This window comes from Solanum pennellii, chromosome 10 (genome assembly GCF_001406875.1).
Source record: "Solanum pennellii chromosome 10, SPENNV200".
Classification (NCBI taxonomy): Eukaryota; Viridiplantae; Streptophyta; class Magnoliopsida; order Solanales; family Solanaceae; genus Solanum; species Solanum pennellii.
In genome coordinates, this window is record NC_028646.1 from 1,558,597 (window position 1) to 1,630,112 (window position 71,516).

Genomic DNA, 71,516 nt, shown 5'->3' on the forward strand with positions numbered 1-71,516 from the left:
GTTACTTTTTCTATCTCATTTTTTGTAACATCGATAAAATTTTAAGAATCAATAAATTTGTTATATTTTGAAATTTTTTAAATTCTTAATTATAATGAATACTTTTATTTAATTTTTTATAATTTTTAAATATATATAAAAACTAAGAAATTAAAATAAATAACTTTAAAGACCGTAACAACATACGTATGGTTTTTTGGTCCACAACAAAGAAAAATATTTTTATGAAGTACCAAAAAGTTAACCTTTTAAATGTCATACAAAAATCTATTTTTTTTCTTCGAATAACTCTCTCACATTCTTGGTGTTCATTTGACTGTACGATATAAAATCATGATAGATATTATGATATGAAATCATAAGATGAAATTAAAGTTTTATTTAGACATAAGATGTAAAATTTTTGTGTTTTATATTTTCTCAAAGACACAAGAATTAATCTCGTAAGTTATAAGTGTTGGGTTTTAAAAGGTGTGAATGGAAAATGAAGAGTTGCGACTTTTATGAAAGGTGACGATTTTTATGAAAAGTTATGACTTTCATGAAAAGTTACGACTTTTTATGAAAAATTGCGACTTTTATGAAAAGTTGCGACTTTTATGAAAGGTGACGACCTTTCTGAAAGATTGTGACTTTTCCAAAGTTTGTGACCTTTCAGTAAGGCACAATAAGAATCTTTTCGCACTACCCTTTGTTTTCTATAAACTGAAGGATTTCCTCTCATTTTAAAAAATAGAATTTATGGACTTCTTCTTCTAGTACTAGATCTAGTATTCTAAGTGTACTTTACTGTCGTTGAGTGGCTCGCTGACACCGGCGTTATGGGTATCAATACACTGATGATTGAGATCATTCTATCCTGGGAGGACATATTCCAAATCAAACCTCGGATACTGGAGGGGAATAATTTCCTTAAGGGGGACACTGTACATTCAGTGGGCTTGATCTTCTTTCTGTTTTTCCAAATTCTGGTAAGTGTTACCAATATTAGATTTGCGAATTAATTTATGTTCTTCACTGGTTCATTATACTTGGGTAACTTTGTATTTTTTGCAAAGTTTGTTGGAATCAGTAAGATTCTTTAAACATATATTAATAACAATTCTTCTTTAAGAAAAATATTTCATATATTTATTTTTCTAATATGTTTCTGATTCTAGTTTCTCTACTAGTTTTAATTTTCTAGTTGTGAAAAATGTTCTTAAACTTTGTTGTCTTACCAAGTTCTTCAAAGTTTTGTTCTAAGTATGTTAGGAATACAAGATGAACAACAGTAAGATTATTAAAATAGTCCTAATTGTTTATTTAATCTTCCCAAATAAATAGAAAAATTATAAAATCGCATACAAAATTATTAAAAAGATATTTGAACTTTAATTGACTAAACTTTAATTCATTTAACAAAAATTATAGTGTACTAGTCTTTAACCAACATTGCTACTTTGAGTCATTTGTTGGTCATACATCCGCAACTATATTTTCATACTCATCACTCTTTTGATATTCTCGCAAATAATTATGTTATACTGCACAAACTATGAAAATTTTCACTAGTGTGTCAATACCGTAATGATTCGTGTCCTTTTTGACTTGTGTGCAATTACAAATTCTTCAATCATTAATTTCGTTCTAAAAATCAAATATATTGAAAGTAGGTATTGTCAAACATACATCAACAATTTTTTTCTTTTTTCATATTAAATTACTTTAAGTATTTTCATATGTAGCCGAAAGAGATTTTTTTTTATTATGAACAAATAAAAAAAAAGTATTATTCCCTCCATTCTTATTTATATTCACCAAATCAATTTCTACTTTATCATTTATATTCACCAAATTCAAAGTAATAATAAATTTTATATTGGCGAGAATAATAAATTTTAAAAAGTAATGATGTGATTTTTAAAATTTTATTTACATATGAAATAAATAGTTAGTAGATATAACTGTGGGATTGTTTTAAAAAAATATAACTTTGTGGTCAATTTTTATATTTAAAAATTCCAAATCATCATGAAATTCTCATATAATGTTTTTTGAAGAATATGATATTTCATCTCATGACATAAAATCATGAGATGAAATCGACATGAAATTGCATGTCCAAACACTAACTCTATCCCGTAGTTCCATGTTGTAATATGGTATCACACGGTCAAATGTCTACTCAGACAAAGTTGACAGACTTTTTCTCTAACAAATAATGATTTATGATTATTTTAGTATAAACAAACTATAATAGTTATTAACGTAAAGATGAATAATATTTTTGTTGTATTCTTGTTATATATACGTAATCTAACATACACAATTCTTTAATCATATCTTGATTAATCTCTTTTTAATTGTGTGATTTAGACTTATTATTTTTTCTCAACTCTATGTTACACTACAATAAAATAGTGGAATAATGCATCACTATTCTTTCTAATTTTCATATTTTCTTGATTTTCACTTTTTTTAACAGTAACAATGTCTAGAGAATTTTGTCAAAGTCCTATGAAAGTATTCACTGTATAGAATTTAACTTCTATTTGTGATTTTAATTACATGACATTTTAACAAAAGAAATATCAAAAATTGATCGAACCATACCTTTATGAAACATCAACCTAGTTAAGTAGGAGAAAGAAAAACCGATAATTGATGTGTTACAATAAAAGGCATAATAATAATGTATCTCTCTGAAGATGCGAAAAATATCTTTTAAATTATCGCACGAATTTCAATCCAACTAAAATAATATCATAAGAACAATCAAACAATTTGATCATTATTTGGTGTAAGTATGATTAAGTGACAAGTCATGTCCATAAAAAGCATACATTTTCTATTATACAAACATCAAATACGAATAAATTCTTTAATTAACAAAATCTACATCAATCATTGCGATGTCATTTTATTATAATGAAATAGTATAACACATGAAATACACGCATTTAAACTTTATATCATATCAAACAATTTTATTTTAATTACAAATTAAAGAGAAAAGAACACATCAATAATTCATTATCAATTAATAAATGTGTAAAGCAAAACATGACATACGTCTTATATTTATCAGTTTAATGTAAACATCATATACACATATTAATTTTTACACACCCAAAGATCTTTCCCATTTTGCCAACTCAAACTATATTTTGACACTTCTTCTCCACCCATCAAACAAGAATAAAGCTCATCAAGTACCAAATTAGACTCACAATTATTATTATTATTATTATTATTATTATTATTATTATTATTATTATTATTATTTACAAATGAACAACTCACATCTTCTTGAAAACTTGAACTCCCTCCTTCTTCACAATTACCACTAGAAATAGAACAAGGAAATATTCCTTGAGCTAATTCATCTTGAATATTAGCTTGTTTAATGGCAATTAACATCTCATTAACCTTCTTCAACTCGATTTTTAGACGTTCATTTTCTTTTTCTATTTGCTTTTTCTCAGCTAATGTAGTGTCTAGCTTGAGTTGGAGTGTAGTATAGTCGAGCTCGAGGCTTTGGTTCTTCCATCTAGCTCGTCTATTCTGGTACCTGTTGAAGATATAATTATGTGAATTTTAAAAAAAATAAATAGTTGAGACTATACTTATGTCACTATACAAAAAATAGAAACTATTGACAAGTGCCACACCTAAGCCACCCTTGTTTAGAAAGTCAATTGACACATTTTTATCAGAAAATTACGCTATATATACATATAGATTTATTTTATTTTATTATAGATATATGTACTTTATGTTGAACATCTAATTAAGCTTCTTTCCTTTTAAGTTTCTTTCATATGTTTGGTACTTATTTATATTTTGGCTTCATTTAATGAAAATTCTTGCTTCGTTGCAATCAGAGAAAGATAATTTCTGTCACTAAATAATAGAAATACTTATTCCAAACGCGGAGCCAATGAGGAAGAAAGTTGTTCGAAATTTTGAAGTTTATTGGCTCTGAAATTGCTCGTTTTCTTTTATTTATTGTGTTCAAAAATAAGTTCTCCTGACACAAATACAAAATTTAAGAAAAAATTACTGAATTCATCTGGACCGTTATCTAATATAGTAGCTCCACATTAATTATATTAATCTCATGTAACAAGTTATTGAAAATTATATTAGCTATTATGAGTATATATTAATTACTTACCAAATAGCAATTTGTCTAGGATGAACACACAACTCTTTAGCAAGTTGAAGCTTTTGGTCAAGCTCAAGTTTCTTGGTTGAATCAAAACTTGCTTCTAACCTCTTGACTTGTTCTTGAGTTAGCCTCTTTTTGTTGTGATTCAATATAGATTGATGTTTATGTAGATATTGAGAATGCAAGAAATTATTCATGTTAGAAAAAATGAAGAATTTAAGAGAGTTTGGAACTTGTAATATATGATATTGTAATGTATTTATGTTGTTATATTTATACAAAAAAATATTCACAAAGTCTTTAAACCTATTGGTACCTAGCTAGATTAGTTTTGTCATTAAAATATTCTTTAGAATTGTTTAAATGTTACATAGGGAAGGTTCAAAAAAAAAATTATGTAATCGAAGTTTGAAATCAAAATTTTTAGTTTATGAATTCAGAATTTCATAATTTATTTATTTTGAAATGAATATATGTACTTATTAAATAGATTTTTTAAACACAAATATAGAGTTTAAACTAAGTTTTCTAGGTTTTTTTCGAACTTAGAATTGTCATCGTGGCTCTACCCCTGATTGAGATAAATAGTCAATATTTTTTTCATTTTTAATCAAAGATCTTAAATTTAATTTTGGTTATGAAATTATTTTTATTAAGAAATATTTTACCCTTTAATTAAAATTTTTTAATATAAATTTAATCAGACTTAAATACGAATATCGAAGATCTTTCTAGAACCTAATAAAATATTTGTGTAGGAAAATAACTATATGAAGAGGTGGATAGGGCTGACTTCTCATGCAATGAGTTTGATATTCACGTGAAGTTGGTCCTACAATGTTTACTTTAAATAAATTTTTTTTAGTAAATTAAAATTTAGAGTATTTAATTTTATTATCTTATAAAGATTAAGGAGTTGATAATCAAATAAAGTAACAATATATTTCTATTTTTTAATTAAAAAAATAATAATACTAAACTAGATTCAAATTTTCAATGTCCGTATCATGTACTTGGTCATCTTTTTGTTGCTCCACTAGAACAATTTTTTATTTTTAAAAATAACAGTTCGATTTATAAAATATTTCACATATATATAGAACTTCGAGAATGACTTAATTTTAAGAGGCATATTATAAATAATTTATTCTAATACAATATTAATAATTATTTTCATAACTCGAACTCAATCTATAAATCAGATAAAGATAATTTTACTGTTATTCGAACCTTTTTTTTTAAAAAAAAAAAGAAAATAGAAAGCAAACATATCTAAAATTAATGTCACCCATTTTTTTTCTTGGTAATTAAAGCTAAATTTTATGAGAGCACAGCTGTATGCAATAATTTATATTCTTTATGGTTCTTTTAAAAAAGAATATTCAGTTTCTTTGATAAATGTATTATTTATTTGAGTTTTTAGGTCAATCAATTTCATGTTGTAGCAAAGCCTTTTAGTTAAAAGGAAAATCTTATCAATATAAGAAAGATACTTTGAAGCACTACTCAAATACAATAACAATATTTATGGATCAATCATGGATAAAATTGGGTCGGTTATATAAATTTTCACCGATAAAAGTATATTTAAAAGTCAATATGTCCAACTATTAATATCAGATGTTGTTTTTATAGAAGAAAATATAAAGTTCAAATTCTCGCTCTGCTTCTATTTATATTGATCATGTTTCTCTATTTAAATTCTAACTCAATTTATGTGATCCTTGCTTATATCTTCGTTTCCAAGTTTGGATATGGATAAATTAAAGGATAAGGCTTGAGTAGTACACAACATAAAATTAGGTAATTCATACCAATAATTTCTAAATTACTTTTTTACTCGATCTATTAAGCTTGCTTATATTATCGATCTCAGACTAGAATTTAAAAAAAAAGGTTAAATGGATCAACACCCAGCATAAAACTAGCCAATTCATAGAATAGCATACCAATAATTTATTTATCTAACTTTGTTTACTCAACTAATATCCAATCAATTAAATATTTATTTTGACTACTTCTAGTTTAATCTAGTTCTTTTATTTTTCATATTAATATATATTATGTCCCATCACCATATTGGAAATAAATTTTTTTGAAGTTACATTTCTTTTTTTGTTTGAACTGAACTAATTTTTGTCAAAAACTGTAGGCTGTTGGAAGGGCATAACATTCCCCACAAATTTTATTAAGTATAGAAATGGTGGTTGAAATCTTTGTTCATGCACCTGAGGGGCTTATCAAATATTTGATATGACACTACAGATTTCCTTTTAATTGAACAAGTTTTTAGACCCCACCCCCACCCCCACCCCCACACACATAATACCATAAATAAGAAGATGTTAGAATAATGAAACATACGAGTTAGATGCGACGATCAGCTCAGTCGAAATGGGATAAGATAATTCCTTTCTTCGAAAAAACAACACTACAAGGAAGAAGATATTGTTAGGATGACAGTTAATTTAGTCAGAATGGAAGCGATCAGATAAGAAACATAGAAGTCAAGTGTTTGAGTTGTTAGTTACTTATTTTTTAGATATAACTGTGAAAAATGTATTTGAAATATTGTGTTTTTTTTAGTCTTAAACTTGAAATACCAACTTTTTGTGTTTTTTACCTAAACTATCGATATATATTTATCAACACATATCTTAAAATTGACTATAGATTAAATGATTGAATACAATCGCCAAAATGTACATGACAACTTAATTTGTCCATATGACAACTGACTCGTAAATTTCGAATGTCTTTTAATAAATAGTTAGTGATAGTTTACGTAGAAAACACAAACACCTGATTTTCGAGTTGAAAAGTGATAATTGAAATTTACTTTTTGACCATTGTCTTTCTTCTTCTTTTTTATCATATGCTAGAAATTAAATGGTTTCTTTTAAGCTTGATGACTAACATTCTCAATCAAATTGAAATAGGGTATAGAGCACATCATATATTTTTTTTTAATTATGCTAATTAAATGATGTGAAGAAGATGATGATGGAGACACCATTAGTTTAAAGGGTCCAAAGTCTTTTGGACTTTTGGAAGGACCCTATTGGTTGAGTTATTTGTTTATGATATTATAATACAAGAAAGGGGAAATTCAAAGAACTAATATTAGATTTATGTTTTGCTCAAAGAATCAATGATTTATGACAAAACATTAAACAAACTTATCTGTCACATGACTTGCTACAATGATTACTTAAATAAGAACTAGTTTGATAGGCCCTTCTCTTCATATTCTTTGACCATGCCATTTTTGGCAACATTATATTCAAAAGTACAACAACAATAAACGTAACGTAATCTCGCAAGTGGATTAAGTAAGGTATACAGTAATGTGTACGCAAATCTTATCCTACCTTAAGAAGGTAGAGGGTTGGTTTCCGAAAAGACCTTCGTCTCTTTATATTCAAACATAAACACTCAAATATTTTGGAATTTAACTAGGTGATTATCTTTTCACTACATCTAAAGCCTTAATAGACAAATTTACCTAGTATCTATACTGGGTGGAAAGTAGCAGATACCTGTAGAATACTCAGATGCGCAAAAACTGGGCAAAAGCATCATTCATTGATGTTATGTAATTTCAAAATCCAAGTTGACAACCTAATCAGTAGACTGAAAATGGATATACTTGAAATGTATCAACGGAAGTTAATCTAATAAGACCTAACTACAAAAAGATCGTATCATGATGTCATTCATCAGACCCCACTTGTGGGATTACACAGAGTATGTTGTTTTTCGAGTTGTAATACAAGGGATCTTTGTTTTGTATATTTATAGATCATATCCCCTGCATAAGGCTAGGGCTCAATGTATTTTGGCAGCAAAAGTAGCGACTTTTGTCACTCATAGGGCTTAGGAACAAACTGATAAACCGATTGAAATACATGAAGGATCATTTTCTCAAATAAATTACGTTGTACAGACTCTATAAAATGTTGTCACACCTGTGGTGGATCCTCCAAAAATGCATTGCTTTTGGAGAATCCGATACACACCCTTCAACATTTTTTAAGAGTCCGAGCAACATAGCAAATAAAAAGCATCAAACAAAAAGTTAGGTTTATCTTACTAGATTAAGTTTTCTTTTATACCATCGATTCCTGCTAGTTTCAAGTTTACTCTTACCAAATATTACCATCTTCAAAGTAAGTACTTTCCAATTCCAAGGGACCACAACTACAACAAAATGGAGGATAATAGTACTAAACCTGGTAGTAGAACTATGAACTTCAACTAGTTAGCACTTTCACTAAAAAGATCCTTTTGTTCACTCCATATTCACCAGCTCATACTCAACAAGGGAGAGATTGTTATCCTGTTTCACTTCAAATGCAGCAGGTTCAGTAACCTCGACGCGTCCCCATTTGTCCACAGCTAGTCTCATGGTGCTTTTGAACATGTCGATCTTAGCATTCCGAAGGATGACAGTTGCATCAGCCTTCATCAGATCAACTGACCACAAAATCGAAGTTAAGAATCAAACAAATCTTTGTTAACACAAGAAGAAACAAAACCAAATACATGGAAGCCACTTTGAGCACTAAACATCATCTGAAATGACAAAGTCACAAAACTGGCTTTAATTTCCAGTAAAGTTGGGGGGAGAAGGAAAAATGAATATATACAATTATGTGGACTCTATTTCCGGATGCCTTCACAGATTACACAAAGTGGTGCTACTTAATCAAAGTTATACTTGACTAATCTTATTAATAATCCAGCTTCTTATACAAAGTCAGACGCCATGGTCATAAATATAAATACTCGAAATGCATCAGCATCCAAGTAAACAGGAAAAAGTAGATGGTAAAGGCACAAAATGTACAAAATAGAAACTAAAATGAGAAAGAAGCACTGACTAGCAGAGATGAATCAAGACATTTGTGATGCAAATATGCTATAGGCTCAGAATGGAGAAGAGTGTGACATTAACATCAACTGAGCAGTCAAAAAGGAAATTATTTTTTTCCACAGAAAACACATATAAGTATCGACAATAGATGGATTCATATATCTTGATCAACAATAGAAGGACTCATTAATTACGATGTTAAATGTCTGTGTCTCGCTGTTAGAGCCCTAAACAAACTTTTGAGTGTGTGTAGCGTAATGTTGTGCAACAAAAATGATATTAGAGCCAAACAAAATCCTCCTTGCAATGACAGCATCATTTATCATCCTTCCTGATTTCTGAAGAAGCCAAGCACATCAAAAGGTTACAATAGATGAACATCAATTTTTATTTTTTAATTAACCCTGCATCAGAACTCAAACATTTACCAAGACTCCAAGAGTGGGTAATCCTCCAGTAAGCTGTATTATCTTTCTAACTACTCCACACCAGACCATTTCTACTAAGAACATTAGCTGCTTGTCTCCTATTTAATTAAGGATTACAACCATACTAATCATTAGATGTTTTCTCTAGTCTATACTCCTTTTAATCATTCACAAAAAGCAAAATAAATGGGGAAAAAGGTGCTACTCATGCTCTAGCCTTTCCTTCATTATAGATGATATGGAAAGAACATACAACTGAATTTCCAATCAAAAGGAGGTTGTAATCATTAACCCATTTTATCAAGCAGGCAACACTATCAAGGATCTTGTACCAACAGTTTGCTTTCATTGATAAATGCAGATTTTGCAAAACCATAAACTCATAAAAGAAGAAACTAGAAAGCTATTCTTATCTATCTCGTTCAGCAAAAACATTTCTTAATTTGGTACCAAGAACCATGTCCTCAATCATTAACAATCAAAAAAAAAAAAGGAAACAATATCCTCTATCGCTATGTGAGCGAGAAAATTTTGGTACTTTGTTCTACTATCATGCAATGCGTCATAGATTCGAAATTAGAACACAATATTCAATGCTGGCGCAAATTCAATTGGTAAGGGGTGCAGACTTTCTGACTTCGACCTCACATGTATGTATATATTTGATACTAACTTAATATGCGAAGGTATAAAGTGCTCCATATCAAAACACAGAGAAAAATGTCAGCAAGCAGGGTAGAGAAATATTGCTGCCTCAACATATACACACATTCTATTACAAGAAGAGTCCAAAATACATCATGTCATATCAAAAATGAGATCATCAATTGAAAAATCTGAGCATTGCCAATTCACCAACCTCTCAAAACCAGCACCCTAGGGCTTCCTAACGGAATTTACAACAATTAGCTCTCCAAAAAGTTTCAATGATAAACAAAAACTGAAAGAATAAAGTAGTGAAGTTAATTTAGTGTGCTTGATATGCTACATATATTAGGACTCTCCTGTATGTAATCTTATAAATACTACATGTATCATAGTCTAATTAACTTACACAGTATTTAAGCAGGCAAATTTCCTAATTTCTAAGTCTTATGACCACCTAGCTAACAAAACAATTTCATTTGTTTGGCCCCAATAAAAGGAACAAACTTTTCACATACTACAATAGAAGTGCATCTTCTCAGTTAAATTCCGAACAAGTCAAACCTCTCAAAACCAGCACCCTGTGATTTCAGAACAGAAATCACACAAGGATCAACCCTTCAAAAAGCTTCAGTGACAAACTCAACAAAAAACTAAAAAGTAAATGGTCAAAAATACATCTAATCTATCGTGCTCTCAAAAGTTTCATAATTCAACTGTCTATTGCTCCAATTACCTAACTAAACTTTCAATCGTTTGTGTTAAAACACACCTGATTAGTTGACCAAATATCGTTCTCATTTTACAACAGGCTCGTGTAGTTCAATTCAGCATTTAGGCATGTTTGGAGTAATAGTTAAGATAGATAAATGAATTAATGGATATTTGAAGGATAAACTCGCGAAAAAAATGATACTTTAGTACTGTTTTTGAACGTTAACATAGTGAATTATTGTTTTCAATACATCAAATTAAACCGTACCTAACAAATAATCACAAGATAACACTATTAACCTTATTCAGCACTATTCTTACGCATCCTACAAACGACGCCTTAGTAAATTGATCACAAAATTCACCAGCTTATACCTTGATCGTTGCGAGCAGTGAAGAGAATCGTTCCGGTCTCATCGCCGATGAGGCATTCAGCAATACGAGTGTTCCGAAGGTGCGGTGACACAGAACGTCCTTTCTGGAGAACAGTATTGGATTCCAAAATTTTCACGATGAGTGTGTGTCCATTAGTACCTGGAGTCAGATTCTCCACTTTTATAAAAACCGGTTTCCGTAATCTCGGCTTCGCATCGCTCTCCGTCGAGTTCGCCGCCATTGAAATGAGCTCAGAAAAGCTAAATTTCTCTCTTCAATGGAGAAAAATGTAATGCAAATTTTCGCTTCTCTACAAATTCCCCTTTTTTGTACTAATTTCTCTGTTCGACTGATGGAATTCTGATTCTCTATATTTGTTGGTTCACGAGAAAAACATGTAGTCAATTTTTTTGATATCAATCACGATTTGACGCGTGGCTTGAGCTGATTGGATGTTCTTATTTATTGTTTCAAATTGCATTGTTTTTGTATTGTATCGTACTCGTATTGTTTTAAGAGAAAATTGTATATAATAGCAAACTAATAACCTAAAATAAATGAAAGTTTCATTTGATTGTGCTCCATAGCAAATGTTAGCTAAAATTTGCCAGCAGCGTCTGTCTCCCAGAAATCTCGCTCGCCACTCTCCATTCTCGCTCGCCTCTCTCGCTTTATACACAGAAGTGTATAATTCTGTTTCTGTTTTGAATAAAGCGAGAGAAAATTGTATATACACATGCAAAAATATATATTTCGTGTTATACACTTAATTATACAATTTACAAACATTTTACTTCAAATATTGCAGAGAAAAAGGTCAACAAATTATACAATTGCGAATTATACAATTGCAGCGAAATAGGCCAGCGAATTATACACTTGTATATGTATAGCGAATTATACAGTTTTATGTTTGCTATGGAGCGCAATTATGCAAAGTTTGCTATAGCATATTTTTTGTTTACTATATGTGAAAGTTGCCCTTGTTTTAATGGGTGCAAAAAACTTAAATATCTCTAACAATGCCCAGTATTCAACAAAGTCTTCTACGTCGCATGCAATTAGGTGATCAAAACGCCATACTATACATGTTAGGCTCACGATTAGAGAAGTGACACGGGTGTTGGATCTTCGAAAACGTCACGAGAGATGGGAGTGTATACGGGGATTTAAGTTTATGTTGCTCGGACGATTTGAAAATGTCAACTAATGTGTGTCAAGATCTTTCAAAAGTGATACATTTTTGTAGGATCAGATATGAGTGTGACAACATTTGTAGACGGACAACATAGATTTAAATGAACATTTCTAGCTATTACATGTGTTTTCAAGCTTCACAAGTAGTACAACAAGTATCTTTCTAGCTTTATTATGTATCAGAGACGAACCATCATGCAATGTTTGAGAATATCCCACCTAGAGTTGTCAAAATGGGCTTGATCCGCGAGGCCGACCCAATTCAATCCCTGAATTAAGTGGGTTGGGCCTAATTATTTTAAACTAGCTTGTTTTTTATGAAAGGAATGGTTGAATGATTAACATTTTTCCGTTAAATCTTACGTTGATTATAACGTATTTTGGTAAGCATTCACCGAACTGTGAGATTCATAAATGTAAAACTGTAACTGTAAGTATTCGTTGAAGTGTATGATTCATGAATGAAAATTTGTATGTATTGATGTCCTGTTCATAGACGTCAACATTCGATTCTCTTAGATACTCCTTCTAAGAGAATAATATTGTTCATTTTTTGGTTGAATGGCCAACCCGTCCCAACCCGTGGCCCGCTTAGGGCTGGGTTGAGACGCTATTGTATTGGCCCTTTAACTAAAAGGGTCAGCCTGCTCCAACCCATTTAACTCTCTAGCCCGTTAGGGTTGGGTTGGGTCAGCCCATTTTGACAGCTCTAATCCCACCACTAATTGATCAAATAAAAGGGCAGAGCGATGCACTAAGCTTTACTACATGAAGGGTCCAAAGAAGGGCTGGACCACAAGAGTATTCTGTACAATCTTACCTAGCATTTCTACAAAAAAGTTGTTTTCACAGCTTGAATCTGCCACCATAACTTTACGAGTTACACCAAGGCTCCACTTCCACACGACTAGTCAAATAATAAAATTGAGAGTAACCACATATTTTCATTTTATTGCACTATGATTCAAGGTATATATTACACGATATTAGTAAATACAACAGAACTATATTGGCAATTCAATGTGTGATGTAACTTGCCATACGATCAGCCTGTGAAGTTTTATTACTTATTGCTGCAACAATTTATGTAGGCGTTAATCGGAGTAGAATCAATGATGATCATTTTGTTGATACGAATGCCTTTGACAGAACGATTTGAGCCTTCCTAGTGCTTCTTCAAGAGAAGCTGGATCCGCGGCAAAGGTTATTCTAATCCAGTTCTTCAAACCCACAGCAAGTCCTGCAAACGTTTCGTTCAGATGAAATCACCTCGTTATAAAGCTGGAATCGTTGTTTTAACTCGATTGTTAGTTGACTAGTTCTTACCTGGAAGGAGTATAACAGATTCCTCTTTCGCCAGTTTGAAACAGAAGTCAATATCATCGCTTATGTCTATCATAAGCGGTAGATGCAGCTTCACCTGCATACATTACAGAAATCATTTCAAAATCGAAAAGCATATCCCTGATGAATTTATTTGTTTTCGATGTCTCTCACAGCTTACCATTACAGCCATTGATCCTTCTGGTTTATACGGGCAGCTAATACAAGGAATCTCCTTTATCTTATCGCAACAAATGTCTGCAGTCCATTTCAACAAGTTAACCGTCTTCCTGAAGAAAACGTCTTCTGTTTGCTGAATAATGCGAGGGACAGCCGCCTACACAACATGAGATTCGATTACATGATTTGTCTAAAACTCAGAAATGTTGCAGTACTTATTGTATTTACAACTGATCATTACGTAAACTGCAATTCTAAGACGCCTTAATCAATATACATTCGACAAAGAATATGAGGGATAAAATGCAAACCTGTATAAAAGTAGCTGGACCTCCGCAAATGTCACAATACTTCTTAATACGTTCAACAAACTGAAAACAATTTCATCCATAAGTCGACACAGAGAGAACGAAAACAGACATTTTAAGTCGTAATTCATCTCTAAGCACTTGATCATGTCGTGTTTAGTACGAACCTTTGGATTTTTGAAGGTGCCATTAGGATCATTTGTGACAAGCCAACCAAGACGCCAGCCAGGGACTAACCATCGCTTAGACAAAGAACCGAGAGTAAGCACAGGAGCAATGTCTCCGAAAATTCCCATTGGTACAAAGGGGTTAGCCCCAAAAGCAAGATGACCATATACTTCATCCGCGATCACTATAGTCCTAAGCTTCTTAGCAGTTTCCGCAATCTGATTTAAACACACAAAACAAGTTCTCAAAACTAATACAGAATGCTAAGTCGTTGGATTAGTCGAGATGCACACAAACTAGCCCAGACACCACGCTAATGAAAAAAAAAGGATAGTAAGAACAACCTCTTGAAGATGCTGGTAACTATAAACATTTCCACAAGGATTCCCAGGATTTATAACAACTATTCCGATCGTGTTATGATCTGCTAGAGCTTCAACAGCATTGAGATCAACCTCCCAGCCTTTGTCTGGAATGAGATCAAAGTATCGAACTTCGATGTTTCTAAATGCAGCACAAAGTGCATAAATTGGGAAACCAGGCCTCGGTAGCAATATGTTAGCACCAGGGCGAGCAAGAATCGACAATGCTAATTCAATGGCTTGGGTGCAACCAGCTGTGATATAAACATCATCTGCACATAACTTTTCGGGGAGCTCACGCGACAAATAATCTGCAATCGCCCTGTTCGATCAAAACATATGCGACAACAAATTAAAACAACGTAACCAACTAGTAAAACATTGAGGGTACATCTAAGCTGACCCGGACACCATAATTAAAACAACAACATACCAAGCGTAACACCACACATGGGGTTCTGGGGAGGACAAAGTAGAGTAAAGTATACACCGACCCTACCCCTACCTCATAGAGATATAAAGATTATTTCGCGACAAACCATCAGGTTAAATAAACCATTTCCAAAGAGTTTGAAAAAGAGAATACATAAATGAGAACAGTAACAACAACAAAATAATCCGAAAGTAGTACACAACATACACGAATAACAACAACGAAAGAATACAATAACAGGAAAAACGACAAATATATACCCGAACTATCGTAAATAGTGTGCAGATGCCTTTCGTCATACTTTTGGGACATTTGTGTCCCCTGCCGTCCAAAAACTAGAACATATGTGTCCTTCTCTCGTACGGAAGACTAAATAGGGACACGTGGCACAATCTTACCCGTCGATCCAATTTTACTAAATGTCGGGTCGGTAGATAAGATTATGACACGTATATGTCTGTTAGTATAAAGGGTACATATGCTCCAATTTTTGAAAAGGTAGGGGCATCAACATCCCAAAAGTACAACAGAGTGTATCTGCATACCATTTATGATAATTCGGGGGTATATTTGTGCCTTTTACCTACAATAACTAAACACCACTATTATTAAATAAAAATGGGAAAATTAAGTTGCATGGAAGCTGGCGCGTACACCACAATTACTACAACAACAACATACACAGTGTAAACTCACAAGTGAGGGTGGGCAAAGTAAAGTATACCTCCTTCTAGTTATTTCTGATGGACCTTAGTTTAAATAAAGCATTTCCAAACGGTTTGAAAAAAAAAAACATAACAATAATGCAATAAGCGGAACACTACTATTTTTTTAAAAAAAGAAGTGAGGAGGTGGGGGTGAGAGGTGCTTGTTGGTATTGACGCAACAACTACTGCAATAACATATTCAGTATAATTTCACAGAATAACAACGAAATAATACGATAATTAAAAAAGAGAGTTGAGGGCACATTTACTTTCTTGTTTGAGGAAGTCCCACAGTAGGTGAATAACCATTGAATTTGTGAGAAGTAAGAGATTCAATAACAGCATCATGTGCAACATCAGGTGAATGAAAACAAGAATATAATGTTGGGTCACCCATTCCTAATGATATAACTTTCTTCATATCTGTTGCCTCTGTATTTGCCATTAACAATCCAAGAATCCCTTTGATTGTGATATTGTTTGGGGTTTCCATTTCAATTTGATTGTTAATTTTTCCAACCAAATTGCCTTCCATTACTGAAAATTACAAAGAGAGAAAAAATGACAAAAGCAAATAAAGTTTCAATTTTATTTGCTTTGTATTTAGACCACTCATTTTTGACTTATTATATAGAGGTTCAAGATCCACTTTTTTTTTTTTTTAACTTGTGTTGGGGGATTTTGAATCTTACTAACTTCATTAAATTATTAGATACTCAAAGTTTGGTGATTCCATTAGTTTATATTCATATGCCAAGCTCTCGTCATGATCGGTCGAAGCGGATCTAAGATTTAAATTTTATGAGTTTGAGTTCAGACGTAGTTGGTTTAAGATTTAAATTTTATGAGTTTGAATTCAGAATTAGTTGATATGTCATGAGTTTGAGTTTAGGTTTTGTTGATTCAAGATTTAAATTTTATGAGTTCGAGTTCAGACTTAATTAGTTCAAGATTTAAATTTTATGAGTTTGAATTCAGAATTAGTTGATACGTCATGAGTTTGAGTTTAGGTTTTGTTGATTCAAGAATTGAATTTTATGAGTTCGAATTTAGAATTAGCTGATTCAGTTTATATGGATTTAGGTTCATTAAGGGGTAAGAAACTTATTACGTAGTCTAATTAATTTAAATTCACGTTAAGTATATTTATTGTGAGATGAAGAGTTTTCTGGTAATAGGAGTCGATTCAAGATTTGAATTTTATGACTTCGAGTTCAAAATTAGTTGATTCAAGATTTATATTTTACTAGTTCAAGTTCAGAATTAGTTGATCCAAAATTTAGTTAGATATCAAAATTAGTTGATTCAATTAATCTGAGTTTAGGTTCATTTTGGATTAGAAACTTACTGGTGTAATTAATTTAAATTCACGCTATATAAATTTATTATGAAACAAAGAGCTCCTATAAATAGAAATGGATTTGAGAGTTAAACTTTATGATTTTTGAGTACAAAATTAGTTGATTCATGATTTAAATTTTATAAATTCGAGTTTAGAATTAGTTGATAGATTAATTTGAACTTAGGTTCATTTCATATCAAAAGTTTATGAGTCTAATAATTTGAATTTACGATTCATTATGAGATAAAAGAATTTTTAAAATAAATTTTAATTTTAATTTTCATGTCCTTCGATCATGATTATTTGAAGTTTACTTATCTGATTAAATTAGATTTTTTTAATATATGATTTTTTTAATTTAATTAATTTAAACTTGTATTATATACACTTATTTGAAATTAAGTTCTTTTTATTAATCGATAACAGATTTGAGATTTAAATTTAATAAATTTGAGTTTTAAATCAATAATTATTTATATTAGAAATTCATTGATCCAAATAACTTAAATTCATGTTATATAAATTCATTATAAGTCTTTTTTTAAAAAAACTCCCTATTAGGGATAAACAAAACTTATAAAATTAATCTGGTTTAGATCATTCAATCATTCATATTAGAAGTTCATCTGTTTAACTAATCTTAATTTACACTATGTAGAGTCGTTATAATTCAATCTTTATCGAAATTTTATATATAGTAAAATCGTAATACACCAGACACACGATTGATATCCTAATCGAATCCCGATTGAGTTAGTTAGAAATGTGGGACCCACCCAATAGTAGGAAACTGTCTTATATGCTTTGATGTTTTGTGGTTATAAGTTCCCCACGAGCCAGGATGAGAGCTATATATTTTCTCCACGGTGTTGAAAATGATTTCATTTAAAAAAAAAATAGAAGTTTGGAGAAAAAAAATTAACCAAACATTTAAAAAAAAAAACTACAAAAACTACAAAAAAATATCTTGTGTACTTTTCAAATTTTGGAAAAAAGAAAATTTAAATCACTAATGGACATTGAGACAAATGCCCCCAAAAAAGGAAGTTGGTTTCTAAAATGTTGGAAGCAAAATTTCAAAGAAAAAAATATTTATAAAAAATTCTTAAACAATATTTTGAAATACATAATGTTTTTTTCTCGATGTTAGTTGTGTGACTGCTCCACTATAGTAAAAAAATCAAAATAGATTGTTATTTGGTGGTGCGATTTTTTCTCTTTTAATCAAAGACTCGTATTCGAGTCCTAAGTATAAAGAAAATTTTATTGAGAGTGTTATCTCCGAACGAGTTATGTATGCGCGATTAAATTTAATCAATGCTCCAATATGCAGAATAAACACCGAATAGAAAAATTGAAAGAAAAAAAGGCACATTTTTTGTACATACATTAACATAATGATATATTGAGTTAACAAATTTAAAGTATCAAAACAAACATATTTTACTCACGAAAAAATGATTAATCTAAATTGGGGTTGTAAGGACTAATTTTTGGAATTATTAGTTAATTTTCTTTGAGCTTCTTATAAATAACAATTTATTTTATTTCTCTTTTGAGTTTCCTAATTATTTCCTCCGTCATATTACAGTTGTTCATTATATTATTTTATAATGTCTAATAATATTTGTCTACTTTATAAACGAGTAGACAATTTTACATTTAGATTTTTTAATATATAATTATTATTAATTTTAATAATTTATCTATTATATTTTTTAAGACATTGTATATTGAGAAAAGGATAAAAAAATGCCCTTAAGTATTAAAAATGGCTCAAAAATATTTATTATATTCAAATGTAATATAGTAAAATTACCCTTCTATTTATAGTTTTTAAGAAGAGTGTTGCAAAGTCAATAGTGGACAAGTATTATTGGACGTCTATAATTAATGGTACTGCTTATTAGTTAATCTTAGTGGGACATTTCGAGAATTACTTTCTTTGTACTTAATTACTACTCCAATTTTCCTTTTTCAATTGTTCATTTGACAAATCAAGAAAAGATAAATTTTTTTACATATTATACCCTTAATTAATCAATTTTGAAAAAAGGTAAAACTTCTTGAAAATTTTAAATTTTAGTTCATCCATTTCAGAATTAATATGGTAAAATGGTAAATTCACTATGTCAATCGTTGTTTTCTTAATAAGTACTCTATTCGTCCACAATTGTTTGTCATGGTAAGGTCATGCACACCGCTCAAGGAAAATTTAATACAATGTGTAATTTGACTAATATAAGTACTATACCAAGAATATCAAAAGTCTACGTAACTTTTCAATTGAACTTCACTATATTAAGGACAAATTTGGGGAAAAAATGACTAACTGTTTCTTGATTAATTAAAAATTTATAATTAATTTTGGACATCTATTTTTAATATATCTGTCAAATAATTATGAATGGAGAGAGTATGTCAATTTAAAAGTAAACAAGTAACTAGAGACCGAGTACTGATCAGTTTCTTTATAAATTATTGCTTATTAGTTAATTTAATTTTTGATTATTGCTTATCAGTTAATTTAATTTTTGCTTAGTCAAAGATATTGCTTATTGGCTAATCTTCACTCATATATATATCTATCTATCTATCTATATATATATATATATATATATATATATATATATAAAATTACAATGTTAATGATATTTGTAAGTATTCATTTCACACTATCTTATTTATCATTATACAAATACAATTATATAAATTCTTCCTTCCGATATTATTTGTCATAGTTTCTATTTTTAGAGTTAAACAATAAAAAATTTGACTAACATTTTAAGATGTATTTTTTCATCATATTAATATGCAAAAAATTGCAACTTAAAGTACTTTTCATATCTATTTTTTTTAAATATCGAATTAATATGATATAATTTAACTTTAAAAATTAAATAAATTGATTTTTAAAAAGCGCAACATGACAAACAATACCGAACGGTGGAGGGGGTAAAATTATTTAACCAAATCACAAAATTCTTGCCACTAGTGTGTCTCTCTCTACATATATTAAAAAAATCCGTACAATTATTTGACTATAATGACAACACACTTTTCGAAATAAAATTAAATTCTAATTGTGAGGGTTAATCTTTTTTATTAAGAAAAAAAATAAAAATAATAATTAGAAGATTGTCTGTCAATTCACGTGTCCATATAAGTCAAAGGAATTAATCAGTTTATTAAGTGATACGCGATCCAAAATATTCGACGTAATATTTAAATTTATAATATGAGTTTAATTAATTATTTCACATTACGTGTTTTACGCTGAGTTGTTTAGAATGATTGGGTCAAAAGCTTTATATAGTCAAACCTTCATGGTAAAAGCGCGTTTAATTTAGATTTTTAGAATTCAAAACTAAAAATATCGAAAAAGTTATTAATTATCAAAGGATAATAATTCATTATAACGATCATATTTTTTTTTATAAAATCCTTATGTTTTATATTATATTATAGCAATAAAAAAATGGATGTACAATCCTCATTTGAAATTAAAAATTTCATTAGATTTTTTTATTGAGAAGAATTTTTTATTTTAAGCTAACTTTTTTAAGAAATAAAAAGGTCCCTATTTTAACTATTTTATTGATCCATGCGGTCCAAAAAAATTAATAATGTTATATAATATAATTAAATATAATTTAATAGCCATTAGTTAAACATAATTAAAATAAAGTGCTAATAAATACAAAAAAAAAATAAAAAATCTGTTAGTTAGCTGTGTACATTATAATGATGAAATTAGCTTATAATTGAGTAATTATTAGTCTCTATGCCAACCTTTGAACATATATTAGTGAGACAATAATGAAAAATTCCAATATTTCTTAATTATATGAGAAAAAATTATAGTATCAAATTATGTCTTCATATTATAAACTTCAAGAAGTTGAAATTATCATAAAAAAGAACTTAAATGTTATTAAGAGTTATTAATTTTATGTTAAATATTATTTTAAATGTATCTAAAATAAAAGGATCTTAGTATATATGTATAACTCATATAAATTTAGGTGGACACTTATAAAATGGTTTAAATGGACATTTTTTTTTAATTTCTTAAAAAAATAGTTTAAAATAAAAAATTTCCTATCAACAAAATTTAACGAAAAATATTATTTAAATTAGTTAGGTGAACTTCTAAGAAAATTACTCTTAATTGAGCGACTTTTAAAGAGAACTAATTATAGTTAAATATAACTTTTATTTTATGAAAATAAATAAAATGACAATATAAAGAGAATTGACTTTCTAATTAAAGTTGTGCCAATAGATGAGTTGACTTTCTAATATGTGTTTAGTTTAACAAGTAATCACTATTAAAAAAATGGATTTTATGACAGACAAATTTTACATTTAATTTAAATAACAAAATTGGTTGTTGATTTTATTTAGCGATAATTTTTTGTTAGTTATCAGGCAATGAAATTAATAGCTAATTTTTTTAAAAAAATTTTGTACCCCTTCAACCTATGTTCGAAATCTTAGAGACGCACTTATACTATAATAAAGTCCTATTACCCCCTGAACTTATTTTTATTAATAATTTTTTGCCCTTTTTCGACATACGTGGTACTATCTCGTGGGCTCAATGCTGGTTGACTTTTTTTTCAAACTAGTGCTACGTAAAATGAAAAGGGGTAGAAAATTACTTATAAAATTAGTTCAGGGGGGGTTATAGGACCTTAGTATTGTATAAGTGTATCTCTAAAATTTCGGGCATAGGTTGAGAGGGTACTTTTGCATTTTCCCAAAAAGAAAATGAATTCTACAACCTAATTTTTATACAAGACATAAAGGGATATGCCATAGTATTACTTAAATGATATCTTGTTCTAAAAATTACGTTTGTATGACGATTTAAAGTTAGATCTGGGGCCGAAGTTTAATAATTATCGAAGCTTAACTTCAAACCCAGATCTAAAATTAGGCTTTAGAAATTTAAATGAAAATTTCAAATTTAATTATGTCCAAGATCTAAAATTAGGCTTTAGAAGTTCAAATGAAATGACCAAAGTTAGCTAGGTGAGAGCTAATTTCTACCCTAGGTATAAAGGAAGCTTTTAGAAGTTCAAACGAAATTCTCATTTATTTTAGTCTTAGTAGATAGAGTTCTTTGATACTTGTTGTAGGTACGTAGAAGGTGATAGACATCTCGTGAAAATAGTTGAGATGCACGCAAATTGGTTCAGATATCACCATTATAAATTTTTCTTTTAGAAAGTCACGTGGATGTAGAAGATCCATTGATCGCGAACTTCTTTTACTAGAAAAGAAGCAATAAAGATATCAAGGATATACACATCTGTTTACTCTATCCCGACAAAATAATAATGTAAGATTATCTGTTATGATTAGATGTAAATCGTCTATAGATATTTTTTTTAAGTCCGCCGTCAAATCTTAGGGCTCGAACACTAGTAGTTACAACATGGGCTTTTTTTTGGGCCTCAAAATCATAATGTTGTTTCCAGCCATTCTTTTGTAAAGGCTAAGATTTAAATGTATTTCTTCTAATTAAAAAAAAAATAGAAGATCTAATCATTAAAACAAAATGATCAATTTAATCGTTTCATAAGAGTTTAATTGTATATGATTTTGTATCTCATCAAATTAGATAATTATAACACCTTTTACACCATCAATTTATGTTTATAGAAGTAAATCTCCATAGCAAGTCTGATACAATAGTTCAAAAAAAAAAAACGAAACGTGCTACAATCGATTAATTTAACATGATACATAATTTATTTACAATGTCAATATGCCTAACTTAATTTTTTTTTTAGTAATTAATAATTTTAAGATTTTTTTTCAAGACACTAAATAACAAACGATATTATTTCTTTTTTTTACGTAAGTAAATATTATTCTTCAAATATTTACTTTATTATTACACAAAACAACATTTTTTTTGGGGTGGAAAACATACCTGTAAATTGTCTCTTTAGTTGTATGAAAAACTCTATTGAGAAATTCTTTATATTATCAACGTATAGAAGTTAATCAAACTTTATAATAAAGTGATATTTTTTTCGAAAAAGTTGGTGTTGCAATGTGTAAATATATATATATGTGAGATGAAATAATGGTAAGTCTTCCAAGTTTTTGGATAAACAGATACAAACAAATTAGAGTGTCAAGATGAGGATAAGAAGTTTCAAGATAACAAAATGAGTTGGAAAATTTGAAGATGACAAGTTATTAGAATTAGAAGATAGATAGCAAAATGAGTTTGGAAATAGTGGTTAACTTAAACTTTTATTGGTATGTGATCGAGAGATTATACGAGTCTAATGACAGATAAGATTGTGTACGATATATTACTATGAAATAAAAGAATTTCAATGAAAAAAGATCGACCAAAAGTCCTTTGTTTATTTTCCTTGTGTTTTTTTTAAAAAATAAACAACAGATTTTAAAAGAAAATGAACAAAAGTCCGTTAAGTTATTTTTTTCGCACAAAATATGTGAGAACTATAAAGATCTATATTTTTAAAAGAAAATTGATGAAGTCCGTTGATTTTTCTATTTCTTACTAAAAGCGGGAACTGCATTAAATTTTTAAAGCAAAATTACGATTGAAGAATATAAATTAAAAGCAACAAAGCTTTTTTTTTAAACAAAAAACATATATGGTATATAGATTAGGACGCATTTGACCATATTTTATAAAAAGAAATAATAGAAAAGTTAATTATGATACAATGAATGTAACAAAAGAAAAGGCATGAATGGTCTATAATTTTAATTATACAATACCAAGCAACTTAAATCACATATAGTTATATATATTAAAGTAATAATATATATTTAACCTAATCAAGATTAAGTGATAAATAAAATATATAAATAATATTAATATTTATTAATTTGATATAAATAACATGTACGAATAATAATACCAAACATAAATTTGAAGTTACTAAATTTTATCGAAATAGTTAATAGAACTATAGCTTCATTCCTATGCATTAATAGCCAAAATTAAAAAGTTAGAACAACTTCTAAAAAATAGTGCAAATCATTAATGAACTCTTCAATACAACATGTCACCTTGCCATAGTCTTAGACAAAATGTGCAATCAAATCAAAATTCTACTTGCTAATTTAAAACCTGATATTTTGTTTTTTATGATTTCGCGTATTGAATATCAGATATTGTATTGAAAATAAGAATTAAGATCGTGCGTTACACGATCATATGTGTGACATCTATCATAATTGCGTTAATCCCCGCACGAAAATCGTACATAATTTTCATGTTGGGTACATAGTTTTTATAATAAAAAATTAAAATTCTAAACAAACATTAAATAAAATAACTCAACTAAATAATAATTTATTTTTTAAAAAATTTGGGTGAGTTATTTTAATTTAATATTTGTTCGGAATTTTAATATTTTATTATTTTAAAAAATGACGTGGCCGAATCATTGCAAAAACGCTGTTAAAACATAATGGCATGAATAAGCCTTTACTAAAATGATAATGACATATATGAGCCAAACTTTTAACGGATAATATAAATGAATCTTTTCTAAAAGTTCGATAGCATATTTGAGCATTTTCCTTCTTCTTTTTTTTTCTTCAAAAATCTAATGAATCTTGAATTTGCTTGCTACTTAATTTATTGATGATTTTTTTTTAAAAATGTTTTTGTGGAGGAAAAATTGACAACAAATGATAATAGATTCCTAAAATGTACTATGAAGTAATACTCACAAGTCACAACTATCTAAGTAGACAACTAACTTTAAATGTAAAAAAATACTTTTTTTAAAACAAATTGCTAAAAAACTAATTGATATTTATACACTCTTATTATCCTAAGTGTTTGAACAATTTAAATGTTAAAATATAAAAAATTCCCAACTTTATCCGTGTCAAGACTATGAACTAAATGATTAGCTCAAACTCATAATCGTGGATTCAGATAGTTATTAACTATGAAAGAATATCGATAATTCTCAAGTTAGTCTTAAAGCATAAATTTGCCTTAAAAAACGGGTTTTAAAAATTGAATACTTAAAAGTAAATAAGTAATAAAATAGAATCAAATACAACAATAATAAAGGAAGGAAAATCTCAAATTTGGGCTTTTGTCAAATTCATTGTTGGGCTTAGCAGGCCCAAACTTGAACCTGTCCTTAAAGACTAATAGAGTTGCTGCATCATTGTGTGGGCCTGTCTTAGCCCATTTTGTCCTTGTATCACTATGTATACAACAGTGTATATCATGTCAATCTCATGGTCAAGTCAATAAGCTTTTTTTATTAAGTTACAAAGAAGCTTTTCAAGCTAGGCTAAAAGAAATCACTCAAACACATTAATCAAATATGCTTTGCATAGGCCAAAGTTGCAAATATAAGCATATGGCATGGTTACAATTGCAATATATGGCTAAATATTGGACAAATAAGATAAGTGGAGCAAAATGTGGCTACAATTGCAAGCCAAGAAATGGCCAAATAAAATGTAATTATAGCCAATGGGAGTTTAGAATTTAGCCAAATTGAATTAATTTAGTAGATTCAGCTAATTAAATAAGATGAATTAATATTAGTTAATTAACAAGCTTGCTAATCTTAACGAAATAAAATAATTAACTTAATGACTCAAAAAATATAACCGCAATTTAAACTAAACTAAATTAAAAAAATATTTAATTCAAAATAGAATCTTTTGAAATGATTTTCGAATATTCATAAAATATATTAATTATATACGTAATTATACAAAACATACATATTATTTTAAAAAAGTATTAAAATGACAAAATTACTTGAAAATACTTATTTTAAATCGTTTGAATTTAAAAAAGATTGATGATTGATATATCCATATTATGGAGAGTCAAAATTGGATGTCAGAACCTAGGATCGATGAAAGAAATTCGAGGCAAATGAAATTGACGAATTCAATTTTGTCCGTTCACAAATTCATCTCTTTGAACCAGTCAGACCCTTATATTGGGTTTCCTACTTACCTCAAAAATTTCGTGAGAACTCAAGCCACTAATAGTTCGAAAAACATTCAATTAAACACATAATTTTGAAATAATTCAAAAGCTATCTTTATGTCGGAATATGGCCGAATCCTTTTTTTTTAATCCATATTTTCCCTTTTTAGTATACTATATGCATCATGATGAGAGTGTAATAAAAGAGAGATAAGTTTCTCAAATTAATAAGTACTCGTAATAGTTTAATATATAAAAATTAAAAAATAAATAATTTAAATATGTTTTTAATATTTATGATTCTTTTTTACTTCTACCCAAAATCAAGGTTTTCATTCAATTTTGTCCAAAAAAAAATATCCTAAGATTTTTTTTAAATTTTTTTTGTGTGTGTTGAAGAGCATAACTCTTTATCTTCTTCATCACCATTAACATAAACTTCCCAAGAAACTCAAAAATGCTGCAAACCAAATCCTTCCTCTCATCCAGTTACTTCTTCCCTCTCACTTTTCCTCCCAACCCCATTACTTCTCTCACTCCATTTCACAATTTCCTTCACAAATCCTACTCCACGCGCCGTTCTGTATCAGTCACTAAATCACACGCGCCGTCGTCGTTCCTAGCTGAAACCCCAGATGAAACGGTTGTTTCCAGCGATGAAACAACCAACGCGCCACCGGAGGAAGGACCCATTGAGCTCCCATCTTCAATAACGGATGTTTTTGCTACTTCTGATGACCCTTCGCCGCTTCAAACCGCCACCAGTCTTCTCCTCACCGGAGCTATATCGGTTTTCCTCTTCCGCTCCCTCCGCCGCCGCGCTAAACGAGCCAAAGAACTGGTAAAAGCTCTCGTCTTTTTACTCTATATAGTGTGAATTTTGCTAATATGATTTCGAGCAGTAAAAACAACCTCTTATAAAAATGCAGGTAAGATTACGTAAAATAGACCACAGCGGAAGCTTAGTAAATCGAACTCAGCTTTAAAATTTGAATCCATTTTGAAATACTCCCTCAATTTTAATTTTAATTTATGTTACGATATTTGATTGGATACGAAGTTGAAAGAATGTAAAACATGCAATTATTTTAAGTTATAGAAAAGTTCAGTTTTTTAATTTTTTGGAACGAAACGGAAAAGAAAAGTGTGTCATATAAAATTAGTATATTTATGTGTTTTGCAGTCAAATTCGGAGGTAGAAGCCTACATGTGGGCTCGGCAATAGCTTTTGCTCAAACAATGTATATGTGTTATGATATTTATTGAATGTGTAGACATAGTAAATTTAGAACATATTATTAGCATTTAAATTTGTCAGGTTGAAATCGACAATCCGTTGAGTTGAAATCATGTCTCCGCCTCTATTTGTAGTTTGCATGAAATTATCACAAAATCCCGTTTAAGAAAACAAAAGATGATTTGAATTCTCAGATAGTTATAATATACCTAATATAATCGCACAAAGTGGGGTCGAGGGAGGGTAGAGTGTACGAGAGGTTGTTTTCGATAGATCCTCCGCTTAAGGAGCGGAAGAAGGTTATTGGGCAATGAAATTGGTTGTACATGCTCTCATCGTCATGTTTTTTCACTATTCAGCTTTAATGTCATTGAATATGGTGATGGAAGTATGAGTAAAAGCGTATCACTTCTTAGCTGTGCAATTCTTGTTCAGTTGATTAGAAATGCATATGTACTTGACATGATATTTTTGGAGAGTCCGAACAACATAGACTTAAGGTAATTAAGGAACATACATGTTTATTTTGTGATAATAATGTGGGATTTCTTTTTGCTGGTGTTAGAAACTTAGGTCAACGGGGGCGAAGAAAACGTTGAAGGAGGAGGCAGTGGAGAGTTTGAAAGCTATTACGCCAACGCCAATCGATGCCAAGACTCCACCTTCACCTGCTCAGGCACTCTTGGGAGGTTTAACAGCTGGTGTTATTGCACTTCTCCTTTACAAGTTCACCACTACCATCGAAGCTTCTCTGAACCGCCAAGCACTTTCAGATAGTTTCTCGGTTTGCATCTCATTTGCCTTTACATTTGCTGTTTCATTTTCTGCACTGTGATCTGTATAATGCATAACAAGTAGGGTAAACATTCAGACAACTTATTCAGAATGGGAAAACGGGGTGAGAAGGAATGATCTTTACTATGCTTTAGTCGAGAATTGATGGTAACTAGAATATAGCATACACTCAGTTGCTTACCTTTGGCAGAGTAGATTTTGCGACTGTGAACAGAACCTCTAGTGAAAGAATCTTGCCAATGTTCACTTTTCGGTGTCAATTGTTTGGTTGATGTTAATGAAGAGGATTGGATCCTTCAGTTTCATACTTCTATTGGTTACCATTTGATAATCATTCTTTCTTTGTGTTTGCAACAGGTTCGCCAGATAACAATAACGATTAGGTAGTTTTTTAATAGCTTCCCTTTACGCTAATGCGTTGCTTTACTGTTGAAAGATTATAAAACCTTCTTATGTACAAAATTTTTGCAGAACTATAATAAATGGAATATGTTACCTCGCGACGTTTGTCTTTGGCATCAACTCTATCGGTTTGTTCCTTTATTCTGGTCAGCTTGCCTTGAACTCTATCATGGGAGAAACTAACAATAAAGGTGAAGCACAGTTGAGTTCAAAGGATTCAACACCAGTACGTCCTGTAGATAGCGCTGAAGGGAACAAAGACGATGGCAATAAAACTTCCGAGGATACAAAATAGTGAAAGAATGTGACTAGAAATGAACTCCAGGTTTAACACACTATCATTCCGTTATTTTTTTGCAATTTGTAGACTATTATCCTTCCGCTGCAGAATTAATCATGAAAAATTGCCACCCAAGAGCCAAATTGGCCTTTTTGAAATGGTAGAAATTAATAGGTTGAAGGGGAGCCTTGGCGGAACTGGTAATGTTGTTGTCATGTGACCAGGAGTTCATGGGTATGACCTGTGGAAACAGTCTCATGTAGAAATGCAGGGTGAGGCTGCGTTCAATAGACCCTTGTGATCCAGCCCTTCCAGGGACCCTTTGCATAGCGGGGGCTTAGTGCACTGGGCTGCCTTTTGTTAGCAATTAATAAGTTCTGAAGCTCCTTGCAAGTGCTGCATGGTCGACCAAAAAGAAAACTATCAGCACTTATCCACAAGTGGGGTCTGGGAGGGTAGAGTCAACGCAGACATTGCCCCTCGGCGTAGTGCCATATTCTGGAACATCAATGGACCCTTTAGGCGCATAAGGTTTAAACATACAGCCACCACGGAAACAACAGCCTTAGCGGGCAGGGGTCTGTATGAATATAGACATGTTTTTTCCTTGGAACGGCATAATTAGTTGCATTATATGCAATTTTACTGTCGAAAGTTCTTGATTTACTATCAAGAACACAGTTATTATAAGACAAATATGTCAGTTCTGATGGACAAAATTCCTTTTTGCAGCAAGATAGCGATTATAGCAGATACTAGCCAGTTTATGTGCTAGATTCCTGTAGGTGCACGAGGCAGTTCGGATCAGACTACATCAAGGCCAGCAGTGCAAACTCAGAGGTGTTAAATTGGTTAAGGCTCGAAGACCATATGTTCAATCTTTTGATAGTGAAATGTAACGCAACAAGTGATGACGTTCCTCTTTTCAGTGAAGTCGAGATGATTGAACCAGTACAGATATTCCTCAACTAGTTCATTAAGTTACAGTGGCACGTATAAAACACCAAACAGAAGTTGTATGAGCCACTTGAAATTTTGTTGATTCCAACATAATAGAGATATTGAAGAGTAGAGAGTGAAAGATCATAATGATCTTGTTTGTTGTGCATTTGTACATTCTATTAGTTGCAATGCTTGTGAAGTTTTCTTTTGTTAAGCAATGAAAGTTTTCACCTCTGAACAACTTTTTGATTGTTCCCATCTATTCAAATTTCTTTACTGAAGTTTTCACAATCAACGACCATGGTCTTCCGACACAGTCAGATTTAGAATTTGAACTTTATAGATTCATTCTAGCATGAAATTCTCTTACCATCCATTTGATTAACTAGGTTTATATTCTATTATTTGTACTTGCTTAATGCATCTTTTAACATTTAAGTAGTGTGTGACAGAAAATGTTTTTTGATTTCTCATGTTCGATTGGTTAAAATTTTGGAGAACATGTTTTTTTTTTAGAAAGACATGATCCTTAGAAATGAAGAGAATAATTTACCTAACGGAAATAGGGAAAACAAGTTTCACAAGTAACACTCGGCATTAGTTGTGTTCTCCTTGCCCCTTCCAAAAGACATCATCTTCCCCAGCCCCACCACTCTTACCTCTCTACTCTCAATTCTCAGTATTTGTCTAAATTATATACGGAACCCCCCAATCAATCTCCTCCATTGATATATAAAATAAAAACTGCAGCTGTAGCATCGACACAAGTAAAATTCATGTTGTACGATTAAAAAAACATCTGATGGAGAGACAGATAAGAATGAGAGTATTAAGTTGAAGGTCAAGATCTAAATATCCTACAAGACTATGACTGATCGATCTGTCGGAGCCACTAGTAAAGTCCCTTGTGCTTTTCACAGCACAAGGGAAATAGGGGTGCGCGAAAATAAGTTTCTACCTGGCTTCTCCAACCCTGGGCTTCTCTTTCCTTAGGAATCCTAACTTGGTAACATTGACTACATTTGTAATGTTTATAACTTTTGGCGATAAGGGTTTGCTTATACATGTGCATTGTCCTGATCAGTGGATGCTGCGGGGGGTCCAGCATCAACATGCTCCTCGGCCTTGGGCTGCTCCTCTGATGCTTCTTCGACTGGAGTTGATGTTGAATCAGCTGGAGGCTCAAGAGTTGCTTCAGTAGGAGGCTCCTCTGATTGTTCGACTGGCTTTGATGTTGTATCAGCCGGAGGTTCAGGAGTTGTTTCAGCAGGAGGCTCAAGAGTTGTTTCCTCTATGGAAGTAGTTTCAGCAGGAGGATCCTTTGGTGCTTCAACTGAGTTTGACGTTGAAGAAGCTGGAGGTTCAGGTGTTGTTTCAGCGGGAGGCTGCTCTGGTGCTTCATCTGGCTTCAATGTTGATGCAGCTGGAGGTTTAAGAGTTGTTTCAGCAGGTGTCTCCTCTGTTGGTTCAGCTGGCTTCGATGTAGAAGCAGACAGAGGATTAGGAGTTGTTTCAGCAGGTAGCTCCTCTGTTGCTTCAGCTGGCTTCGATGTAGAATAGGCCAGAGGCTTAGGAGTTGTTTCGGCAGGAGGCTGTTCTGGTGCTTCTGCTGGTGCTTTGTTTGTTATTTCTGCCAGAGGCGTCTCTATTTTTTCTTCCTGAGGCGCCTCAGCTGTTTCAGCTACCGGCTTCTCCGCCATTTCTTCCATAAGCTTGGGTGTTGTTTCCGCCAAAGTATTTCCTGTTAGAGAATCAGTACTAGGCTTTTGCGGCATAGGAAACACATTGGGTTCTGGCTTGATGGTGTACTCCGGTGCAGGCTGCTTTTGTGTTGGTTCAGCTAGTTTCATCTTTGATTCGGTTTGGGCTTTCTGTGGTGTATCAGCTGGGGGGTAAACCTTCATAGTATTGCCTGTTGTAGGGTCATTACCTATTTTCTGCTGCTTCACAGATTCAGCATTTAGTTGCTGCAACCTATAATCAGTTTCAGGCCGACGACAAACCTTCCGCAGAGGAACAATTTCCTAGATAGGAAAAGACAAGTAAATTAAACTAACTGAAGACTGATGTGATGTGTATCCTTGACAATAAAAATGTTCAGTGTTCTAAGAAACACCATGTATGACAACCAGATGTTTCAAACATAAATGACCAACATCGAAAGTAGAGATGGTGTACCCACTAAGCAGTACAAGTTGGCGAAAAAACAAACTTACATGTGAGCAAGCATCAAGATTGTCAACCTAAAAGTAACTAATGGGGTCCTCTAGGTAGAAGAGGAGGATCCGAATATTGCTACCTCTTAGAAGGCTCAGATATATTCTAAAATAACCAGGAATGGATAACAATGAAATAATTTCAGCAAGCTATTGGTACCATTAAGTTCGAAAATGCTACCTGAAGCACATGGCTGCAGTAGAATATAGTTCGCCTCCAGAATTATTAGGCTAAAGGCAGGAGAAATGCTAAATTTTCGTAAAAACTTTAAGCATTTTCACAACACAAAAAGATAATAACCAGTCAGTAAACAGCAGTTACCAAATCTACAAGGAACAGCCATTTTTTAACGAGTAATCTGACTATTTGTGCTTATTCACAGCTAAAATTGTTTGTTCCTTGTAAACAATTGTTTCTTTGCTTGTCATAAGATGAGAACAATTTCATGTAAACAACAACAAACCCAGTGTAACCCCACACAAGTGGGGTCTGGGGAAACACGGAAGTCGGAAATTTGAAATACACTCATGATAATTGAGGCCTGAATATTAAGATAAAAGCAGAAAATTAGAAGGAAAAAGGATATAATGAATACCTCAGACTGATCATGGTCGTAACGAACCAGAAACCGACAACGGCAACCTCTCACATCATGTCTGCGTCTTTGAGCATCTAAGACATGTGCATCATAGTACAGGGCCTGCTCTTTCCCTTCCTGAAAATTGTTAGAGCCTTAGCAATGATGACAATTTGGTATGTTTAGCTTTAACATTATCCATAAATAAAATGCACCTGGAAGCAAAGAATCAGATCGCCAGGGAGAACTGCAACACATTCCGATGATTCACAAGGCAGAGATCGCTGTCTTACATGCATACGTACATTTACCCATTCATCCTCCTCTGCTCCAAAGCCCGCAAACCGAACCAAGACTTCCTGAAAACAGAAGTTTATCACCATTAAGAAAGAGAAAAAATTAGAGGGCTAATATTGCCTTAAAGGGCTAACATCGCCTTAACAATAAATGAAGTAGAAAAGAGCCAATTATGTGCTTCCTGATTTCTGAAAAAATAATAGCCTAATCTTGCCTTAACAATCAATGGCAAACTCCACTGGTAAAAAGAGAGAGCAAGGAGATGATTCTACACATCGATAGAAATTTAACTACTGAGCAGGCTAACGAATAATTTCTTTCATGAAACCATAGATATGTAACTCTGAGAATTACCGGATCACCATTCTCCACAGATCTATGTGACAGGAAGCTTGCTACGTCATACCTACGAAAGGATAATATCATAAATTTATAATTACTAGCTATCGAAATACAAAGAAGCTGGAGATTAAGCAAATGATAAAGCCAGGCATAAATGGATTGAACGACTTAAAAGACGAACCATGCACCATCTCTTGCAGATTTAGCTTCGAACTCCATTTGAGTGTTATCTGAAGCACTCCTGCCCACACTTTGCACTGCCACTAAAAAAAATAGAATACTTGAAACAAATATATATATTTAAAAGGACAAGTTCTTTTTATGAGAGAAACACAAAATGAGCAAAAGGAACCTACAAATTTTGCAGTATATAACTGATTACAGTACTTGAAATTTAGCCATATTTCTTGTTCATCATTTAATCAACAAGGGTAGTGATTCAGCCACTACTTTCCATAAAACCATTCCTTACTCGTCCTGGAACAGCCAAATCTAATCATCCATCTTCTGAAGATCAAAACCAGTGAGCTCTATGTTTCCAAGCACCAATCTGCTCTTCCAAACGACAGGGGAACCTCACATTTGGCAGATCTAGCTATTTATTCTAATTTATTATCACCATTTTTAAAAATCTGTCACTAATTACAGAGACAAAACTCAGCTAGCTAACAGTATTACGGCGGCTCACAGGTATCCTCCAATAAATTATTGTAAGTTGACATGAATTTACTGTAATAAGACCCAACTCAGGATCACCGTCACGTCATCGTTTTCAACAGTTACAATGATTCTGCATGTGTACGGAACTCCAAATCTGAAAGCACCATTTTCTCAGATAGCGGAAATCAATTCAAGATAAGGTGGATACCACGAAGCTCAGGAAGTAGCTTATGCATTGGAATGCCTACACCATTCTTTGAGCACATTACACTATCAAACGTATCAGAAAAGATATTACTAGTATTGAATACTTCTACTCCTTCCAGCTCTAGTTAAGACTGATGAAATGAGCACACTTCCACATATGAGAAGGCCACAGAACAGGATAATCAGACACAAGGACACATAGCTCAAAAAGTTCAGATATTTATCACATGACAAAGTATAGATTAGTGGAACGATGTCATCTTCCTTTTTTTGTGATAAGGTAATATTTCATTAGTATTTTGGGGGTTATGCAAGTAGTATTACCAAAAAGGTAATTTTTTTAGTTTGTAATGGCCTATGCCTCACACTGTTGGGAAGTCTTTCTGTGCTTGGAGCTCTTGGAAAGTTGGGACGGTCATCAGAAGAACCTGGTCTGTGGTCCCTGCTTGTATTTTGTAGTGTTTATGGTTGAGAGGAACCAAAATTGTTTTAATAGTATTTCAACTGCCAGTTCCAATATCAAGGCCAAATGCCTGATTACTCTCGTTAGTTGGATTAATCTTAACCCTGTATATAACCCAGAATCTTTTCTGGATTTTGTCAGCTCTTTAGTTTTATGATAGGTTATTGGATCTTGTCAGCTGTATAGTCTTATTATAGGTTTTTTGTATCTTTGTATGAGCTGATATTTCCTTGACTTTTGCAACTATGCATCTTCTTGATGATTTTGTGAATAATAAACCACTTCATCAAAAAGTATAACAAAAAGTAGAGAACCTACATAACGGCAGAATGAGGTAATATGCAGCTACAATAAATGATAAATCGTGATAGAAAGACATAAGTTGGAAGTTGGAATCCATCAGAAAGGATCGCCAAGAGACTCTTTGCAAAAACAAGAAACCATAAGAATATTGATTAAGGATTGTACCTGATGGAGCAGGCAGAGGTTGAGGTACCTGGGGCATTGTTCTCACTGTAACTAACAGAGGTAGTTCAAGTTAGGAAGAATAGTGAAAACCGAATATCTAAGACACTTGCTAATCATAAATGATGCACAAGAGAATCTGTGACTGTTTTGAGACATGGTAGGAAATTACAAATTCTACCTTGAGGAGTGGGTATGGGTTGAGGGGCTTGGGGCATAATCCTTCCTGCAGCTGGATCACTGTGAGGCATAGGTGAGGCACTCAATTTGGCAGGAGCCTTTACTGCAGCTGGATCACTTGGAGGCACTGGATGGGCAATATATCTACCAGGACTCTTAGCTGTTTTTGCTCTAATAGCATATCGTCTATTCTGGAACCAGTTCCAAACCTATGACGATACTTCCATAATATTAGGTACAAGATAAATAGCCATAGTTACGAAAGCATTCTCATTTGATCATCAGAAATTACGGTGCATAAAGTGAAAAGCCTCTTACTTGTTTCATTTGAACCACAAATTTTCCAGATCTCTCCGATGAAGAACTACATTGAAGTAGGCACATTACCATCCAAACTTCACGAGTATATAAATCAAAAGAGTAACTCTAAATATTTGGCACATTAACAGCCTACCTAAACTTCTCAGCAAGATCTACAAGAACTTCACGGGCCGGCATTGTGATATTATGAGCTTGCAATATAGCTTCCATCTCAGCTACCTGCAACATTTGACAAATTTACCAAGGTTTTCAACCAGATCTGATATCTTGCTGCGGAAGTTATCAGATACAACCACTGTGGACAGTACAATTGAGCTGTAAGGTTCACATGTTTGAAACGTTTGAATACCATCATTGAAAAAGGGAAGGATGTATGACAAGTAGGGAAAGCTTCTATGGCATAGATTTTTCTCCAAGGGTTGCTTTAAAACAATCAAACTCATGAATTGACAGAAAACATTTCATGTTGACAAGTGACATCAAAGGCCTATCATGGAAGGCAACTGAAATAGCAAAAGGAATAAGCATTATATGAAAGGATAACAATAACTAGTGTAAAAAAGATAGGTATAGCAACTAGGGACCCGCTATTTTATTTCTAGACAACTCCATATTCCATCTACTTATTGGAAGATTACCTCCATTTCTACCGTATAAAGATTTGATTAGAAAACATCTGACGTCTAAGACTTCTTTCATAAGTACAATGTTGTCTATCATAGTCATAATGTTATTTCATATCTAAATCTAGTGCTTCTGTTGTAGGGAAGATGTGATACTAAATCATGAAAACGTTTGGAAACACCAAAGAAGTGTAGGAATTAATATTGTCAAAATTTATTTCAGAGATAGTTCTCACTGAAAAGGAAGATAAGATGAAGTACAGGTCAAGTCAAGCTTCAAGCAAGAAGAAAGCTGTACTGTAATTTGGAGAACTAGACATTCTGCAGTAGAATTAGGTAGGTTGGCTTTTTAAAAAAAAATTGGTTGCTCCCTCCAGCTGTTATCTTTTGTTTATGAGAAGATACTTTGGAATTTGATGAAAACCTACTCACACTTGCTAGTAATAATGGAGCTATTATAAACTATATATGCATTGGCATTTATATGTTCATTTATATAGTTATCACTTATCAGAGCTGAAATGAACAAAACATACTCATAACTGCTAGTAATAATGGAGCTTAGTTTAATTTGATCCCTCTGCAGCACCTTAGTATCTTTGCTTTAGTTGAGAAACAAGAGAGAACATCAAAATCCAAGGGTGAGGGAAACACCTTCCCTAACACCTAATCAACATGAATTGTCACACTCCAACTAAACTCCCTTCCTAGTGCACCCCTATCTTCCTCCACATTCTCTACATGTTTTCATGATTTGACTGCAAAAATTTCAAAAGGAAACCCTAGATCCTTAGATTGAAAGATACGCGTACTAGAATTTAAGTTAACAGCTTAATTTTTCCCCTCTTCAGTAATATTAAGGGGTTTTAAAGAATGACAAAAGTCCAACATTGGTAGTTAATGAGATGGGTGGACTCCTTACGAGGCTTGAGAAATCCTCCTCCCTTTGAGCTAACTTTTTGGGTGTAAGTTAGACCTAGACCTAATTAACATGGTATTAGAGCAGACAGAGGTCTTGGAATCGAATATCACCGCCCCCCATATCAAAAAGAATTTTCCCATGCTTGATCCATGAAAAAGAATTAGACCCGCACGTGAGGAGCGTGTTGACTGTTGAGAATATAATCAACTAATAAAAGTGTGCTCTCTCTAATAGCTTTAGCTTTTAGATGTGATGGTCACACACTTCAACAGATCTATGTCGGAGATGGCCCTCTTTTTCACGTGACTCCCTTCAAAGCCTTAAAGGAGCACCGAATGACTACACTCAGATGAACCCCTATCCTTATACTCCATTACTAAAATAATTTGCATTCCAAATTCCTTTCAATTTTCTGGTTCTTCAAAGACTAAAATTACAAATGATGGAAATTGGAGAAAAAGAAAGCAAAACAGAATAAGGAACAAGAGCGGAGCCACTAGACAAGCACCACTATCAACTTCCTAGCCCTCTTTTCAAGGATGTCTCACATACACTGACCTAGGGAAAGGTAGGAAGGACAATGGCAGTGGCATATGCAGGTGGCACTACCAGACTTGCAACATATAGAGACATCGTTAGAGTAATACTTCATACTGATTATTTATTTACTGGGTTAACTTATGTTTCCTAGTTTTCTAATGAAGAGATATCTTGTCCTCATTAAAGTACTCCTTATCCTTTTCCACAAAGATAAATTTTATATTCTTCTAACCAGAAAGATCATAGTGTGCTAGTGGTCAATTGCTCATCTCTATGATTCTCACATCGGGCTATAAAACTACCTCTAGTTGGAAGACTTTTTAACCCCCCCTCCCCCCCAGGACTAATACTTCATTTAAAACGACTACTTTAGGGAAAAGAAAATGAAAAATAACTCCAACAAAAGCATGTATTTTCTTAATTGTACTGCATGTTACTAGTTTAAAAAAATGTATTTTCTAATTGTACTGCACAAGGGATAAGAAAAATCTTAATGTCAGAATCCCAACTCTCTGCAAGCACAAATTGCATAATGAAAGACAGTAAAGGTAAACACCAAACGGTCAGAAAGAACAATCACGAGCAAGAATATATAACTGAATTGCATATAAAACACAAAAGCAGTACAATTAATGTGGGAATCCCAAGTCTCAGCAACTACAAAATGCATGATAAAGACAATAAAGGTAAACACCAATCGGGCAAAAGAACAATCAAGAACAAGAATATATAAAAGAAATGCATATAAAATACAACATCAATGATAATTAGTGCGAGAATCTCAAGTCTCAGCAACTACAAAATGCATAATGAAAGACAGTAAAAGGTAAATACTGAACAAGCAAAAGAACAATCACTAGCAAGACTATATAATTAAACTGCATATAAAATACAAAAGCAGAACAATCACGGGCAGATTCAGCTTGTGTCAGGACTCCACTGAAAAATAATACTAATTATATATAGTTAACGTTATCTATGTATAGATAGTAGATGTCGAACCCCCTTCGGCTAGTTCGTATGTCCACTTCTTCAGATTTTAGATTTTGAACCCCTTAATGAAATTCCAGACTCCGCCACTAGTGAGTCAAACAATAAATGTGAGAATCCCCAAATGTCAACCAGGGGGGGAGCCAGGTATGGACCAGGGGTTCATACTTCATCGCAATCCCTTCGGCAAAGAATTATATTGTTTATACATGTTTAAAATTACTATGCTTCAACCTTTTTCAATTTATTAGTGTGTCTATTTCTTCACATTTATGAACTCCTTAGCGAAAATTCTAGCTCAAAATGCATAACGAAAGTAAGGGTAAATACAATCACGATACGAAATAAACTGAACACAAATCATAAAATCAGTAATAGTTAACCAATTGAAAACCACGAAACATGCATAGAAAGAGAAAAAAAAAGTTGTATTAACCTCTGCAGGGTTGAAACGGAAAGAAGGACCTCCATTACTCGGCGGCCTTCCCATCTGTTGACAGCGGTGATGTAATACTCAGCAATACAAAATTCAGGTAGCAACTGAACTTACCGCCGGCAGGCGGAGGACGACGGAGACAGCGGCCGGTAGAATTTGAGAAGAGGGAAAAGAGAGAGCATAAAATCTGGATTAAACTCTATTAAATATATTTTCTATCTTTTATTTTTTATCTTTTTTTTCTTTTTATTTTATTTTTCCTTTTTAGAAATTAACATATTGTAATTACTCTCTATGAAAATCATTCCTATAAGGCTATAATAATATTATGGTCAAATCTTTTTAAAATTAATTTTTCATTATATGTTTATATTTATATTATTACTATATATTACCTATATTAAAACTATTACTATAAATTGCCCTTTATATATATATAAAAAAAATAGTAAATAAAATAAAATACTATATGTAAAAAAAAGTTAAATTTTTTAGATCATGTTTGGGTTGGTTTATTTTTATTGTTATTAAGCTAAAATAATTTTTTGAGCGTTTGAGTAAATTTAAAGAAATGTTTATATTTATTTGGTTTTAAGCTGAAATGATAAAATAAGTTTTAAAAAATTAGCACTTTCACATATAGCGAATAGAAAATTTATATTTGTATGTTATAGCAAAATTTGCATAATTGTGCTCCATGCAAACATAAATATGTATAATTCGCTATACATATACAAAGAAACTAATTGTATAATTCGCTATACATATACAAAAGAAAACAGTTGTATACCAATCAATTGTATAATTTGTGTATGTATAAAACGAGAAGAGAGAAAGACAAAAGAAAATACTTGTATAATATAATTATAAGTGTATAGGACGAAAATATATGTATTTGTAAGTGTATAAATACAATTTTCTCTCACTTTATACAAACAGAAACACAATTTATACATTTCGTTTCTATTTGTATAAGCGACAAAGGCGAGAGTGGCGAGCGAGATCTGGGAGAGGGGAGCGAAAATATATGTATATATACCACTTTTTCTCGCTTTATACAATCAGAAACGGATTTTGTACGAGCGAGAGTTGGAGTGTGGCGAGCAAGAGTTTGAGGGAGAGAGGTGACTCACAAACAATTTGCTACAGGGTAAAATTAGATTAAAGTGTGGTTATAACGTTTAATTTAATTTATTAATCTGCCATTATATAGAATTTACCCTAAAATATCCATGCATTGGAATTTCTAAATTATGACTTGTTAGTTGTTATTTATAGGTTAAAAATCAAAAAATCAATTCAAACAAATTCTTAGTCTTAAATGCTTACTCCTAAATCCTATGTCATTTCTCTATAATAGCCTCATTACGAATAAAGTAAAAATATGGAATTGAAATTAGGGAAAAGGGTCTGATATACCCTTCAACTTTGTCATTTAGAGCTGATATACCCCTGGTTATGAAAGTGGCTCATATATACCCCTACTTGTAAATAAATGGCTCACATAGACCCTTTTCCTCTAACGGAAATGAAAAAAAAAATTTTAATCTAAATTTTTATTATTTTTTTCTAAAAAATATAATCCCATATGAGTAAATTTAATCCTCGTCAAACATATTTTTTTTGACCTTTTTTTGTTTCAATGACTAATTTATAATTATTATTTTGATAATCAAATTTATTTATGTTTCACTAATATTCTTGTAAAACTTATTGTAGATGACCAAATTTTTTCTTCAAATACGAAATAAATTACAATACACACAAAAAAAATAGTTTAATTTTTTTCTCTCTTTAAACTAAGGAATGAAAGAAAAAAAATAAAATAAGAATAAGAAACTCAAATAATTATAATAAAAGAAGTCAAAAAATAGTTTATGTATGAAAAAAATTAAAATATACTTTGAACTTTGATAGAAGAATCATATATACCCCTAAATAATTTTTTTTAAAAAAATTCGAAGTAATAAATATAAATTTAAAATAAATTTTTTAACTTCCATCAAATGAAGGGTATATGTGAGCCATTTTGTAACGGCAGGGGTATATATGAGCCGTTTGTGTAACGGTAAGGGCATATATGAGCCACTTTCATAACGAGGGTATATCAGCTCCAAGTGACAAAGTTGAAGGGTATATCAGACCTTTTTCCCTTGAAATTATAGCATAGAAAGCTAATTTTTTTTTCTCAAGATAAACTTAATATATGAAAAATAGAACAAATGATATATACTTATCACATAATCAAATTTATGATTTAAAGAGAAAAAAATCATATTGATTCATCACAAATCCTTAAACAATGTTTTGGAATACAAATTATTACTTAATCAAACAATTATTTTTTTATATACTTTGTCAAGATTGAACAAATCATTCACGTGCAAAATAATTGATTGATAAAATTAAAAATAATAAGTAATGAATTGTTTATCTAAAATTGATGAGTTTTTATTATTTTAATTCTCATTGCACCGTCAATTGCATGAGAATATTTTTAAAAAATTAAGCAAAAACATTGCTTTAAGATATACCTTTATATATTTAATTGAGACTATTTATCGTTTTATTGTTGTCGTTTCGTTTTCAATTTGTTCACTTAATTTTAGAAAATAAAAAGGGTATAATTGTCATTGTGGCTATAGGTTTATTGTCAAATCGCGAGTTTAAACTTTAATTTATTTTATTTTAAATAGAGAAATATCTAAAAAAATATTTAATTTTTTTTATTGTTAATTTTAGATTGTGATGCTTTATATAGTAAAATCTCTATAAATTAATATTAGGTAAATTAATTATCTCTTTAAAGTAATATTTTTCGCTGGTCCCGACTTGAACTAATGAAAAAAATCATTAATTTCGATAAGATAATATATTTTCAGAAGACCCCTGTATAAATATATGATTCCATTAATATCATAAATTAATATTCTTTAAAAGGACAGATATATCTAAAATAATTTAGTAAAATATGATTCTCTTGTGTTTTGTTATTTTCTTGAAATATAAATCTAGTTGAATTCATCTCTAACTTTTTTAAATGCATCCAGGAGTTATGTCTATATTTCGAAATGCACCATAAAATTGTGAAAAATTCTATTATCTTCAAAATTGGTTTTTCCGATGGTATCCACAATTTCTTCTAAACTCTGGATTTTTGAATATGTATCACTTTCACCCACATAATCCAACAGGTTATTGATATCCATTTTATTGTGGTAACCGAGATCATTAATTATGACCACAAGTTTATGAGTGTTGTTTTAACAAGTGCGTTCATTCAAATTTTCTAATATTGCGTCACCCAAATGAATTTTATAGTGTCAAAAATAATATTTTTATTATTGTCTCTTGCTAAAAAAAAATTTGTCCAAGTAGGGACTGCAAAATTGATACATCCAAAACATTAATATTTGTTGGATCAATTTGTCCAATTTCATAGCCTTCTAACATTTTACAGTAAAATTTGTTACGATAATACATCTTGAAAGCTCTTATTATCCAACATCATAAGGTTGAATTGTGGATGTCATATTGGGTGGTAAGAAAACATTCAACATTTTGTAGTCGTTCAATATTTCTATTATGACCTGAATAATTATCTACCATACGCAAAACTCGTCTACCATTCATTTTGTGGCCAAACCATATATTCATCAAAAGCACAGTTGTTATCCATGTTTTTGTTTACACGACGGTGACAATTCAATAAATATGATACATAAATTAGTAAAATACAATGATTTTGATGTTTTCGTTTCAGTTTATGTATAATATTTTGTTTATGTTAACTCAATAAATATGATACATAAATTAATAAGATACAATGATTTTTGATATAATCAAAATTAACCTTCGTTAAATCTCAAATTATTTTTTTGATTAATAAATATTAATTTATCGATTAAATAATATCTCTATAAAATAATAAATTTTCATTGTCCCGTCTATATTAATTTAAAGAGATTGTATTGTAATTAAAAGCGAAAAAGCTCTCTATACCTCTTTTTAATTCTAGATCAGGTGTGACCTTGAAAAATATCGACCATGATTATTCAGTTTCTAATAAAGTTTGATTTTAGTCATTGTGATACATGAATCAAACATATTCAAATTTTAATTAATTAAAAAATATGTTTTGAATTTTTTAATATGTTATATTTGGACTATTTTTATAAATATATTATCTTTAAATATGGAGTACTTAATAAGTAATATATACTAAATGATGAAACACTTAGCAATTTTGAAAATGTCTGAACATTTATAAGCAAAAAGATTAAATTTAAGTAATTAATTTATTAAAAAATAAATAATCTTAGTCAAATATCACAAATTAAAATCTCCCAACAATCTAGGAATTAAAAATTGCCATTGACTAAAGAAAAAACGATAGATTCATAAAATAAATTTCAAATATCATATAAAAATAACGAATATAATATCATTGTTACAAATTCAACGTAATTCAATGTTTTTAACTTATAACATAGATAAAAATTTGCAATATAAATTAAATAATTGTACTTTTAAGATTTTTTTCATTTTTAATAGTATAGTGAATTTTATTCTAAAAACTTCGAATTTTTGAACATAGGATGCCTTTTGGAGCACATATTTATCATAACAATAAAATTTATTTCGTCTTATTTATTAAAAAAAAAGAAAAGGGCCATTCATATTATTCACTCTAGCTAAAGATAAATGAGAATTTGACTTTTTATGTCGATATTAACAAAGTTCACTTATAGTTTGATACGCTCAATGGAAAAAAAAAAATCTTAAAATAAATAAAATAACATTTTCGTTAAAGTAAAAATATAGACAATTCGTACCTTCAAAATTTCAAATATTTTTTTAGCCAACGAATGAAAATCGAATACTATAATTTAATTTTTGTTAACACAAAAAATGTACTAATTACTAAACTTCACAAATCAACTTGTCAAGTTAAAATTAATATAAAAAAACAATTTCCACCTAGATGAAGACGAATCAAACACACAACTATCTCTTTTTTTTTCATGTAAAAAAGTAATCAAACCAATCTAAGTAGCTCATTCAATCTGATAAATTAAAAATCGATAATATAATTTTGATCACACCAATATCAAAGTGTAACCTTTATCTTATTGGGGTTGCTACACTTCCAATAACTAAATTTATATCCATTACTACTATTAATGGAATAATATTTTTTTTTACTTATATTAATGTAATTATTTAAATTCAAGAATTTATTCTTGAATAAGTTTTTTTTATTAATATTTTTTTTTTGTTAAGAGCAAATATTAATAGCAAGTTTTTTTCTCATCACACATGAGGGCATTTCAAGAAACACCATTGGTGAAACTCCGTTGAAATCTCCGCTCCTTTTATCTACTTTTATTTTTTCTTACTTTACTCTCTTCAATTTGCAGAAAAATCCCTCTTCATCGCATTATCAATCTTCACTCTGGTTAGCCCCTTTTTCTCTTTTTTTTTTTTTTTCTAAAAAGATGAAGCATTTCAGTGAAAAAGTTACAATTTTTATGTGTTTTTTGGCAAAAAAATGCATGTTTAAGCTTACAGATGAAGCAATTTGTGTGGGGTTTGCTTGGATTATGTTTTAATTGTGATTTTTAGAGCTAAATCAAATTTGGGGTTTTCTATTTTGACCTTGTTAGACTCTTTTTTTATGTATTGTTGATATCACTGTAAAAAAAATTGCATGCATTTGGGTTCCAGTTGGAGAAATTGTTGTGGGGTTTGCTTGGATTTTGGTTTGATTGTGATTTTTGTAGCTAAGTCAAATTTGGGGGTTTCCATTTTGACCTTTTAAGACTTGTTCTTTTTATACATATGCAGAGATTAATTACAGTAAATATTTGTGGTTAGAGCCAACACTCTGTAAAGGAAACAAATTTGGATAATCAAAATGTGTGGTTTTGATTTGGCTATATGTTCCCTTTATTTTTAATTAATGGATATTGTTGCTTGGACTTTTCAAACATGCAGCCACACCCGTGTGTCGGATTTTTAAAAAATGCACTACTTTTGGAGGATTTGACAAGGACCTCGTGGCGTTTTTGAAGAGTCCGAGCAACATGGATTAATGACATGTTTTTGTTTGTCACTTGCATGTTACTTCAATTGAATAATGCTGATAGGTGTGTGTGTATAATCTGGTTAATTTTTGTGGGTTCAGCAGGGATAAAAAAAGTTAAAATGGAGTGACTTAAGAAACAATTATCCACAAAGGCAGAACTTTTTTGAACATGGTAAAAAGAATTTCTCATAATTTGTGTATCTGTGCTGTCACTTTTAAGAAAGGTTAAGAATTTATTGCTTAAAGCATTTGTATGGTTTGTGGATAGAGTTATTTTGGAATTTGTGAAGCAAGGTTTGATTTGGTAAATTTGCTGTCTTGGTTATTTCCACACCTTAGGACCTAAATGTGTGGCCTGGTGGTCAATGATGTGGGTTGAGAAGCATGAGGTATCAATTTCAAATCCCCGCAGAGACAAAAAAAAAAACTAGGTGATTTCTTCGCATTTGTTCTATCCCTGCTTTGGTGGATAGAGTTATCTGGTCGCTGGTACATGTTGCTGGTGGGAGGGTGACAAGTATCTAGTAGAATTTTTCGAGGTGCGCAAAGCTGACCCGGCCACCACATTTATTAAAAAAAAAAGAGTTCCTTGAGTTACTTGTACTGTTAGGTTCAGAGGTCCAATTGTATATGATGAAGGCATGAAGCATTTGATGCTATATGGTTGAAGGTGTTTCCTGTTGAACTGTACACCAATATGACTGATGGCCTATTTCATAATGGATTGAGAGTGTCATTTTTTTTGATGATCAAGAAATCCATTGTTTCTGAGTGGAACTTGGAGGTTACTTCTGACCCTTTACCCTTATCTGCATAAATATGGACTCAGTGCAACAAGAAGGCTTCAAACACGTGATGTTGACCTACTGCATATCCGCTGCTATACTACCTTTTCCATTGAACCTAGATGATTGATGTTTCAATTTTAGTTTCTCTAACTGTTGTCGATTCTTGTATCAATGTCATAGTTTTTATCATATCTTCAAATTGGGATTTATAGCTTCAGAACTCTCTGGATTTTGAACAAAAAATTGAAAGTTTCGTTTGCTTGACAGCTTTTCTCTTCATTTATTAACTTAAATAGTTTGATTTGTCCGGTTCTTGTTGTTATAAAATTGCAAGATAAAGAGTCTATCGGGATGTTTTTAGTTTCTGCTCCACCGTGCATAGAAATGTGACTTCTCATTCCTGTTAAACGTTTGATGATTGGTTTTATGTAGTTTCCAATTTATCAAAGAAAGTAAAAAGAATAAAAAGGTCTGGATGCATTTATTTATGTCCTTTATTTTTAGATAAACAGATCAACACATGTTTCGAGGAGAGACCATATCTGAAATATATCGTACAGAATGGGTAGTCACTCTTTTCATTTTGGTAGTTCTTTCCATAGTCAATGCTTTATAAAAAAAAGTAGTAATTGCTATTATCTACACTGACAATTTATTGCAGATTTGATGCATTAGTTTTCTGTTGGATGTATGTTTGTATATGAAGGTGATTTAGTTTCTAAATGAGCACTTATATTCATTGATTATGTAATACTTTAAATCAACTGAACCCAGACCAAATTTGATTGTTGAGGAGACTCAATCTTTATAATTGTGGTTGAATTTTACTATTCCAAATATGTAAGATGTTATTTATAAATGTAGAATCTTCAAGTGCTATTTTTATCTTACTCCTATTTTGGTAGATAGGAGTAACGGATGATATCCTTTGACTGCATGCTTCAAATGGGTCATCAAGTCAGTGAATATAAAAGAGTGATTGTGATTGAGAATCGCCCAGGACTTCATTATATTGAAGCCAAACAACTTTTCCTGATACAAATAACTCTGGCTTGTTTAATGCACCCAAGGGTATGGTCTAGTGGTCAATGATGTGGTTGAGAACCATGAGGTTTTGGGTTCAAATCGCACAAAAACATTAGGTAATTTCTTCCCATCTGTCCTAGCCTTGGTGTATAGAGTTTCCTCCCACACCAATAGGTACCAGATAACTCTGACTACGAAGGCTAGAAGAAATGAGAAGAAACCACCTAGTGTTTTTTCTCTGTTGGGATTCGAACACGAGTCCTCAGGGTGCTCAACCCACTTCATTTACCACTAGGCCACACCCTTGGTTGTTGGTTTCTAATGCTTTACTATTATTATAGATTTGATTTTGTTAATGAACCACAACGCGTCTCGACCAAACTCTAGCTTCTCTTTACTCCTATTTTGGTAGATAGGAGTAACTTATGATATCCTTTGACTGCATGCTTCAAATGGGTCATCGAGTCAGTGAATATGAAAGAGTGATTGTGATTGAGAATCACCCAGGGCTTCATTATATTGAAGCCAAACAACTTTTCCTGATACAAATAACTCTGGCTTGTTTAATGCACCCAAGGGTATGGTCTAGTGGTTAATGAAGTGGTCGAGAACCATGAGGTTTTGGGTTCAAATGCAGTTGAGACAAAAACATTAGGTAATTTCTTCCCATCTGTCCTAGCCTTGGTGTATAGAGTTTCCTCCCACAACAATATGTACCAGATAACGATGTCTACGAAGGCTAGAAGAAATGAGAAGAAACCACCTAGTGTTTTTTCTCTGTTGGGATTCGAACACGAGTCCTCAGGGTGCTCAACCCACTTCATTTACCACTAGGCCACACCCTTGGTTGTTGGTTTCTAATGCTTTACTATTATTATAGATTTGATTTTGTTAATGAACCACAACGCGTCTCGACCAAACTCTAGCTTCTCTTTACTCCTATTTTGGTAGATAGGAGTAACTTATGATATCCTTTGACTGCATGCTTCAAATGGGTCATCGAGTCAGTGAATATGAAAGAGTGATTGTGATTGAGAATCACCCAGGGCTTCATTATATTGAAGCCAAACAACTTTTCCTGATACAAATAACTCTGGCTTGTTTAATGCACCCAAGGGTATGGTCTAGTGGTTAATGAAGTGGTCGAGAACCATGAGGTTTTGGGTTCAAATGCAGTTGAGACAAAAACATTAGGTAATTTCTTCCCATCTGTCCTAGCCTTGGTGTATAGAGTTTCCTCCCACAACAATATGTACCAGATAACGATGTCTACGAAGGCTAGAAGAAATGAGAAGAAACCACCTAGTGTTTTTTCTCTGTTGGGATTCGAACACGAGTCCTCAGGGTGCTCAACCCACTTCATTTACCACTAGGCCACACCCTTGGTTGTTGGTTTCTAATGCTTTACTATTATTATAGATTCGATACTGTTAATGAACCACAACGCGTCTCGACCAAACTCTAGCTTCTCTCTACTCCTATTTTGGTAGATAGGAGTAACTGATGATATTCTTTGATTGCATGCTTCAAATGGGTCATCGAGTTAGTGAATATAAAAGTGTGATTATGATTGAGAATCACCCAGGTCTTCATTATATTGAAGCCAAACAACTTTTCTTGATACACATAACTCTGGCTTGTTTAATGCACCCAAGGGTGTGGCATAGTGGTCAATGAAGTGGTAGAGAACAATGAGGTTTGAGTTCAAATTGCAGTTGAGACAAAAACATTAGGTAATTTCTTCCCATTTGTCCTAGCCTTGGTGTATAGAGTTTCCTCCCACAACAATAGGCACCAGATAACTCTGTCTATGAAGGCTAGAAGAAATGAGAAGAAACCACCTAGTGTTTTTTCTCTGTTGGGATTCGAACACGAGTCCTCAAGGTGCTCAATCCACTTCATTTACCACTTGGCCACACCCTTGGTTATTGGTTTCTAATGCTTTACTATTATTATAGATTCGATACTGGTGCTCAATCCACTTCATTTACCACTAGGCCACACCCTTGGTTGTTGGTTTCTAATGCTTTAGTATTATTATAGATTCGATACTGTTAATGAACCACAACACGTCTCGACCAAACTCTAGCTTCTCTCTACTCCTATTTTGGTAGATAGGAGTAACTGATGATATCCTTTGACTGCATGCTTCAAATGGGTCATCGAGTCATTTAATATAAAAGAGTGATTGTGATTGAGAATTGCCCAAGACTTCATTATATTGAAGCCAAACAACTTTTCCTGATACAAATAACTCTGGCTTGTTTAATGCACCAAGGGTGTGGCATAGTTGTCAATGAAGTGGTTGAGAACCATGAGGTTTTGGGTTCAAATTGCAGTTGAGACAAAAACATTAGGTAATTTCTTCCCATCTGTCCTAGCCTTGGTGTATACAGTTTCCTCGCACAACAATAGGTACCAGATAACTCTGTCTACGAAGGCTAGAAGAAATGAGAAGAAATCACCTAGTGTTTTTTCTCTGTTGGGATTCGAACACGAGTCCTCAGGGTGCTCAACCCACTTCATTTACCATTAGGCCACACCCTTGGTTGTTGGTCTCTAATGCTTTACTATTATTATAGATTCGATTCTGTTCATGAACCACAACGCGTCTCGACCAAAGCTTCTCTCTACTCCATTTTGCATGCCTTCAGATATTTACGTTCCTATACTATAATGTTCATGATGTACACCACTTACCTCCATCATTCATGCCCTACCCCTACAGTCACCATTGAAACAATTGTGTCTGGCATCATGAAAATATACCCTTCATGAGTAGTGATCCTGGAACTAGTATTTTTTGAGGTACATTTGAGTAAGAGTAGCTTACCATCTATCCATGCGCCTACTTCGTTTCATTTAAATCTTATATTTATTTCTGCATGGATTGGTATGCCTTTACCAAACAAAACTGCTCTGTGTTAAGAAGCAAGTCATCCAGGGTTGCTATATATAGGTGTGATGGTTTGTGAGATAAGATCAGGTTTTTGACTCAAAGTTCATGAGTACGAAAACTCAACATAGGTTTTAGGTTGTATTGAACTATGCTTATTGAGATGAACATAGATATTTTTTTAATAAATATCCAAAATTGTGTCCTCTATGAAATCAAGTTGTGCAATCTGTTACCAATAGATTTATGAGAAAGTAATATGTATAATGACGCCTGATTCTTCTCCTTGCAGGCAGTCTCCACTGAATTTAATTCGATAACATTGCACAAAGGAGTATGTCGTATAGTAATCAAATAACTGATTCAGAAGCGGAACAAAGAAGCCAAGATGTTCAACCGGAGCCTTATGCTTTCTACAGGAGCTTAGCAACCTTTCCGCAGCCTAATGTCCATGCGATATTACCAGCTCCTGGAAATGCTGGTAATTTCTATTTGCACCATCCACAGTACCATCAAGAAGGTGCATTAGTTTATGGAAAGTTGCAGTATGACGGGGTTCAATATCAGCATCCTGCCACCAATCTTGACCCAGCCATTGCTTCATCGTCAAATCACTATAACCATTACATGGCTGCTCCATCTGCTCCTAGAGATTTCCCCATTCCAGTAAACCACGGGCAACATGAGCAGCTTCCATTTGCAAGCACTCAAGGCAACCTTGGAGTTAATGAAGGCAGTTATGGAAGGAACAATCCTTATGTAGATGGTGTTGGAGGCTCGTTTAAGAGAAAGAATGCTGAAGGGATCCCTGTGAACTTTCAGTATCAACATGCTTTGGTAGGCTCCAGCTTTCCTCTTGCCTCAATGAATGCTGCGTCCTTTGTACCACCTGAATACAGAGGGAATGGCTCATTATCATTCACCGAGGATGGAGCACCGAGAGGTATGAACAATCATCAGCTTCAAGGGAACTATGTCAGCCAAGCCTGTGAATTTCCTGGCAATTTTTGGTCCGGCTTGCAGTTCAACAGCAGTGCTAGGGAGAGTGAAACATGGGCCTGGAATCATAGTGCTCGTCTACCTTATTTACCTGGTACACTCTACTCATTTTTCATTTGACTTCTAGGGATCTATTATAACCTATATCGCTTCGTTTCTAAGGGATCCAGAGATGAGTTTCTGTTTCTTTCCTTAATGATAAATTCTTGCTTTTTGACTATCCATTTTATTTTATTTATTTGCCTAATTTGCCGAAATCTTGTTTCATAGGATAAAAGAGTTCCCTTGCATCTTCAATCACAAGATATTGTCAACATTCCTCCTCTAGAAGCTAGCCCAAATTTATCCAAAAATGAGAGATATTGATGTGCAAGTTCAGTTATAGAGGGCTGGGTGAACTGTTAGTATTCGGGATCTAAGTTTGGAGAGATTGTTCCTAAATTTTAAAATAGTAAAAACCTTGTTTTCTTACAAGGAGAAGACTAGGAACACTCCACCCGCGCCCTCAAGCTCTCTCCTGAATTGATACAACTTCTGGGGAATTTGCATGTTACACTTCTCCTTTTTCAGTATGAATGTCTTTCCCTATTTTTGTCCTTTTCTCCCAGAAAAGGAAAAAAAAAAGAAGCAAAAAGTTGCTCAGCTAAAAACAGAGAATACTTCCTATTCGTCTCTTCATTTAATGTTCATCAAAGTCAGTGTTCTTTTAAGTTTTGTTCCAATATGTGCTACTGCTGTATCACCTAGTTGAAAAGTGCATATTTGAGCTTTCCTTCTGCATTTGTATATGTTAAAAGGATATATCCACGGGAAACAAATCTTATTCTTTCCTTCTCCATCCCCACGTTCTCTTCCGAAGCTCATCTCATATTTATTCTACGTGCTAAAAGTTAACTTTGTTTAGCATGGAATGATTATAAAAGATTCGTGTAGCTATTCAACGAGTTTGGGATTGTTGTAGAGTTGATTTAATTGATTTGAAAGTTAACATTGAGAAATGATATCTCTCTCCTATACTTAATACGTCTTTCGGACTGTTTTTTAGCCCTTCCTTCAATCTTCAAGGGAAACTCTAGGTCTTTGTATCTCCAACTTTAACTTCCTGAACTGATTGCATGTCTCTTCTGCTTTTTTCCCATTACTTTAGGTGATACTCAAGGCTGTGAAGATGGTGGAAATATCAGCGTGCGAGGATATCAAGTAACAAACGGAAATGGAGGTTTGACTAGTTTTATATATCCATCCATTCCTCAAGGGCACCCAAACCTTCGTCATCTACCACCACATATTCAAGGAGTGAGACCCCAATTTATCACTCTCCCTCCTCAGATGACTGCTTCTTCACAGAGACACCTACCAAGTAGCTCGTTTGACAGCACTATCAATCCATTTGCCCTTGTAGAGGCAGGGTCTAGATATATTAGACCATTCCCACCGACTGCCTTTAGATTGTACAGACCTCAGCGAGGGGAATTCATGCTTGGAACAAATACTAGACTTCACAACCTACCTAACATGAGAGTTCTTCCAGAGGATGTAAATATGTTTCTGTTTACCAGAACTTCTTTTCACATTTATGGTCTAATTTAATGCAGTAAAAGTTATGGAATCAAGATAACGGTTTATCCTTATTTGGTGGTTGTATGTAGGGTGTGGCAATGCTGGATATTCCTGGCTATCATGAAGTGCGTGATTCTGTTGATCAGCACAGGGAGATGCGTATGGACGTCGATCACATGTCTTATGAGGTAGGAAGATAGAAGGTTCCTCAGTTTTAACCGGTTTGTATTTATCATGATGGTTAACGAGTATATGCTACTTCTCCATTTTCCTTTTTTCGTAAGTTATATACTCCCTCCATTTCAATTTGTTTGTCTTACTTTCCTTTTTAGTCTCTTTAAAAAAGAATGCCCCTTACCATGTTTGGCAACTCTTAATTTCAACTTTCCACATGGCATGTTTAAGACCGCAAGATTAAAGAAAATTTTGGTATATCTATGTATCTTTTAATTTAAGATCACAAATATTCAAAAGTTCTCTTTATTTTCTTAAACTCCTTGCCAAGTCAAAATACAGACAAACAAATTGAAATGGAGGGAATACTACTTTATTAATGTTCAAGTAGCAACTTATTGTTGTAACTTCTGGAAACTAATTTTTTGTTTTTCTTTTTTTATCTCCTACTCCAGGAGCTTCTTGCATTGGGAGAGCAGATTGGCACTGCAAAAACTGGGTTATCGGAGGAGGTTATTGTTGGCCATTTGAAAACAAGATCATTTTCATCCGCGGAAATTCCTTGCAATTTGGAAAATGCTGCATGTTTAGATCACAAGACTGATTTTTGTGTCATTTGCCAGGTATTTACCTCTATGCTGACTTAAGGTTGACATGGGGAAATATTTGAATACATTTTTCCAGAGGTGTCATTAATTGCTCAACTTGTGACTTTATTCCAGGAACTTTTTATGATTCCCATAGCTTATTGAGTTAAACTTAGTTTTTCAAGTTCATTAAGAACACCACTGGTATTTATGTGCCTTTGCCTTCCTAAAAATAGGGAGTCTTGACGTACCTTGTAAAGTTACTGCCATGTGGTCTCATTTGAACTGTGGGAACAGCCTCTCAGAAATGTAGGGTAAGGTTGCGTATAATAGACCATTGAGATCCTGTCCTTCCCTGGATTCCATGCATAGAGGGAGCTTAGTGCACCCGGCTGCCCTTTTTATTGCCTTACTAAATCTTTGCAAGGCTTCTATACTTTAGAAGTTGGATATATTTACTATTTCTGGCCTATGTTTATTTCTTCAAAGGTGAGCTTCGTACTTTTACCGTGTTTATGTCATCATATGGTGTTAGTTCACAAGCTTCGCTATTCATCCAAGTTGCATTCTTTTTGTTGCTCCTTTCCCCCACCAAAAAGTAAATATCTCTGATGGCCTCCGTTTATATACTTTGTTTCAGTCTGATTACAAGGACCAAGAGAACGTGGGAACTCTTGATTGTGGGCATGAATATCATGCAGAGTGCGTAACAAATTGGTTGATTCTGAAGAACAATTGTCCCATATGCAAGTCCACAGCATTGTGCGCTGAAGCAAAGGATTCCTGAAAATAGGCGATATATGATCACCTGAATGAATTAAAGAGCAAACATTCTGAATCTGTTGCTAAATATTTATTCTCCGATGAGTAGGAAACGTTACTGAAACTGTACAAATGTACTGTATTTTTGTATATATATTCGGCATGATATGACTGACTGTCAACATGTCCAAAAAACAACCTATTGACCTTATCTATGTCATGTGAAGTTGTACAGAAACTTGTAGATTTTTTTGGTCTGTCTCCTGTAGTTGTACTTACTACAGACCTCCTAATGGGCATTTTATCCCCTTTCAGACAATTACTCTTTGGTTATTGTGTTGATGTGTTCTTGTGTAATGGTTTTTCTTGTTAATGCTGATGCAAAAAGGTTGCCTTTGAAGTTTTTTTTGGTATAATTTTTCGGAAAAAACACTAGGTGATGTCTTTTCACGTGCCCCAACCTTGGTGGATTTAGTTATTCGATACTTGTGTGGTGGATTGAGCTATTCAGTACTTGTATTAGCGGGAGGTTGTACGTACCTTGTGAAATGTGGTGCATGCAAACTGTTCCATGATGCTCGGGTCTTTCAAAAATATTGTTGCATAATTGTTGGATCCTTTTGGAGCATTTGGCGCACGTCTGATATTATTTTTGAAAAGTTCGAGCAATATAGACTACAATTATAGCAAGAGAATAGTGTATCTTACCACTTTGGTCTCATTTTCAACATATATTTGTTTATTTGTTAAGCTAATTGTTCTACACTATAGATGCATTCAACCTGGACATGATAATATAATTATCAAAAAAAGGATTAAAGGTTATGTGAAGATAGAAATGGAATCAAAATTTTGAGTTTTATGTATAATTTGTTTAAATTATACTGTTCACAATTAAAAAAAAGTACATTATAACATAGACATGTCTATTTATTAACTCATTTATTTTTCTCTTCCTCCATTTTGTTTTTTATATAATTAACAATCAAATTATCAAATCAAATAAAATCTAATCACATTTGATACAATCATATCGATAAATATATTTAAGTTTAATCAATAAACGATTTAAATCGATTCAGACTATTACCTTGTTTGGATAACTATTACTCACTATATTGTATTTTTAGTTTAAGTATAATGTTTGTTTTAATTGTATATCGTTTAAATTCATTATTAGGTAACAAAAAAAAAATTTATATAGCAACCGATTTAGTTTGATTACATTGTTATGTTAAATTATTATTTGAACTAGGTAAATTATTCGTGCTTCACACGGAATTGAATTACTTTATTAAGCTTACACATTATCATTTAATAATATTCGTATTTTCAATACATAATTGGCAAAAACATTTTATCTTTAGGAAAAACGTTTTTTCGAAATCTTTAACTGCTATATGTTTTAAATTTTTATTTTTGTTATACAAAATTTATGAGTTATAGATAGATTTGAAGTACAAGATAGAAGTTTAAGAAAATCTCCCTGGAAATAGTTTGTAAGATGTAAAGGAAAATTTTAAATTGTAAGAAATTATAAAGAATAGTATTAGACGTTAAAAAAGAGACCGAAAATCATTGAACAACAACACTCCCAAGTAAAGTGGAAAATCAAGCCCATACAAGATCATACGTAACTAAATTCAATGGACGATCTTGGACTCCTTTCTTTTGAACCTCAATCAATCTCTTTTTTACTATTGTATGTCATATCAAGTATATGCTTAAAATGACCCTAAGACTGTTATTATCATAAATGTTTTTTGTCATTGTTTCAAAATAGTCATTGCTATTTTTACGATTTTATATCACCGGCCCCAACTTTTTTGAATTAAGCATAGTTATTGTTATGGTTATAGTGTGTAGTTACGAAAAATTAATGCAATTATTGCCAAGCAGTAGGTGACATCTGAATGTTCACAAGGAGTATAGTAAATCAAAATTTTGACACATAACATATTAAAATCTCACAACATAATTTTGTGAGCACTTGAACACATAAATATTCAAAAATAATAATAAAATGACCTTATTTTCCTAACAATCAAGAAGAAAAGGCATGTTTCGAATATATTTTTCAAAAATATAATCTTTTGGGGGTGTATCAAAGTTTATAATTCACAAATTTAATTCATTTGAAAGAATAAAAAAAAAAGTTATTTCTTCTTTATCAAAATTTAAAAACTTTATCAAAAGAATGAGTTACTACTACATCAAAAATGATCTTTCATGATAATTAATAGCTTAATTATCGTTAAATGTGTATTTTCAGAGGCTATTGATACTGTGTATAAATGTACCTAAAGTCTATAGAAACATTGAATTAAATGACAATTAATTAATGTCGGTAAATGTTGTAGCACTCTTTGTGAATGTGCATATTTATTGCCGATAAAAAATATTTTTGTTATAGTTTATTTTAGACATTTGTTAGTTTTCACCAAAACTTAATATCTTATTATGCTAAAAAAAAAGAGAAGAAGAAATATGAAAAATTAGTAAACTTGCAATAAAAAATGTGGCTATATAAATATTCTAGAAATAGTGCAATGACATACAAAATGTTTGTACATAAAAAAATAATCAACATAATATACTAACTGTGGCAAGCAAGAGAGCAACAACTTTGGTTCTTTTTAAAAAACTTCATCATTGATTCCGTATTAGTTATCAAATATTTGTTGTTGTTTTCTATCAAATATAGCACAACCCACAAACAATTTTCTCAAAAAGTATATGAAGAGAACCTGTAGAAAGCAACAAAAGAGAAGATGAATTTTCAATCTTCCTCACTTGAATTTTGAACATAATTAAAAAAAAATGTCACCAAAATAGCAAAAAGAAGTTGCAATAGATATATGCATCACTATGATTTAAAGTAAAAAATTAAATTTCATGAAATATGAGGAAGAAAACTTTGAGAAATGAAATACACTTTATAAGAAGCTTAATTAATGTATTTGAATTCGAAAAAAAACACATACAAATAATTATAATAGAAATAAAAAATTTGTTTACTAAAGAACCAAATATAATGAATTCAACCATCAACAATTTAGCAGTGTATGAGTTGTGTACTAATAGGTCCAAGAGTAGTAATATAGCAATCCAATTGAAATCAATTTCCTTTGTTTATATGAAGAAGCCTGTAGAAAGGGGCAAAGAGAAGATCAAATTTCAATCATCCTTGCTGAAATTTTAACAGAGTTTAAAAAAGGTCACCATAATAGAAAAAAGAAATTATCATAGTTAGATGAATCACTATGACTTATAATAAAGTTTAAGCTACATGAAAACTTTCAAAAATGAAACAAACTTCATAAAAAAACTCAATTAATATATTTGAATTTGACTATCCTATAGTGGGGAAAACACCTACATATTATAGTAGCAAGAAATTCCTTTATTTATAGAAAAATATAGGGTAGTTTGGATAAATATTTATTGTGTCTTATCGGAAATGTAACAACTTTTTGAAAAAGTTACAACCTTTCATAGAAGTATGAGTTTTTCATAAAAATCACAACTTTTCATAAAAATCACGACTTTTCAAACAAGTCACAACTTTTCATAATTGTGACAATTTTCAAAAAAATCATAACTTTTCATAAAGTGACAACTTTTCATGAAAATGGAAGGATAGTTTTGAAAATGAATAAATTTAAAAGGGAATTATGATTTCTGGTGGCGCCACGTAGGCGAGCCTAAAGTTCTCTTTTATATAAATATATGATATTATATTTCATCTTTTAACCTATTTTTATAATATTATTCTATTTACCATTCGAATTATAATAGATAGATAAAAATAGAGAATCTATCAAAATATTATATTCATTAAAATAAGGGGAAAATGGTCAAATATGTCACTAAACTATTAGAAAAGGTCTGAATATACCCTCCGTTTAAAGTTTGGTTCACTGATGCCCTCGCCATCCAACTTTTGGTCCAAATATGCCCTTATGGGCGTTAGTTGTCATGTTGGACATATCTAAGTCATTTTTCATTTCTTTAGATGCCACATGAAATTGCCATGTCATTTTGACCTTACCACATAACATTTATATGAAAATGAAAAGATATTCGGACTCATGAACACCTAATCCGACCCATAAATCAACCCCCTTTTAAATAAATTATCCGACCAATTTTCAATAATTTTGTTTAATTTTAATTTTTTTCGATAAATTCCGAAAATGAGTAATTGATTAATAAAAAAATAGGAAAATATGAAATAAGTATAAAATTAACGCCAAAAATTCATAAATAATTATAGTAACCTTAAATTCAATTTAAACACTTTTTTTAAATTTTTTATTTTTTTCGATAAATCCCGAAATGAGTAATTGATTAATAAAAAGTATGAAAAAATATAAAATTAACGTCAAAAATTAAAAATTAATACAGTAACCTTAAATTCAACAATTTCAACATTTTTTTTAATTTTTAATTTTTTCGACAAATCCCAAAAATGAGTTTATTAACAAAAAAATATGAAAAAATATAAAAATTACGCAAAAAATTCACAAATAAAAAATAGAAAAATATGAAAAAAATATAAAATATAAAATTGTTGAAATTATTGAATTTAAGTTTACTATATTTATTTGTGAATTCTGACGTATATTTTTTATTTTTTTTTCATATATTTCCCTTTTTATTAAAAAATTACTCATTTTCGGGATTTACCAAAAAATATAAAAATTTTAAAAAAAATTGTAGATTGAAATGTTACTATATATATTTGTGAACTTTTGGCGTTAATTTATATTTTTTTCATACTTTTCATATTTTTTTATTAATCAATTACTCATTTTTGAGATTTATCGAAAAATAAAAAAAATTTTAAAAATTGAAATGTTAGATTTAAGGTTATTATATTTATTTGTGAATTTTTGGCGTTAATTTTATATTTTTTTCCATATTTTTTCTATTTTTTTATTAATCAATTACTCATTTTTCGGGATTTATCGCAATAATAAAAATTAAACAAAATTGTTAAAAATGGGTCGGATAGTGAATTTAAAAAGAGCTGATTTATGGGTCGGATTAGGTGTTTATGAATCCGAAAAATGTTCCATTTTCATATAAATATTATGTGGTAAGGTTAAAATGACATAACAATTCCATGTGACATTTAAAGAAATGAAAAATTAGTTGGATATGTACAACATGACAACTAACGCCTATAAGGAGCATATTTAGACCAAAAGGACGGCGAACGCATGAATAAACCAAACTTTAAACTGAATATATATATATATATATATATATATATATATAGACCTTTTCGAATATTTTAGGGGCATATTTAACCCTTTTCCCTGAAAATAATAAAATATATAAGTAATAGTTACAACTATCCAAAATCTTCCCTCTCTTCTTCCTTCAATCTCCGTTCACTTCTCCTAAACCCTAGCTTTTCACCGGTGCACTTTCTCCTATTATCTACTTCAATGGCGGATGCTGCTGACGACATAGACAAGCTCTACGAGTTCGGTGAACGTCTCAACGACGCAAAGGACAAGTCTGAGGTTAGTACTTTCTTCAACTTCACTGTATTTTTTTCGTTCTTTTTTCTTTGTGTTTGTTAGGGTTTATAGAAGGTTACGGTAAGCATGTTGTGATTTTATTTAGTTTGGTTAAACAGAATAAGCAGGACTATGAAGGAATTATTGCGGCAGCGAATGGAAGTGTGAAGGCTAAACAACTTGCCGCGCAGCTTATCCCCAAGTTTGTTAAGTTTTTCCCTGAGTTAGCGGAGCAGGCACTTGATCAGCACTTAAATTTGATTGAAGATCAAGAGCTTGGGGTTAGTATTCGATTCATATATTCGTGTTTGTTTTAACATTGAGTAGATTATAGCGTATTAACGATTCAATGTGGCTTAATAACATTTCTTCAGCCAAAAGACTGTATTTTTTTTTGTAATAGCAGTGGTGTCAACTTGTAATCACCTAGACTATAGCTTGCTTGGCCTAGCTTTTGGGAGGCTACAAGGCTGTATTTTTTTGGTAGCAGTGGTGTCGGGACGGTTTGCATTCATCTAGACTAGTAATCCTGTTTGTCCAAGCTTTTGGGAGGCCAAAAGTGCTTATTTTAAAAAGGGGAGGCTTTTGATCAAGCTTTTGGGAGAAAATAAGTGCTTGGAAACCAAAAAAAAGTATCTTTTGCCCAAAAGCATTTTTTTTTGGGATCACTTTTGAGAAAATTCACTTAGAAGCACTTTTAACAAGGTTGATCAGGCACTAATTGTTGCTCAAAAGTGTTTTTTAAATTGATTGTCCAAACACAAACGGTTTCTCACTGTACTTCTGTGATTTTAGAAGCTCGGCCTGATAAGCTATAATTCCTCGGGGTTATCTACTGCCTCTTACTAGCACATGTATCAATTTTGGATCTTAAACCTCATGGTACTCACTTCATTGACCACTAGGGACATTCTTGGGCGCTCAACATTTCGGCTGTATATCAACATCTTACTTCGATACTCATTGGTCAGGTTATTGCTGATGAGTCAGTCCGCCCAAGTTTATTTTGGTTGATAAGTTAAAATTTTATTAGAACAAAAACAGTTTCAAGTTGATGCCGCTAAAGCACAAAGATAATTTTTTTTAGGGATAGTAACAGTAAAGTGTTAAGATAATACTGGCTAAACGACATTAAACCCAAGTACTCAAGTATGAACGACGTTTTTTGTATGCTAAATACAACATTTACATCTCCCAATAGTACAAATAACTTAAAACAGCTATATTTCATAAACTGAATTTGCTCTTGTTGCTATTAGAACATCTCTTATTTCTTTCTTTCCATATAGTCCAGACTATGGTGAGAGGGATGGCTCACAAAATCCTTTTTTGGTACACTTTTGGGCAGGCAGTTTTTCAACACACTAACAAATTCTAACTTCATAGGACTTGTCCAAAAAATGCCAAAGTTAGCCATAAATATGTACCACACAGGCAAAGTAAATTCATATGATCCACAGATTCATTGGGTTTCTCTCATAAATAGCATCTGCTACGCATGATCAACTTTTTCTCATCAGGTTTTCATGATTTAGACATGGTTCATGAGACATTATGACATAGCCTTGAGGTGCTCTACAGTCCTTTTAAACTTATAAAACCTTTAGGGTTTTTGACTTATTCAAACACTTTAATTTGTGCAACTTAGTGTTTATCATGTCTCAAGTAGAAACAATGTCGGATGCATGATTTGAACCGTATGGTGCGCCATTGCCTTCGGTGTAGAGCTACCCTAGCAACATGTCTAAGTAAGTCTTTGTATCTGGTGGGCATTCGGTTTTGTGCCTTTGGATTTCTGCTCTTTGATGGAAAATTCTCTTTGAACTTTCAGTTCTTTGATGGACAAATATATAGCAAACTAACATACTTGGATTTTTAACTAAACTATAAATTATATTCACAAAAGGAAAAGTTCTTACTATTGAAAGGTCTCACAAAGTTCCTCTGCTAGCCAAGACTCAAACAATAAGGCCCTGAAGTATATCACCTAAATATTTAGAGTTTTAACTTGAATTACATAAAACAAAACAACAAGCTAACTTCAACTCATAAATATGTCCAAGTTTTATGTTCAAATAGCAATTGTTTAAGAACTTGACCAGCTTTTCCTTTTAAAAAACGTAACCAAAAAAAGGAAAATATGTTTTAAATTTAGAATAAGAAACAATTATGTAAAATTAAAATATAATGAGCTTACAATCAAATTTGCAAGGAAAGCACAAGCAATGTGGAAATTAGAAAGAATTTACTTCAGAATCAACAAAGACGATGATACTGAAAAGGTTTTTGTTGATTGAGGTATGAATTAGAGAAAGAGAGAAGATTACATTTATTGGTGATTTATGGTGAGAAGATTTAGCAGAATCTTCTGTTTCCAAAAAATTAAGAGATCTTCTATATAGGAGAATTCAAAATAGAATAATTTGTCAAGAAAGAGGAAAAAGTTCCAAGTGCTCTAAGTTGCACGGACTCTTCACTTTCGATGCCGCATCCGTGTCGGATTCTCAAAAAATAAACTACTTTCGGAGAAACGAACTCGTTGACATTTCTGAAGAGTTTGAGCAACATAGCAACTGCTGGACCAAGGGGTTTTGAACTCCTACCAGTATGTAATTGAGTATCTCCACTACTAAACCCAAACCAGGGCATCTAAACTTTCTATTGCTGCACACCCATAGTAATTGAGTATCTCCACTACTAAACCCAAACCCGGGCATCTAAACTTTCTATTGCTGCACACCCATAGTATAACTATGAGCTGCTTTAGAGAGTCCTTGCTGGGTTATCATTGGTGCACGTGCACCTCCACCTCCTATGTTGATCCACCAACGAATAGAAAAGTTAATAAATATGACTCTTTGATTTTTAACTAGAAGATATTAATTGTTCTGTTCCGAATCCTCCGTGTAGCCATTCTACATACTAAGCGACATACCTGGTGTATATATTTAGCCAACTTTATTTGGTTGCTTGCCGTAGGAAAATAACTGTTGTCACTTGTTTCAGAGGTTACGGTGGGTTAGTCCTCATTATTATCTAATAGAAATTGTCAGAAATTATATGTGATCACAGTATTGCTTATTAGTAAAGAGGTTGGTATGTTTCACTACAAGGTTTGAGTTTAACCATGTGTAATCGACTAAATTTTGTACCTTCTTTTATTGATTTCCAGGTCCGTGTACAAGCGATCCGCGGACTTCCGCTATTCTGCAAAGATACACCTGAGCAGTTGACTAAAATTGTTGACATTCTTGGTCAGCTTCTCATTGCAGGTAAGTTTTGTGTTCAATGGCTTGTGAAATTGGTGGGTTTGCATCATTTCTTCATGTTGATACAATTTATTCCAATTATGTCAGGAGAAAATGTAGAGCGTGATGCTGTACACAAGGCTCTTATGACCGTGTTACGTCAGGATGTGAAGAGTACGTTTCTGTTCCTGAAGTTTAGTCATAATATCTCGGATTCCCAAAAACCATAGAAGTCTTAAGAATATTGTGGTCAATCATTCCACTTATACATCTATTATTAGCAGCATAATTGTAGGAGCTATTAAGGAGCTCCATGGTTGTCTTTGGCATCACCCAACTAACTCCCTAGTATACACAAAAACACATTCCACAATTTTGAAGCTGCTTTACAGTGAATGAACAAATGATTATTTACTTCTGCTTTCTGCTCACACATAAAGCATCTTGAGCAAAACTGCATCCCCCTTTTTTCTAATGCCTCATGTGTAAGGCAAGCTTTTCTTATGACCAACCAGACAAAACATGCTACTTTTATTGGGCTTCTTGTCTTTCACACTAGCTTCCAAGGCCATTCTTTAGTCACTGACTGATTGACATTTAACATCCAGTAGCAGGACTTGACTGTGAACATTCCTTTGCTATGTAACTTCCAAATTGGTTTATCCTTTCTTTGAGATATGGCTGGAGGGGTGTTTAGCACCTCTAGTAGCCTGGCCACATCCTAAATTTCCCAGTCATTCAAAGCCCTTCTGAACACTAAGTTCCACCCTTGTTGGCTCCATACTTGAGCAACAGTAGCAGATCTTTGTAAGCTCAAGGTGTAGAAGTTTGGGAATAAGTTCCTTAGGCTATCATCCCCTTTACAGATTTCATTCCAGAACTCTGTTTTCAGACCATTGCCCACACTTATATAAATATTGTTATTGAACTGTGGCCACAACCTTCTGATGGTCTTCTACACAGAGCATCCAAACGACCCCATCACCTCCTCAGTAGTCTGTTGGCTAAACAAGCCATATTTCCCTGCTATGAATCTTCTTTATAGGGCTCCATCTTCAGTACAAAATCTCCATAGCCATTTTTGTAGCAAGCAATTGTTCTGGATGCTAAGATTTCTCATGCCAAGGCCACCTTGTTTTCTGCTCAAAGTGAGTGTCTCCCATTTCACCAAGTTGTAGCCTTTCTTTCTTTGTTCCCTTGCCAAATGAAGGATCTTCTCATTCTGTTGATTTTCTTCATAATGCTCTTGGGTATTGGAAATAGACTCATAATGTAGGTAGGTAACCCATCTAAAACTGACTTGATGAGAGTCAACCTACCCCCTAGTGATAGGTACTGACTTTTCCATCTTGAGAGTCTTTTCTCACATCTCTCCATCACCTCATTGATACTAAAAGCTACCATGTTATGTAAAATGGTAAAGTTACTGGTTTTATGGTTTACATTAAATATGTGAGTGCATATGGATATGATGTTTGAATTATTATTTCTATCCACATGCTTGGGAGTTGTTCAATTCACACTGGTTATCCTGCTTACGATTTGGTTGCACTTGTCTACTGCAGCTTCTCTAACTGCTTTGTTTAAGCATATTGGGAGCATCGAGGATCAGAGCGCTGAGGATTTTAGCACTTGGGACAGCATTCGCAAAAAAGTTCTTCTATTTCTAAGAGATAAGGTTACTATTTCTCTGCCCTTGAAGAATTTTGTTAAGGAAAAGGAAAATGGACTGTTTCCAAGTGACTTTCTTGAGGTCATTTGACAAAGAAGGGAAAGAATTCAACATGGTGACCAGAAGATCCTTATTGGAAACATGATAATGGATATTATTTTGCAGATAACTCGACTCGGACTAGCCGCTTTTATCTTTTCAAAAGTGCTTACTGTCTACTTATAAGGACTACTAATGAACTTCATAAGTTTGTGGCTCATCATTACTGTTATAAATTTTCATTACTTTGCAGGTGTTCCCTCTAAAGACGGAGCTCCTAGTTCCACAGGAGCTGATGGAGAGGCACATAACTACTTTGGTGAAGCAGGTATGGTCCGTATGGATTGGTATCCTGTTAATTTTCTCAATGTGGTTCTCTTATAATTTTCCACTTTTTTAGGAAATGGTAATTTATTTTTAATTTTAGTGCTTAAGGTATTAATACACATCTGATGATTCTATTATGGGTAATATGTGTTTTCAACTATCCTTGCTCTTGCTAACAACCCTAAAATTAATGTTTTGTAGAATTTGCAAGATGTAACGGCTGCTGAATTCAAAATGTTCATGGACTTCTTGAAAAGCTTGAGCTTATTTGGCCATAAGGCTCCTGCAGAGCGTATCCAGGAGCTTGTTGAGATAATTGAAGGTCAGGCAGATCTTGATGCTCAGTTCAATGTAAGTGGTAGTTCCTTTTCTTTTTTTGGGAGCCAACTCTAATTTTATGTGCTGGTTATGTTATTGGTTTTAAGCGACATTTCATTTTCTTGACAATGCTCAGTTCATAGCTGCTGCTTTAATTGCTCATGTTTTATTGCTGTGTTTTTGTTCCCTGTTAGAAGTCCATGATTTTTCTCACTTCGTGCTCAATATTGAGTTTTGCTTTGTGCATTTCTCCCCATTCGAATCTTGAGATATTCCCAGTTATTAGAGGTCAATGTCCTGGTGTTTGATTAGAGAGTTCACTTGAATGTTGAACTGAATATGTTTCAAGGTCTCTTTGTTGTAGCATAAAAGAAAACAGTTTTTTTTTTGGTTTAAAAAATGAGTATGTTGGCTCTAATACAAAGTGTTTTTAGCGGGGTTGGGGTTTATTTGATCGGAAAGTTTTGTAGTTTACCATTTTGTTGAAGAATCTCTGGTACAGCGTCTCTTGGTACTGTTTTACACAGTGCTCAAAGATGATAGTATTTCAATGGTTCAATGAAGTCCTACAGTTAGATTGATTTTCTTACTCATTAGATTGATTTTCTTACCCATGTACCTCAATCCTTTTCTCTAATGGAGTTCCTGGCCACATTCTTCTTGTCGTTCTCTGCAACCTTCCTTTAAACAAGACCTGGGAAGTTGATCCCTACTGTCTTTGCGATATGAATCTAAGTGCTTGTTTGCTTTTTGGTAGGTGTCTGATGCTGATCATATCGAGAGGTTCATATCGTGCCTTTCAATGACCTTTCCCTTCTTCAAGGTGTGTGCTGTTTTCCCTTTATCTGTTAAATGTAGATGACTGTTACAAATAGTCATTCACTTGACATTTATTTGTTTTCAGAGGGGTGCATCAGGCAGTAAGTTCCTCAACTATCTGAACAAGCAAATCATGCCTGTTTTTGACAAGGTAATTCTTGTAACTCCTATATTTATTAGTTTCTTAATGCAGCAAGTGCATTTGATGCACTTAACAGTTGGGTAACATGCATTTAGTCTTTAGTAACTAATGCAATATGTCGTAGACTAATTCAAAGTTTGGAGTGAGAACCAAAATTGTTTTGGATTATTATTTGCTTGTTTTTTTAGTTCATGCCTGAATATGATTTATACAACAACAACAACAACATACCTTGTGGAATGCAATGCCACAAGTGGGGTCTGGGGAGGGATAGAGTGTACGCTGACCTTAGCCCTACCTCATGGAGGTAGAGAGGCTGTTTCCAAAGGACCCTCAGCTCAAGGAATAGGTTTTCTAGTTTCTAGTCGAACTATTTGTACTATTATAAACAGGGGTGTTGCTAGCTATTTTTAAGTGGAGAATTATGGAGAACATTGAGAAAGTTTATATGATTCTAGCTCTATGATTTTTCCTTCAAAATAGAGATGCATGAGGTTTTCCTTCAGAATATCTTCCCCTCAAGCTTTATTGTGTATTTTTACCCGATTATGTATTGATACTGAAGAATCATTTGTTTTTTGTCATTATGGTTAGAATGCATAAGTTCCTTTCACTATTCTATATGCGGTGTAGGACAGCTTATCAGCAGTTATAGTAAGTTATTTAGTTTGCTGATGAGGGAGGACATGCTTTCGATTAGATGACAACTAAACAATGTATTGAAGTGCCAAAACAGAAGAAATGAGGGCCACGTGGTCTTTTTCGGGATCAATGAGTAGTTTGATGTTTAAAGACAAGGAAACTAAGGAATTCTAGGAACAGCATGTGCTCGTAGATTCTTTAGGCATCTTATCTAGCGGACTAGGTCTGCAGCTGCATCATACATTTCAAAAAAGCAACTTTTGTAAAGTTCAGATTGATAGGCTAATGAATGAGGAGATTTATACCCTTTTTTTAAACTGTGAAGATCTTTTTCCTTCCCAAAATAGCATCACAATATTCACAGTGTCCCTTTAATGTATAAGGCTCCTTTTAAGCGAAGATAAATGTTACAGCTTGACCTGGTTTCGGTGTACCTTGTAAAGTACAATATTTCTTGAATTCAACTGGTCAATAGGTGTTACATGTGCCAGTCAACTTCAGAAAGCATCAACCACCTCATGCTTCAGTGCCTTTTTGCAACACACTTTTGTAACATGTTCCTAGTGCTTTTTTGGTATAAGTTGGTCCACTTTAAGAGATGCCTACACTAGTTGGAGCTCTATGGAAGTTAGAAGATCCATCTGGAAAATCTGGATCATGACCCCAGCTGTATTTTTTGGACCCCAGCTGGGTTATTTGGAATGAAAGAACAGGATATATTTTGATGGATTTTCAATTATTTTTTTTTGAACTGGTAACTTTGTCAATGTGTTAGAATCCGAATCATACAAGAGTAGTAGCAGCCCCATATTTACAAAGTATTACCTACATCTATGATTCTATGATCCCATGTCTATAAAGAGTCTAAAACATCAATGATAGAGACAGGATCATTTAAAAGTAACTGATTACACGAAAAACACAATAACAAGCTGCAATTAAGCTTAATCCATTGCATACTGTTCTCTATGCTCTCAAAACACCAAGAATTCCTCTCCTTCCATATTGTCCACCAAATGCTTGCTGGGAAGCTTAAGGCTAGTTGTTTGGTTAACCTTTTTAGTTGGGCCAACTTTTCCCCTGTAATGAACTTAGACCACTACCTGGATTTTGTCAGCTCCTTAAATCTATAATTTTTTTAGTTCTTACTGAGCTGACAGACACCACCTTTTGTATCTTTGCATCTACTGGATGCCTTAAATCTTGATGAAATCTCACTTCATCAAAAAAATAAATAAAAATTAAAGTGCAATATATTGTTATTCTGCTTTTGGTGTACAAAGGTTTATTCGGATGAGACTGAATGGATGTTTTAGAGTCTATCTATGATTGTAGCTTCTGTTTAGAATTTTCTTTCTTTCCTCATTCTGTCAATATGTTTTTTCCAGTACTACCTAAATACCGACTATGATACAAATGCAACCATATTCGAAAAAAATAATTGAGTTATGGTCTTGTTTTTTAACCATCCTTCACTGGTCCATATCTTACAATTACGTTGTTCAAATTATCAAGTGCAATTCTTTTGTTTTTTCAGCTTCCAGAACAAGGGAAGTTGGACTTGCTCAAGAACCTCGCCGAGTGCTCACTTTGTGCAACGACTCAGGATTCTCGACAGCTGCTTCCATCTGTAGTTCAGCTATTAAAGGTTGTCTTTGAAATTCTCATGAATTGAATTTTAACCTTAGTGGGTGGACGGTGGTCCATATAAGAGTAGTTGTTTTGTCTTTAAGGGCCTTTTGTAAATGAGGTTGCAGGCAATCCAGTCTATTAGTGGGTACTTTTCTTTTATTTCTTCTGGCTCATATTCCTGGATTCCCCTTTTCTCGACTTCTCTTTGGTCGAGATATCTCTGTATTCTTTGTAAAGCGCTTTCTTTGCTTTCTTTTAGAATCTTAAGGTCCTGGAATTTAGTGTTGGGTAGATTTGGAGATTTTAAATTTGTCCCTGCATTTCTGCTTAACCTTTTGCTCGTCATGTGAATGCTTCTAGTATTGTTTATTACCAAAAGTACTCAGAGAACATACAATAAATTCTTGCTCTTGCTATGATTCTTGAATTACTCGTACTACAGAAAATAGTGGCCTGTGTTTTCTGGTTGCTTAGTGTCGTATGCTGTGCTTCTGTCATTCATACTTGTTAATTGCATTTACCATTTAGCATTTGTTTAAGCATATTAGTCATCTTTGCTCTTCTAATCAAGTCCTGATCATATAACCTGAGTTGGTTACACTCATACTAGATTTTCCGAGTTTCCAGTCAGTAGGATCTCTCTATTCAAATGCTTTGGAGATCTTGAGAAAACGACTTTCTTGCTTTTTCTCAGAAATATATGGTTCGAAGAAAGATTGAAGAAATTAACTACACATGTATCGAGTGTCTATTGTATACCTTCCACCATTTAGCTCACAAGGTAAGAGTTTTAATTTCTTGAACATGGATAATATTATTACCTGATGCATATAATCAACCTGCTTATACTTTTCCATTTGAATCTGATAGACTCCAAATGCCACAAACAGTCTCTGTGGGTACAAGATTGTCACTGGACAACCATCAGATAGACTGGGGGAGGATTTCTCGGAGCAATATAAGGACTTTACTGAGAGGTGCTTCTACTTGTTCTTCTATTCCTTGATGTTGTAACTCGAGCCAAAGATGCTATGCTTGGTTGATGCCAATTAAGATTTGATCACATTTTCAGCTTCTGGATTACTGAAGCGAAAATTCATGCTGAACCACAAAATTGGATACTGGCCTTCAATTTTGACATTCTGGTTTATGGAAAGCCACCTAATTTTTAGTGTATACACCTCTATATGCATCCAAGTCAAGTAGGCATCATTCCCGAGGGAGAATTTATATGAAATTTTGCTCAACACAAAGAAATCATCCTACATCCCCTCCCCCTTACCTATGTTGACTATGGCAAATTGTGTGGACAACGCAATTTTACAGCATTTTTAGTCTGCTTACTTTGCTCTGATGATATAAATATCCCATGAATGCCCTAAAATAGTCATGTATGATGTACCAGTTTGCCATACTTCAGAATTAAGACAACTGAAGGCTCGTTGTCCTTTTCTTTTTCTGGTTAGTAGGTAAGAAGGCAGAACCTTGTGGGGGTGGGTGGGTAGATTCTTTTTCTTGTCTGTTCATAAGCAGAACTTACGAGGAGAGGTGAATGTGGGTGGTACATGGCATGCTCCTGCTAGCCAAAAGAGGGGACCTTAGCTGTTCTGACAGAACGAGAGCAGAAACTGTAGTCTGCCATATTGTAGTGATTTCTGGTTTTCACTTTAATCTTTTAAGCTCACGATGTCTTTCATGTTGCCGGTCAAGTATGCCCACGTCCAGAAGATGAATGTAGCTGAGATTAGGATGTACGGAAAGGTGTGTGGTGGCCATACTATGAGAGATTTGATTCAGAATGAAGTTTTACGGGATAAGGTGGTAGTGGATTCCGTGGGGGGAAATGATGAGCGAGGGTAAGATGATTTGGGCATGTGAAGAGGAGGTGCGTGGATGCTCCAGTAAGGCGGTGTGAGGGGTTGTGGATGCTCCAGTAAGGCGGTGTGAGGGGTTGGTTAGAAGGTAGCCGAGTGGTGTCAGAGTTTAGGTGGTATAGGCAAGGGGCTAACCTCTACACTTCTCGGTATAAGTAGTATTATTTAGTATTCTCATAGCTTCTTATTCTTCAATGTGTTTTACTATCTGGTGCTCATTTGCTCAGCATCTTTCTATCATATTGCTTTTTACTTCCATGCTTCTTAATCTTTTTTCTCTCTTCCTTCCTTTTCTGCTCCACTTTTGAGCCGAGAGTCTTTCGGTAACAACCTCTCTGCCCCATATGGGCAGAGGTAAGGTCTGTGTAAATTCTACCCTCCCCAGACCCCCAAAAGATTACACTGGGTATGTTGATGTCTTTCATGTTGATGAAACAGATTAAGCACAGTTGACGATTTGGCCAGGGCTATGATCAAGAAATTAACCCAAGGGATGGCAGATCAAAACAAAGCTCTTGCTGCTGCTAAAACAGAAGAAGAAAAGGATGCTATTGTGAGTTTTACCTTCTCTTTCACCTCTCCTTCCCTTGCGATGGATTTATTCCCTTCTGTTGGTGCGAACTTAGTTGTTATCTTTAATCTGCAGAAAACCCAAAAGCTTAATGCTACCTTTGCGCTCCGAGCTTGCAACAATATATTAGCAATGACCCAGGTAAAATCTGCTGATTTTGCATTTTGTGCTCTACAATCAGCATGTTACACATCGTCTGCTTGAGCTGACATCACATATATATATATATTACAGCCATTGAATGCAAAAACACCAAAATTTATAGGCGATCAAAAAACAAATTTGTCATGGAAAGAAGCTGCGAAGCCTTCAGGTCCTTCAACTGCTACTGTTGCAGGGTATGTAGATAGATATTCTGCATAATTTTAGTCATCAGTAGTATTACAAATTGACTTAGATAGTAATGTCTATTAATATTATGATATTGTGGTCACAGTCAGAAGCGACCGGCTGCTACGACAAATGGGTCAAACAATAACCCTTTAAAAAAGGGCCGAGGAGCCGGTGGTACGCAACACCAGCTGGTTAACAAGGCATTTTCAGGTATCTATGATAGTGGAAGAAGCAGTGGAAGAGGTGGTAGGAGTTGGCGTGGTCGTGGAAGAGGACGGTCATATCACTAACGTGCTAACTCCACTGTAGCGTTAAATTAGTTGCAGAACAATCAGGTGATTTTCCCGCTGGTATGAATTGGATATATCTTGTGGCGAGCTGAACAATTAGGTGATCCTTTCCATTGG

General features: G+C 32.7%; 7 protein-coding genes across 16 annotated transcripts in view; 3 read left to right on the forward strand and 4 right to left on the reverse strand.

Moving 5' to 3' along the window:
* Positions 1–3,062: 3,062 nt before the first annotated feature.
* On the reverse strand, positions 3,063–4,387 carry LOC107032611 (homeobox-leucine zipper protein ATHB-52-like). Its single transcript, XM_027912046.1, has 2 exons — positions 4,160–4,387; positions 3,063–3,553 (listed from the first exon to the last, which is right to left on the reverse strand). Exons 1-2 carry the CDS (start codon positions 4,348–4,350, stop codon positions 3,097–3,099), a joined length of 648 nt encoding a protein of 215 aa, XP_027767847.1. The 5' UTR covers positions 4,351–4,387; the 3' UTR covers positions 3,063–3,096.
* A 3,651-nt stretch (positions 4,388–8,038) lies between these two features.
* Positions 8,039–11,562, reverse strand: LOC107032420 (uncharacterized protein At4g28440-like). Its single transcript, XM_015234023.2, has 2 exons — positions 11,192–11,562; positions 8,039–8,629 (listed from the first exon to the last, which is right to left on the reverse strand). Exons 1-2 carry the CDS (start codon positions 11,430–11,432, stop codon positions 8,445–8,447), a joined length of 426 nt encoding a protein of 141 aa, XP_015089509.1. The 5' UTR covers positions 11,433–11,562; the 3' UTR covers positions 8,039–8,444.
* A 1,935-nt stretch (positions 11,563–13,497) lies between these two features.
* Positions 13,498–16,404, reverse strand: LOC107031866 (probable aminotransferase TAT2). Its single transcript, NM_001323471.1, is given in 7 exon segments — positions 13,498–13,628; positions 13,715–13,808; positions 13,893–14,048; positions 14,203–14,262; positions 14,367–14,585; positions 14,712–15,051; positions 16,139–16,404. Coding segments are annotated over 7 exon segments (1,266 nt in total).
* A 10,145-nt stretch (positions 16,405–26,549) lies between these two features.
* LOC107002632 lies at positions 26,550–30,097 on the forward strand. The gene is made up of 5 exons (XM_015200721.2): positions 26,550–27,026; positions 27,988–28,206; positions 28,575–28,600; positions 28,689–28,944; positions 29,632–30,097. The coding sequence occupies exons 1-4, from the start codon at positions 26,643–26,645 to the stop codon at positions 28,912–28,914; spliced, it is 855 nt and encodes a 284-aa protein (XP_015056207.1). The 5' UTR covers positions 26,550–26,642; the 3' UTR covers positions 28,915–28,944; positions 29,632–30,097.
* A 473-nt stretch (positions 30,098–30,570) lies between these two features.
* On the reverse strand, positions 30,571–39,276 carry LOC107002713 (protein SAWADEE HOMEODOMAIN HOMOLOG 2). Of its 5 annotated transcripts, none has more exons than XM_015200861.2 (10): positions 39,082–39,276; positions 35,704–35,789; positions 35,568–35,613; positions 35,251–35,458; positions 35,073–35,117; positions 33,456–33,531; positions 33,287–33,338; positions 32,851–32,994; positions 32,654–32,773; positions 30,571–31,865 (listed from the first exon to the last, which is right to left on the reverse strand). In XM_015200861.2, the coding sequence occupies exons 1-10, from the start codon at positions 39,133–39,135 to the stop codon at positions 30,900–30,902; spliced, it is 1,797 nt and encodes a 598-aa protein (XP_015056347.1). In that variant the 5' UTR covers positions 39,136–39,276; the 3' UTR covers positions 30,571–30,899. The 5 variants fall into 5 exon arrangements, with proteins under 5 accessions (XP_015056347.1, XP_015056345.1, XP_015056346.1 ...); XM_015200859.2 differs by having other exon boundaries at positions 33,456–33,537; XM_015200860.2 differs by having other exon boundaries at positions 35,073–35,123.
* A 5,109-nt stretch (positions 39,277–44,385) lies between these two features.
* Positions 44,386–54,295, forward strand: LOC107002485 (probable E3 ubiquitin-protein ligase ZFP1). Of its 4 annotated transcripts, none has more exons than XM_027912398.1 (7): positions 44,386–44,539; positions 45,079–45,230; positions 50,172–50,972; positions 52,026–52,414; positions 52,528–52,626; positions 53,068–53,235; positions 53,840–54,295. In XM_027912398.1, exons 3-7 carry the CDS (start codon positions 50,216–50,218, stop codon positions 53,984–53,986), a joined length of 1,560 nt encoding a protein of 519 aa, XP_027768199.1. In that variant the 5' UTR covers positions 44,386–44,539; positions 45,079–45,230; positions 50,172–50,215; the 3' UTR covers positions 53,987–54,295. The 4 variants fall into 4 exon arrangements, with proteins under 4 accessions (XP_027768199.1, XP_027768200.1, XP_027768198.1 ...); XM_027912399.1 differs by lacking the exon at positions 45,079–45,230 and adding an exon at positions 45,509–45,953; XM_027912397.1 differs by lacking the exon at positions 45,079–45,230.
* A 5,025-nt stretch (positions 54,296–59,320) lies between these two features.
* Positions 59,321–71,516, forward strand: part of LOC107002624 (apoptosis inhibitor 5-like protein API5) — a 12,689-nt gene continuing 493 nt past the window's right edge. For 2 of the 3 annotated variants that reach the window (XR_001454534.2, XR_001454533.2), the window contains exons 1-16: positions 59,321–59,495; positions 59,612–59,773; positions 62,665–62,764; positions 62,849–62,914; positions 64,306–64,418; positions 64,705–64,779; positions 64,980–65,129; positions 65,854–65,919; positions 66,001–66,066; positions 68,237–68,347; positions 69,026–69,112; positions 69,202–69,308; positions 70,644–70,758; positions 70,852–70,917; positions 71,011–71,114; positions 71,213–71,516. The exon at positions 71,213–71,516 is cut by the window's right edge. Coding sequence is in view for 1 of the 3 variants with exons in the window: in XM_015200714.1 (XP_015056200.1) it covers positions 59,418–59,495; positions 59,612–59,773; positions 62,665–62,764; positions 62,849–62,914; positions 64,306–64,418; positions 64,705–64,779; positions 64,980–65,129; positions 65,854–65,919; positions 66,001–66,066; positions 68,237–68,347; positions 69,026–69,112; positions 69,202–69,308; positions 70,644–70,758; positions 70,852–70,917; positions 71,011–71,114; positions 71,213–71,399 (1,653 nt within the window). In the remaining 2 variants the exon portion in view is untranslated. The remainder of the gene's footprint in view (positions 59,496–59,611; positions 59,774–62,664; positions 62,765–62,848; positions 62,915–64,305; positions 64,419–64,704; positions 64,780–64,979; positions 65,130–65,853; positions 65,920–66,000; positions 66,067–68,236; positions 68,348–69,025; positions 69,113–69,201; positions 69,309–70,643; positions 70,759–70,851; positions 70,918–71,010; positions 71,115–71,212) is intronic. The other variant, XM_015200714.1, reaches the window with a different exon arrangement.

Coding starts and splice junctions, on each gene's coding strand:
- LOC107032611 (XM_027912046.1), bottom strand. CDS start 4,350: ATGAATAATTTCTTGCATTCTCAATATCTACATAAACATCAATCTATA. Junction 3,554..4,159: donor CCTAGACAAATTGCTATTTG/GTAAGTAATTAA, acceptor TATCTTCAACAG/GTACCAGAATAGACGAGCTA.
- LOC107032420 (XM_015234023.2), bottom strand. CDS start 11,432: ATGGCGGCGAACTCGACGGAGAGCGATGCGAAGCCGAGATTACGGAAA. Junction 8,630..11,191: donor CACTGCTCGCAACGATCAAG/GTATAAGCTGGT, acceptor TTTTGTGGTCAG/TTGATCTGATGAAGGCTGAT.
- LOC107002632 (XM_015200721.2), top strand. CDS start 26,643: ATGCTGCAAACCAAATCCTTCCTCTCATCCAGTTACTTCTTCCCTCTC. Junction 27,027..27,987: donor CTAAACGAGCCAAAGAACTG/GTAAAAGCTCTC, acceptor TGCTGGTGTTAG/AAACTTAGGTCAACGGGGGC. Junction 28,207..28,574: donor CACTTTCAGATAGTTTCTCG/GTTTGCATCTCA, acceptor TGTTTGCAACAG/GTTCGCCAGATAACAATAAC.
- LOC107002713 (XM_015200858.2), bottom strand. CDS start 39,135: ATGGGAAGGCCGCCGAGTAATGGAGGTCCTTCTTTCCGTTTCAACCCT. Junction 35,614..35,703: donor GATCTTGCTGAGAAGTTTAG/GTAGGCTGTTAA, acceptor ACTTCAATGTAG/TTCTTCATCGGAGAGATCTG. Junction 35,459..35,567: donor TTGTGGTTCAAATGAAACAA/GTAAGAGGCTTT, acceptor GTATCGTCATAG/GTTTGGAACTGGTTCCAGAA.
- LOC107002485 (XM_027912398.1), top strand. CDS start 50,216: ATGTCGTATAGTAATCAAATAACTGATTCAGAAGCGGAACAAAGAAGC. Junction 50,973..52,025: donor TCGTCTACCTTATTTACCTG/GTACACTCTACT, acceptor CCATTACTTTAG/GTGATACTCAAGGCTGTGAA. Junction 52,415..52,527: donor TGAGAGTTCTTCCAGAGGAT/GTAAATATGTTT, acceptor GGTTGTATGTAG/GGTGTGGCAATGCTGGATAT.